Source organism: Panicum hallii, chromosome 4 (assembly GCF_002211085.1).
Source record: "Panicum hallii strain FIL2 chromosome 4, PHallii_v3.1, whole genome shotgun sequence".
Taxonomy (NCBI): Eukaryota; Viridiplantae; Streptophyta; class Magnoliopsida; order Poales; family Poaceae; genus Panicum; species Panicum hallii.
This window is the reverse complement of record NC_038045.1, coordinates 49,407,687-49,475,732: the sequence shown is the minus strand read 5'-3', so window position 1 is coordinate 49,475,732 and position 68,046 is coordinate 49,407,687. Positions and strand designations below refer to the sequence as shown.

The window sequence follows — 68,046 nt, the reverse complement described above, 5'->3', positions numbered from 1 at the left end:
TTCCAGGAATCAGGACGCTTTTTTTTTTACATGGAGATGGTTCTATCAAAGACCTCAGCTGTCACAAAAAGAGGCTGACAATTTGGTTTTTCAATATTGTCTTCATCAGGTATCATGGAGAATTTAAATGTTACTGGTTCTCTTATTTGTATGCAGATCAGGCGTCCGATGGTTTAGGTTTATGATATTGAACAGGTTTGTGGACACATGCTACAAGATGAAAATGCTTCTAATCTATCCTGCCCAACATAAACTGCAATAAAGTCATGGCAATAACTTCGAGCTGTTTCAGTTATGACATAAATGCAACTTTGTGAAGCTGACAAGTTTTTCTTTCAAAGCAAATCCAGCGGGAGAGCACCAAATCACAAGCAGGTAAGTAACTAGATCTACACAATTTTAATCTTTCAACTTAATTCTAGTTGCAATAAACTGCTTTCGGTTGCGTACTTGAGCATGCATATCATTTCCTTTTTTTTAAAAAAAACTTGGTTGTGCCTTAGGTTCCTTCACCTTTGCATGCTGTTGCCAAACATTTGGTGCAAAATGCAATGAAACCACCGATCAGCTTGATAATCTTTGGTTTGATGCAATGAAACCATTTTAGTTGCAACAATATATGTTTGGAGAGCAGCAACTCATGGACGAGTTGTTGACAGAAACGATCTTACAGCTGCAGCTATGCTGAGAAAGTGATTGCGCATGAAGAAATTCATTTAAGGTGGTTTTGTATTGTCAAAATGTCAGAGAAAAGAACCCAAACATCAATTTAGTGGAGCACGGGGTGATGAGAATGGGAGATCTCTTTGGATTAGGCCAAAAAAAAATACAATGCATCTTGGCGCTCATACCTTTACGCTAGATAGTACAAGTTTTCTCAAAAAATTATATGGAAAATGTGTTAGGAAACCAGAATTTATGGTGAAAATGCGAGATAAAGAGAGAGTTGTTTGAACTCATCACCACTTGTGATTGCAAGAACTTAAATACTTGATAGTTGTTATGCATGTTAATGAAGATGAAGCTCGATTCACAGATCCCATTCAAAAAGATATAATTGCTCTCGAGCCAATATTAGCACGACTCATCGTTATTTTATCAATATTACGATAAGAAAACTAGAGAATTCAAGTACAGCCTCCATAGACAGAAAACACAACTACTATAACTCACAAAGTAGACACCCAGTCAACTTAAAATACAAGGCCACCCCGCTAGAACTGGGAGACCACACGCCAGCTGTTGCACACACCACTTTATTCTGCCATGAGGACCTTTGTGTTACCACCATGAACTGCAGCAGCAGATCATTCCTTATCCAGCCGAGAGACCTTCACACAACCTATGGTTGAAACAACAGGCTGCAATCACGTAGTTCTACTTCTGTTACCTCGCGCTTTGGCTTGTCACGAACCCATCCTCGGTGTTCTGACTGCTGCTGCTGTGTAAGCTCCTCATTTTCATCCGGATCATCAATTGCGCACATGATGTAAAGCCCCAATTCTTCTTTGCTTAGCTTCAGATTTAGCTTCCTTTTCAGCTGCACAAGCAATGACGAGAAAGAGGTAATTCCTTCACAGCCAATATTCTTATATAAGATATGGTGTCCAGTTTGTTGTCAAAATCTTAGAAGATGAGGTGTTGTCACAATGGATGTCCACTGAGAAACTATATTCACCTGACAATACCAATCCATCATCTAGCAGTCTGTAAAGCTTATCAGCAAGGACCTTGACTGTCAAGACTTTAGTTGCGCTCCGCGACATCATAAACACTGAGCTCAGCTTGCGCCCTGATCGATCCATGTAGCGACCTCTGTTCATTCCCTGTCCTAAGGTTTCTAGATCAAAATAGCCTTTCACAAACCCCACAGTTTCAAAAGGCTTCGATGATGTCGATAGCGGTGCTGGTGTTAAAATGGGCAGAACAAACTCACCATCCTCTATCCTACGGCGCATGTCATAAAGGCTTTCTTGCTCGATGCACTTGCAAGAAACTTGCTCGCTGCTGTTCATTGTCAGCTTGATGTTGGAGTAGCAATGTGCCTTGGCAAGATGCCGCACATTGATCTCCCACAAGGCAGCATCCCATATCCGACCAGCATAGACACGTGGCTTCGCTGCCTCCTCTTCCACCCTTCTCCTCTCCTCCTCATAAAGTTCAGATATCTTCCTCCTCTCCTCCTGCTTGCGAATCACCTCTTCGTCCAGCAGTCGCCTCTCCCTATCTTCCTCTGTCTCCTGCATCCGCCTCCTCATCTCTTGATCCTCCTGATGACGCATCATATCAAGTTTCCTCACCAGATTCTCCACGGGGATGGCAAAGTCGACGAAGTGGAAACCTTCTCGGACTACAGCCTCTCCTCTTTCCATCCAGAGGGGAGGCGGAACCAGTGCTCGGAGAAGGAGAGGTCCACTGTCGCTGAGGGCCCAGGCAGCATGAAGAGGATGTCATGGAGCCGCACGACGAGGTGCTTGACGTGCGACGTCACGGTGGTCCCGCGACCCCCGGTGTGTTTGCTTTAGTTCAGTTTAAGAAATTGGTCTCTCTGAGCTTAAGAACTGATGCGGAGGGTTGATTCTTGGTCAAACACTGCGTGTCAGGGTTGATCCTGGTGTTACTGAACTTGGTGTGGTCTCTAGGTTGTGCAGGCGTACCCAAGTGTGTTGCTTCAACCTTCAAGAAAATAAATTTGTGGGTTCTTGACTGGAAGTTCAATTCAGTTTTGTCAGCAACTTCTGTTTGCCTGATACTGAAGTAGCTACAAATAAATTAAGACATTCGTTCGGGGATGAGTCTCATGCAGAGTTAGATAATTTGAGATCATGATACATGAAGCTGAATATGTATCTCCTTAAAAAAAAGCTGAATATGTATATCGGAAACTGACTGTTCCAGCATGCCAACATTTGTTACCCTGTGGTGGGGAATCATTGCCGGTGGAGTTCATGGCGCTGCATGTATAAATCCACCGCGATGCAGGTGCAGCAGTTCCATCCAACAAACGTAGGATTCGTGTTTTTCAAATACACCCCTATTTTGAATAGTGATTATTATCGCGATCCAAACTTGGGGTCTTTATGTAAAATAGCAATTCTATATTTATCGAATAAGTCCTCTTCTTCCTCCGTTCACTGGAACAACCCTCTCCGCCATTTGCTTCTGGACGGCCGCCGTCGCGCCACCAAGCTAAGCAAACTCCAACAGCCCCTCTGTGAAGCTCCAGCTCCCTGTTCCCGCCGCGTCCGCCTACCTCTTGACCTTCTTGAAGCTCCGAGCAGGCGGGGCAGCGCCTGGAGCCTCCGACCGCGGCGGTGGCAGGTGCCAAGCTCCCTTCGTCGAGGCTGCCCGTCATCTTGCTCCTCTCGGCAAACGGCTTTGGCTGGCGTGTGCCGTGGTCACTGGTCAGGGTACAGGGTGTGGTCGGTATTCCTTTTCCTGACCAAAAGCGTTCGTCCGGAAATATTCAGACATTCTACACTTCCAAAGTCTGAACTCTGAATTCGGATGTTTTTTTCCCTCTTCTGCGTTAATGGACGAAGGGGACATTGCAGCGTCGATGCTTGTGCACTGTGTCTCGGCGTGCTACTCGTACTCGGAGCGCACGTGGCGGTGTGGATGTTGCTGCACCCGAAGCCAGCTTGAGGTTGAAGATGTGCCAATCTATAATGAACATAAAAATATACTAAATACAAGCTAGCAATAATGTCTATATAAGCATTGTTGATATATTAAACAAACGACACGAGCACTACAATCATAAAACAAATCATAATACACGAAGAGGTACATATAGCGGTACCACATCGATACAAGTCGCCATGGTTATCGCGGTAAAATTAGTATTTACTCCCGGTTATTAGTAGGAGTAATGGTAAACTTTACCCGCAAATATATTATCTTCAACGATCTAGATTGCCACCCATCTTATTTGGATACTAGACCATATCCAACACCAACACCTAGAATATGTCCATATTCATCATTTGGTCGTGAAAGAAATCCCCAAGTTGATCACCGGCGAACCAAGCCGCTCGTGAGCCCCCATCCCCCTCCATCACCGGAGCCGCGGAAGAATTAGTAGCCCCAATCTGCTGGTCACCAGCCCAAGCAGCTGCTTGCGGCTGGTGCTGGTCTGGTTGGCGTGGTAAAGGATGGGTGACTGGATTTGAGTCTGGTTGTTCACTGTGGCGTGCTGGCCACTGGCATCATAGCGGCTTGGGTTGTAGGCTGAATCCTTCCAAGTTGGAAGTATTATTATTTTGAGCCCAAGGCTCGGCATCATAGAGGCCGACATCGTTGATGCTATAACGTTGCCTACGAGTAGAATTCTCCAGCCTTCAAAAGTACTTCTGGGCATGGCTGGAGACTTGCAACGGTGTTCTTGTGGTGGCGAAGTACTTAGAGATGTTCTTCCAGTCGTCACGGCCGTACATTTGCAAACCACGAAGAAATTGCCTGCAGTGACGCAAGGTTTAGGATGAACAGGTCTGCCATAGTTCAAAATAGATAAAAATATCACAACTTGTGTATGTAAGAGGATATAACAATATCGAGAAAATCAATAACCTATGCTCCGCCTTGGTCCAAAACCTGGTGTGTGCCCTCTCCATCCGAGGAGGAGGCTGCCTACGTGGCACCTCCTGTGCCACCCTCATAACCCATATCTCCATTGTTGATAACCAAGCAGCATGCCAATGTTGTCCATAGCGAAATCCTCCAGAGGAATTTCAAAGTTGTTCACAAGATTGCTACTCGTTGTCGCAGAATGGTAGGAGCCATCACCAGTGCCGCTAGGTATCATCTCCACCATAAGATCAACATACAAGTGGATTACTTGATGCTTCTCCTTTATGGGGAACATTGTCTGGATCTCATGTACAATGTTACTGTGCTTCTTGCTCATGTCACCGGACACCGGAGACACTATCGTTGGTATTGAACCTAGCGACGAGTGATTTCACCATGTTGATCTCGGAGGCACTCCACTCTCCATTGGACATGGTGGAATCCATAGGACGAGTGTTGTGTACTACGAAAAAAATGCTACCGGCTAGTATGAACTACAAAGAGGGTTCTTGGGATGCAAAGAATGACAAGCACAAAGGCAGTTATTTATAGATCCGGTGGTGAATCTTTTCATTCTGGTTTCAATTAATTAGAAAACCAACTTTGGTATCAAGTCAAATAGTGATAGTTTTAATAGCAAGGTCAAAGATATCAAGTCATATCTTATAAAAAAACCGGCTACCTCTATTTCTTTTAAAAAAACTAGCAGCTCTGGCCTGCACCTAAGAATGAATTTGTCTATTGACACTAAGGATGTAATGCACGCACATCACAGGTATGATCATTCATTCGAAGGTATAAGTTGGCCCAAGAGACATGTACAAGGGATGCAGATGCATGGCATGGTCACACTGTTGCTAGCAAGCCGGCCGGCATTGTCACTCAAGCACACAGGATAGCATGATACTGGTGCTTGATTTATTCTGATACCATTAGTTGACTTAATCTTCGGAAGTTTCATGAATCCAGTACTTCACTATATGCAACTGTCAATCATATCTCTCTCTCTCGCCCTTCTCTCTAACGTAATTTTGATTGTCTTCGATAGATAGTACTGAAAGGATCGATGGACCAAGAGGGGGGGTGAATTGGGCCTTTTTCAATTTCTAAAGCAAGATAAAACAACCTTAACCTATGCAAAACTAGAAAGGCACCAATTCACCAACCGGATAACTAAACAACCTACACAAGCTAAACAAGATAGAAAGAGATAAAGCCTAGCAGGGTAGAGCTAACTAGTGATCCCTAAATCAAGCACATGAATAAATTGCATGAAAGATAATGCTTGACAAAGTAAAGTGGACAAGGGACAACCGGATTTTTTTTCCGTGGTATCGATGTGTTGGCACACACCCCTAATCCACGTTGTGACACTCACAAAGAGTATTGTCACCTCCCAAGTCACCAAGACGAGGGCGCTCACTAAGAGTCTCCGTTCACCATCCCGGTGTGGTGGAGATCAAGCCACGTACAAGTCTCTTCTCCGGGCTTCCACAATCCTTGGCAAGCTCCGCGAGAATCACCTCGATCACCAAGATCGCCTAGGTGATGCCAATCACCAAGAGTAACAAGCTAAGGCCTTCACTTGAGCAAGAACCAATCACAAAGAATGGATGCACACAAGCTTCTCTCTACCCAAGTCCTTAATCTTGCTTCTTGAATGATTGAATGAACAAGTGTATGAAATGTTGAAGCTCAAGGTGGCTCTTGACTAAAGTATGTGTGTTTGGATGTTGCCTGGTGTCAAGAGTGGTAGAATGACCCATTGGAGGGGTATATATGGGCAGCTCACACGAATAGAGCCGTTGAAGAAAAAGCTGCCAGAAAACTGCGTAGCGCCGGTTAATCCGACGTCCCTCCAATAGCCATCGTCGGTTTAACCGGTGAATGTAAACTGCCACTTCTGAAAACTAGCCGTTACAGCTTGGGCAGATTAACCGTCGTTGCATCGGTTTAACCGGTGAGTGTAATCATCCATTGATCAACAGAAATACCAAGTCACTGGACAACTGCACCGACGTCCAATTTCAAATAGCGTCGGTTTAACCGGTGAGTGTAGTTGTCCACTGATCAACTGAAAACCGAGTCTCTGGACAACTGTACCGACGTCAAAATTCAAATAACGCCGGTTTAACCGGTGTATTGACTTGTCCAGTCCTGCTGACCTCGTTTAACCGACGTATATAAAACTTGACGCGTCGGTTAAACCGGTGAATAGGATTTTTCTGATTTTGCCGTTTCTGACTTGAGTCTTGAATGAAATCCAAATATTCTTGAGATATAAGTTGAGAACCACTTATTTGAGCTTCTAGAAACCTGAGTGACCATTGTGTGCATCCATTTTCAAATGACCATGTCCATGCTCAAGTTACTAAGCCTAAACCCCTCTTAATAGTGCGATCACTACAAAACTATAAAACCTATACTAACCTAAGTGTCCTTCTCAACCTTATGACACTTAGGACTAGAAAGATCCTTAGTCTTGACACATTATAGAGTTGAATGCCGAGATCGCCTTTTTGAATAATGAAAATTAGGGGCCTCTTTTGACATATAACCAAATGAGCAATAATGATCTATAAAGCTGCACAAACTCATTAGTCACAATAATGGTTGTCATTAATTACCGAAACATACCTTAAGGGCCTAGATGCTTACAATCTCCCCCTTTTTGGTGATTGATGACAACACAGACATAAATAACGAGAGAGCGAGAAAGATATGGCAAGAATAAACACAGGCAAACTCGAAAGAAAGGAACCAAAGAGCTCAAAGGCTCAAACGAAATCCATAGATATGTCTCAAAAGCTCAGCATGCTCAAATGACAAATGTACATATCCATGAACTGAAACCAAATATAAGACAATGTATAATACAATAAGAAACAACAAAGTCCTGATCGAGCTCTCTCTAAAGCTACCCTCCCCCTGACTCCCTCTCCCCCTTTGGCATCAAAGCCCAAAAAGGATAGCTACTGATCCGGGTGCCGCGGGACGGCGAGGAAGCGATCCGGGTCATCGTCGTCGTCGTCGTCGTCGGACGGTGGATCCTCAGTGACTGCCGGTAGCTGCTGGTCTGAAGGGCCTGCTGGTGCTGAGCTGACGGGAGGTGTGGCTGTCGTCGAGGCTGTCGTCGAGGCCCTGGTGCTAGCACTGCCTGGGAGAGGGTCCGTGGAAGTAGTAGCCGGCTCAGCAGAAGATGTGTCAACATCTGAAGTAGTGAGTGCTGATGCTGCCGGCTGTGACGACTGCTGAAGTAAGGACACCTCTCCGCCTCCCCCCGAAGGTAATGCCTGTGGTACGACGGGGAGGCCAACGGACTGCACAGCTGAGGGTGACTCCTGGAAGAGCGAGGTCGCAGGCAGAGGAGAGAAAAGAGGACGACTCGCAGACCCAAGAAGTGCTGACAGTGAGAACATGATCTCTGGGGTCGCGGAAGAAGCTGGAGCAGTGGGGGCCGGAGCAGGTGTAACTGCAAGTGGAGGTGCTCCGGCGCCCTGAAGACCTGACTGTGCTGGCTGCTGAGGGGCGAGTCCGGTGTGAGAATATAACTGTGAAATCATCCCGAACATCGCCATCATGCCCTGCTGCATCTGCTGAAACTGAGCGTCCGTCCTCTGAGAGACTCTGTCAATAAGGCCGACGAAACGCTCCTCTGTAGCAGCTCGCTCTCGGGCGGCCTCCCTCTGAATCTGTGCAAGCTGGGCCTCATGGGCTCTCCTGGCCTCCTCCTGTGCCCGGCGGTCCTCCCTCTGCTGAGTGACCAGCTGCTGTAAAAGTGCGGTGAGCTCAGACGGCTGAGACACCTGAGACTCTGAAACTGTAGTAGCAGCAGCTGACACTGGAGCTGGCTCTCCTGAACCTCCTGCCTCGTGATCATGACTAGCTGGAGCAGGTGCAGGAAAGTATTCCTCGTCCTCGAAGGAGTCTGACTCTAGGTCTGACCAATGAATCTCATCATCTCCCCCGGGAAGCTGTGCCTCTGCGGCAAGCAGTGCCTCATCCTCCTGGGCCACTCGGGCCTGTACCTCGGGTGACAGCCGTGCCATGGCAGCGCGATCGGCCTGTCTCCCTCTCCTCCTGTCAGAGGGTGCTGTCGGGCGGTAGACTGGGAACCAGGGAGTCTCGTCCTGTCTGTAGACTGCACTGATGGGTGACTCAGCTGGCACTATCATAGAGCAAATGAAACTAATCCAGTGAGCATAAGGAAACTGACGCACGACCCCCATCCCATCAGTGATGACATCCTCAATCTCTGCCAGAATAAAATCAACAATATCGAACGGCTCGTGAGTGAGGATGTGAAGTAGTAGCAGCTGCTGCAGACCTGTGAACCCCTCTGGGTAGCCACTCCTCGGGAGCAAAGTCCTTCGGAGTGCCATGTGAACAGCGTAAGCCTCTGGGGTCAGCAGGCTAGGAACCCTGGCGTAGGAAGCCGGGAAGGGCTGGCGGAAGCACTGTGAGATCGCCTCGTGAGAAGGTGCAATCCCGCCAATCATGGCCCTGCGAGGTGGATCTGCAGCACCGTAGACCATCTCGTGCAGAGAGACGTCAACAAGATCAACTCCAAGTATCCCTGCGAGTGTCGCTCTGGACAAACCAAACACCTGCCCTCCGAACATGAAGTGAACAGCTCTGCGCTCTGGGGCTATCCAAGCAGTGGCATAGAAAACTCTGACCCAGTCCTCAATGTATCTGTTCCTCTCAATCGAGAGCAACCTGGGCAGACCTCTGAAGTGATCGAAGTGCTCGCGGACATCGGCTCCCCTTGCAGCTGTCCTCAGAGAAACCCAGTCCAGTACTCGGTGAGGGAAAATCCTGTGGCCCCGCCTCTGATAGGTCTCGTAGAAACTGGCCTGAAGGAGCGTCCAGAATCTACGATCGACCCTGCTGTCTCGTGTCACCGGGAACCACTCCTCCTCCTGAACACTCCACCTGAGCCTCTTGACCTTCGCCGCATTGGCCTTGGTCAAGTTCTGGAGCAGCACACCTGGCTCCAGACGCACGACAGTGTCCATGCGGAACACTGCGCGCTCGGCCGCTAGGGCCTCGGCTCGTCGAGCTGCTGCTGCTGCTGCGGTGGACCTGCGAGGCTCCTGTGGCTGGTGGCCTCCTCGCGTCCTAGGTCCGGTGCGACGCTCGGTCACAGGTGAAGTCTCCCCTGCGGGGGACGTCTGCCGGGTGCGGCCAGAACGTCGTAGAGCTGGTGACTGCTGTGTACCCTGCCCCTGAGACTGCTCTGACTGCTCTGACTCTGAAACTGAATCGGACTCTGCCGCTGAAGCTGACTGCTCTGACTCTGCTGCTGCTGCGGCTGTGGCTCTGGTGGCCCTGGCACCTCTGACTCTGCCCATGCCTCTGCCTCTGCCTCTGCCTCTGGCTGGCGGATCTCTGATAGCGAACGGACGAGCACGGCCAGACGCCTGCTCCTCGGCGGCCTTAGCCACCATCTCGGCCCTCTCGGCCTCTCTCGCTGCGCGAGTCCGCTTGCGCGCGGGCTCCTCAACCACGATCTCCTTTCCTTTCCTTTTGTCACGACCCATCTCGACACAGTGAGTAACACGGACGCGACGATGCGGTGGCAAGCGGGCGACGCGGTGATGCGCGGGTGGCACAGTGGTGTGCAGGACGTGCTGGTGACGGCGTGGAGCGGCACTAGCGGTGGAACTTTGGAGCGTGGGCGGCACTGTGGTGGCGACGACGGCGCGGTGGCGCACGGGCGCAAGTGAGGGGCGTGGTGTGCGTGCGCGCGGGCGCAGCTGGGCTGGCGGCGGTGCGTCGGGCGGCGGCGGCGCGAGGGCGGCGGTGTGACGGCGGCGCGAGGGAATGCACGGGCGTGGCGCAACGAGCGGCGGCGAGCGGAGTGGTGGCTGACGGCGGCGGATGGCGGCGTACGGACGGCGAGCGGGCGGCGCAAGGCGGCGGACGGCGGCGGCGGTGACAGGAGCGAGGGCGAAGGCGAGGGGTCGAGCGGGAAACGAAAGCGAGTGAAGGGTCGTGACCGGTCAAGAGAGAAATATGACATGTGGACCCCGCAATTTTTCTTATCGCCGGTTGATCCGACGCTTAGGTTTTGAACACCGGTTGATTGCGTCGGTGTAGTTTACTAGAAGCCCTGCCAAATCTGTATCTGTACGCCGGTTGAACCGATGATCTGAAAAATGAACTCGTCGGTTGAATGATGCAAATAACAGTTGATTTTCAGGTCAAAATTGTGTTCTGTTCATCGGTTGATCCGATGCTGCAAATTTTGTATACGCCGGTTGAACGCCTGAAATGACTGAGCTGTGGCTGACACTTAGTAACGCCGGTTAAACCGATGGGTATAGATCCATTGAACGTCGGTTTAACCGGTGAACCCAAAAACCCTCTCTCAGCTCACTTTTCTATGCTAAGTCCAATGAACTTATAAGATTCAACTAAACTCAAGTTAATGGACTTGCATAGGCGACTTTACCCCTCAAAATAGGATAGCTTAATAACTTAAATAGTTTTTCTTTTCAAAATCAAGGATAAGTCGTAAGAGAGACAAAGCGCCAAATTAAAATGTATGAGCCATGTCATAGGAATATTGAAGGAGGAAAGTTTCAAACTCACAATGACATTGCTCACTAGGCAATAACGCACCTAACACTTTACTCTCTTCACTTCTCATGAATTAAGATCTTGCATGTAAAACAAGTCTCATCTTCATCAAGTGATCTCCTTTGTGACTTTTACGCATGCAATGATAACGCAAATTACAAACACATGCGAAAGAAAGGTAAACATGAGATGCACAACTATATGACAAGAAATGCATAGCGAGATTTTAAGATCTACTTGTCAAGTTTGATCCCACGGAAAGCTTCATCATGATGAGCCTTTCTACAAGCCTAGAGGAAAAACTAGTGGACCACCACCTCTAGCTAAACCCTTGCTCATCACTATCTTTCCATGGTTAGACAAGTGTCCTATATGTATGCATTTTTCTATATGACATGGCAACTTACATGACGTTTGCCGCATCTAATACATTAAGCTCATTTCTTAGCCTAACAAAGGTACTCTCGTCTAAAGGTTTTGTGAAAATATCCGCCAATTGCTCCTCGGATCTCACACCTTGAAGGGAAATGTCCCCCTTGGCTTCGTGATCACGCAAGAAGTGATGGCGAATATCAATGTGCTTTGTGCGAGAGTGTTGAACCGGATTCTTGGCAATTTTTACGGCACTTTCATTGTCACAAAGGAGGGTATTCTTCCTAGTTTCACACCAAAGTCCAAAAGGGTTTGCTTCATATATAGAATTTGGGCACAACATGCACCGGCAGCTATATATTCGCTTCCGCGGTGGACAAAGCCACGGAATTTTGCTTCTTACTCGACCAAGAAACTAGAGAACGCCCAAGCAAGTGACAACCCCCGGAGGTACTCTTGCGATCGACACGGCTCCCGGCAAAATCCGAATCCGAGTATCCCAAGAGATCTAAGCTAGCGCCTTTGGGGTACCACAAGCCTATGCTAGGAGTGTGCTTGAGATACCGAAGGATCCTATTCACAGCAGAAAGATGTGATTCCTTAGGGTTAGCTTGAAAACGAGCACACAAGCACACACTAAACATTATATCGGGCTAGATGCGGTAAGGTAAAGCAAAGACCCTATCATAGAGCGATAGAGGGATTGGTCAACGGTTTACCGTCCACATCCAAGTCGAGATGCCCATTGGTTGCCATGGGTGTCTTGATTGGCTTACATTCATCCATCTTAAACTTCTTCAAGATATCCTTAGTATATTTTTCTTGATAAATGAATGTCCCTTCCTTCATTTGTTTACTTGAAAACCAAGGAAGAAGGTCAATTCGCCAATCATGGACATCTCGAATTCCCTAGACATCATGGTAGCAAACTCATGGCTTAGTAAATCATTAGTTGAGCCAAAGATAATATCGTCAACATAAATTTGACAAATGAAAAGATCCCCGTTGACGTCTTTTGTGAACAATGTGGTGTCCACCCTCCCGATCTTGAAGCCTTGCACGATTAGGAAGTCACGAAGCCTCTCATACCAAGCCCTTGGAGCTTGTTTGAGCCCATAGAGTGCCTTGTGCAACCTATAAACATGATTAGGATTCCTCGGATCTTCAAACCCGGGAGGTTGCTCAACATAAACAAGTTCGTTAATAAAGCCATTTAAGAAAGCACTTTTCACATCCATTTGATATAACTTGATATTATGATGTGAAGAGTAAGCAAGAAGAATGCGGATAGCTTCAAGTCTTGCGACCGGAGCAAAAGTTTCACCAAAATCCAAACCTTCGACTTGAGAAAACCCTTTTGCCACAAGTCTTGCTTTGTTGCGTACCACCATCCCATGTTCATCTTGCTTGTTTCGAAAGACCCACTTTGTGCCGATGATGTTCTTGTCTTTCGGAGGAGCTTCGAGGACCCATACTTCATTGCGGGTGAAATTGTTCAACTCTTCTTGCATGGCCATCACCCAATCCGAGTCCTCAAGTGCTTCCTCTATGCTAGTGGGTTCAATACAAGAAACAAACGAGTGATGTTCGCAAAATGAAGCATACTTAGAGCGAGTTCTTACTCCTTTGGAAGGACTACCAATGATTTGACCAATTGGATGATCCTTGGAGATGCGACCATGCTTCACTAGCGGTATTTGCGTGGATGCTTGTTGGGGTGGATCATGAGTGACTTGTGCTTGTGGTGGAACATTTTGCTCTTCTTGTTCTTGAACTTGGGGTGTTGGCGTTGACACATTTTCTTGGGGTAGTGGATCAACTTTATCTTGATCTTCATTTGCTTGGGGTGCCGCGGAGGTGTTTGGTAAAGATGAGGAAGTTCCTCCCCCTTGATCATTGTCTTCATGCACCTCCTCCGGCTTGATATCCCCAATGGACATTTTCTTTAAGGCTTCTTCAATTTCTTCATCCCCTACATTTTCATAGCCAACAACCTCCTCTTGGGAGCCATTAGATTCATCAAACTCCACATCACATGTTTCTTCAACTAACCCGGAGGTTTGATTGAATACTCTATATGCTTTAGAGTTTGATGCATAACCAAGAAAGAAACCTTCATCACATCTACTTTCAAACTTACCGAGCCTTTTCTTCTTATAAATGAAGCATTTGCAGCCAAAGACTCGAAAGTATGATATATTTGGTTTCCTCCCGGTGATGAGCTCATATGGAGTTTTCTTGAGGAGTCGGTGAGGATACACTCGGTTGGATGCATGACACGCCGTGTTGATTGCTTCCGCCCAAAACTTCTCGGACGTGCCATAATCATCCAACATTGCTCTTGCTAGGGTGATGAGTGTCTTGTTCTTTCTTTCCACCACTCCATTTTGTTGGGGCGTGTAGGTGGCGGAAAACTCATGTTTGACTCCTTCTTCATCGCACCATTCTTCAATCTTCATATTTTTGAACTCGGTGCCGTTGTCACTCCGGATCTTCACGATTGGAGAATTGTATTCCCTTTGAGCTTTTCTTGCAAATGACTTGAAGATTTCCGGAGTTTCACCCTTATCGCCTAGAAACATGACCCAAGTGTAACGTGAAAAATCATCAACGATTACTAGGCAATAGAGGTTACCGCCAATGCTTTTGTATGAAGTTGGACCAAAGAGATCCATGTGTAGTAGCTCAAGCGGCTTGGAGGTAGACAACATCGTCTTGATAGGATGATGAGTTGCAACTTGCTTCCCGGCTTGACATGCTTTGCATAGCTTGTTCTTGTCAAAAGTGACGTCCTTTATGCCGGTGATCATCCCTCTCTTGTGGGCTTTCTTGAGGTTGCTCATGCCAATATGAGCAATTCTTCTATGCCAAAGCCACCCAAGAGATGACTTGGTGAAGAGGCAAGTCATGGTGCTTGTTTGCTTTGAAGAGAAATCCACCAAATAGATATTGCCATGCCTAAACCCCGTGAATACCAATGACTTGTCTTTTTCATGAGTCACTACAACACCATTCTTGTCAAAGGCACACGTTAGTCCAAGATCACACAATTGTGCAATAGAAATGAGGTTAAAACTAAGTGCTTCTACAAACAAAACATTTGAAATGGATAAATCTTTTGAGATTGCAATTCTACCCAAACCTAAGACTTTCCCCTTTGAGTTATCACCATAGGTGACATGTTCATGATCGCCGGGGTCTTCAAGTGAGGTGAACATGCTATCATTGCCGGTCATATGTTGAGAGCAACCGCTATCAAGTACCCAATGTTTTCCACCGGCTTTGTAGTTCACCTACACACATGAGAATTTATTTTTGAGTTTTCGGAACCCAAACAAGCTTTGGGCCTTGCACATGTGTGACAAGAGCTTTTGGGACCCAAAGTTGCTTGGGGAGCTTCTTCTTCGACTCCTTAGCAATTTTGCCAATGAACTTGGCCTTCACCTTACCCTTCACTTTACTCAAGAGAAAATGATTATTTTGAAACATTGATGAGTAATTCTTGGGTAATTTAGGAAGAGGACGTGATGGTAAAGTGCACTCCCTAGTGTGGTGCCCGGTGACTTGGCAATGTTGGCAATATGAACCAACTTCCTTGATGAAGCTTGTCTTGATCTCCGGAGAAGGAGTTGTAGCCATGTTTGGCTCCGGAAATGAACCAAGACCTCTCTTACCATAGTCACGGGCATTGTTAAAGAGAATCTCCTTGTGGATGTATTCTCCCCTTGAGAGTTTCTCCACACTACTCTTGAGGCTTGCCACTTGATCCATCAATTCCTTTTCCCTAGTAGAGGCAAGCTTGGGCACAACATTAGTGGCATATGCATCAATGAGTAGGTCATCACATGAAGTAGAAGCATTGACCTTTTCATGAACAACTTTCTCAAGACTTGGGTCAATTACTTCATAGGCAAATTCAAGTTCTTGATACTTGTGAGCCAACTCCCTATGCTCTTGTTTGAGCTTTTTGTGGCTCTCTTCAACTTGCTTAGCAAGTACAAGTGACTCATTGTGCTTTTTGAGCAAGTCATTGTACTTACTAAGTAAGTCGGAGTGGGCAAGCTCTAACTTGGCATGAGTGCTCTCAAGAACTTTAACTTTGCCCTTTTCCCTCTTGATGACGGATGTATACTCATTGATGAGGTTAGTAAATTCATTAGGATCAAGCTCTTCATCACTATCATCTTCACTATCTACCTCACATACCTTGGTGTTACCTTTCGCCATGAGGCACATAGGAGGCGGAGGTAGAGATGGTTCTTCATTGGTGAGGGCGACGGTGACAATGTCTTCTTCATCACTTGAGTCTTCGCTTGATGAGACATCGGTCACCCATTCTTGTTTCTCCACCAAGAAACTCTTCTTGGTATGCCCTTTCTTCTTCGGGAAGAGCTTGGTCTTCTTGTCATGGGACTTCTTCTTCCCAAATCTCTTGTTTTTGTTCTTCCTCTCCTCTTCTTCATCATCGCTTGAATCATGGCGATGCTTAATCCTGTTGTCCTTGCTTCTTTTGTCCGGCTTGGGGCAATTTGGACGGATGTGTCCTTTTTCGCCACAATTGTAGCAAATCTTGTTCTTGACATCCATTGGCCGGAACATTCCCTTCTTGGAGTCAAAGTTGAAGCCCTTCTTATTGATCTTCTCATTCAAGCATGTGAACTTTCTCATCATGAGAGCAAGCTCTCCATCATCTTCAACATCGGATGAGCTCTCATGATGATCATCTTCTTCATTGCTTGAACTTGAGTCTTGTTTGACCATCTTGAGCTTGCGGGATTTGTTTGTCTTGGTCTTTAGAGCAATTGACTTGCTTGAAGTTGGCTCTTCGGTCATACCAAGAATGCTCATTTCATGAGCGCGAATTTCCCCCACAAGTTCTCCTACTTCCATTGTGGCGAGATCCTCCTTTTGAAGTATAGCATTGATAATGTTATACTTGGGCTTCGGGAGGAGCATGAGGATCTTGCGGTTGATGGATGCACTGTCAATTTTGGATATTTCAAGTGCATTAATGTCCTTGACAATGACATTCAAGCGAGAATACATATCATTGCAATTTTCATGAGCTAGCATTTTGAAGGAATCATACTTAGCTCTAAACAAGTGATATTTTTGTTCACGAACTTTGGTGGAACCTTCATGTATTTCAATGAGCTCCTTCCAAATATCACTTGCTAGGTCCATGCCATTAACTCTAGCAAAGACCTCCTCACTAATAGCTTCGAAAATTGCATTTCTAGCTCTAGCATTCCATTTTAATTGGTCGGGGGTGGGTTCTCCGGTGAATCCGACTTTAGTTGCCAACCATACTTCGGGGGCAATCGCATCAAGGTATGCGGCCATGCGAACTTTCCAATAGGCAAAGTTCTTGCCCTCGAAGTGAGGCGACGAACCACCCATCTTGGCCATAGCTCTAGGCGGTGAAGCCTAATGATCCAAATGAGCAACGAGGCTCTGATACCAATTGAAAGGATCGATGGACCAAGAGGGGGGGTGAATTGGGCCTTTTTCAATTTCTAAAGCAAGATAAAACAAGCTTAACCTATGCAAAACTAGAAAGGCACCAATTCACCAACCGGATAACTAAACAACCTACACAAGCTAAACAAGATAGAAAGAGATAAAGCCTAGCAGGGTAGAGCTAACTAGTGATCCCTAAATCAAGCACATGAATAAATTGCATGAAAGATAATGCTTGACAAAGTAAAGTGGACAAGGGACAACCGGATTTTTTTTCCGTGGTATCGATGTGTTGGCGCACACCCCTAATCCACGTTGTGACACTCACAAAGAGTATTGTCACCTCCCAAGTCACCAAGACGAGGGCGCTCACTAAGAGTCTCCGTTCACCATCCCGGTGTGGTGGAGATCAAGCCACGTACAAGTCTCTTCTCCGGGCTTCCACAATCCTTGGCAAGCTCCGCGAGAATCACCTCGATCACCAAGATCGCCTAGGTGATGCCAATCACCAAGAGTAACAAGCTAAGGCCTTCACTTGAGCAAGAACCAATCACAAAGAATGGATGCACACAAGCTTCTCTCTACCCAAGTCCTTAATCTTGCTTCTTGAATGATTGAATGAACAAGTGTATGAAATGTTGAAGCTCAAGGTGGCTCTTGACTAAAGTATGTGTGTTTGGATGTTGCCTGGTGTCAAGAGTGGTAGAATGACCCATTGGAGGGGTATATATGGGCAGCTCACACGAATAGAGCCGTTGAAGAAAAAGCTGCCAGAAAACTGCGTAGCGCCGGTTAATCCGACGTCCCTCCAATAGCCATCGTCGGTTTAACCGGTGAATGTAAACTGCCACTTCTGAAAACTAGCCGTTACAGCTTGGGCAGATTAACCGTCGTTGCATCGGTTTAACCGGTGAGTGTAATCATCCATTGATCAACAGAAATACCAAGTCACTGGACAACTGCACCGACGTCCAATTTCAAATAGCGTCGGTTTAACCGGTGAGTGTAGTTGTCCACTGATCAACTGAAAACCGAGTCTCTGGACAACTGTACCGACGTCAAAATTCAAATAACGCCGGTTTAACCGGTGTATTGACTTGTCCAGTCCTGCTGACCTCGTTTAACCGACGTATATAAAACTTGACGCGTCGGTTAAACCGGTGAATAGGATTTTTCTGATTTTGCCGTTTCTGACTTGAGTCTTGAATGAAATCCAAATATTCTTGAGATATAAGTTGAGAACCACTTATTTGAGCTTCTAGAAACCTGAGTGACCATTGTGTGCATCCATTTTCAAATGACCATGTCCATGCTCAAGTTACTAAGCCTAAACCCCTCTTAATAGTGCGATCACTACAAAACTATAAAACCTATACTAACCTAAGTGTCCTTCTCAACCTTATGACACTTAGGACTAGAAAGATCCTTAGTCTTGACACATTATAGAGTTGAATGCCGAGATCGCCTTTTTGAATAATGAAAATTAGGGGCCTCTTTTGACATATAACCAAATGAGCAATAATGATCTATAAAGCTGCACAAACTCATTAGTCACAATAATGGTTGTCATTAATCACCGAAACATACCTTAAGGGCCTAGATGCTTACAAGTACTATCTTAAAAATGACCATAAACTGTTTGAATCAAACATGCATATCTTTCTCATGATTTGCATGGCACTAAATATATACAATTTTGTCTGATGTACATATCTATAAGATCTTTTAGGCCATGTTTGGAACTTGGAATTGAATTCCATTCTAATACTTATAATTTAGATATAAATTAATTAAGCTAATATAGTTGTATGTGGAATATATGTACTGCACTTCTGCTATAGGGAAGCGAGTTGAAAAGTGTGCTATAAGCTATACATTAAAAACATAATATGAAGATTTATATAATCAATTTCCTTCTCTCACCCCGTGATCCCACCCCTATGAATTTAAGATAAGCTTTTATATATATATATATATAATATATATATATGCTTTGGAAAGTTGTGGAATATCATATTTCAAGATAAATAGCCTACTCTACAAAGTAGATTTCAATTTCTCAAAATGAAGGGATCCAAATGTAATATTTTAAGATATTCTCGAATCAATATGCATCCACACGCACCATCCATAAGATAGGATTAAAAAAAATAGGACATCTTGCCTCATATGGGGTAATAGGTCATCAAAGCCACTACAAAAATAGATTGTAATGTCTATAATATCGAATGATCAGATAGATATGGGTGCGCCTTCATTTTTTTTAAGGAAGATATAGGTACTCCTCCCACCAGGGACTAGGGAAGTATCCGTGACACAAAGGTTATCTATAGCAGACTGTTTTTTTTAAAGAAAAAGCAAAATGCTTTTGTTTAGTACTTGAGAATCCCGGCCCAGCGCGCGCTTGACTTGTAAGGCCCAACAATAAAGCCAACACGACCTAAATAGCCCGGCCCGCATGAGGAGGCCTTTCCCAGTCGGCCCAACCTACCCAACATCTGGCCCAGGGAACTCTTGTGGCACACATCGACGCGACGCTCCGACACGCCACGACGGCCTCCGAGGGCCGGCAAGAAACTGCTGGCAGCAAGGCGCAGGCGCAACGCAAGCAATGGCGTCGAGCTCGAGCCTGGGTTTGGCGATGACCCCCGGCGTCCTCCTCCACCGCCGCGTGGTCACACACGCCTCCTTCATCCGGGGAAGGGGAAGGAGCGCGAGCGGAAGAAGGAGCAGGAATCTGGCCCTCTCCGCTTCCTCCAACGGTACCTGCCCTCCCTCCTTGGATCCTTTCTCGTATTGCAATAGTTTCGAGATTCTGAATGACCGGTGTGTTTGCTTTAGTTCAGTTCAAGAAATTGGTCTCTCTGAGCTTAAGAACTGATGCGGAGGGTTGAATCTTGGTCAAACACTGTATGTCAGGGTTGATCCAAGTGTTACTGAACTTGTGTAGTCTCTAGGTTGTGCAGGCGTGCCCAAGTGTGTTGTTTTAAGAAATTAAATTTGTGGGATCTTGATTTCGTACTCCACTTACAACTCACTGGAAGTTCAATTTAGTTTTGTCAGCAAGTTCTGTCTGCCTGATACTGGAGTAGCTACAGATAAATTAAGACATTCGTTTGGGGATGAGTCTCATGCAGAGTTAGATAATTTGAGATCATGTTTCATGAAGCTGAATATGTATCTCAGAAAATGACTGTTTCAGCATGCCACCATTTGTTACCCTGTGGTGGGAAATGATTGCCGGTGGAGTTCATGGCGCTGAAATATATAAATCCACCGGGATGCAGGTGCAGCAGTTCCATCCCTGACAAGTGACTCGGATAAGAAGGGCCCTGTGATCATGGAAATTCCACTGGACAAGATCCGAAGGCCACTGATGCGAACACGTGCCAATGATCCAGCCAAGGTGCAAGAGCTCATGGACAGTATTCGTGTCATTGGCCTCCAAGTACCTGTGGGTATTTTCTTTTCCTTTCATATTACTTCATCCAGAAGTACAATTATTGGTTAGTCCTGATCTTGTTAGATAGGATCCTATCAGATTCGAACTCTCTTATTGGGAATTCAGTACATATGAATCAACAGTAACTCAACTCTGTGCTAATGCATATACCTGTTCCATACTTCCACCTTACTGAATTCACTGAATCGCAAAGAAAGCTTTGAACACAAGCAGAGCAGTTTTTCAATTTGCTTAATATTTGGTCAAGTTCTTGTTAATATTTCATATTCCCTCCATGATATAACATTATACCAAAGATGTCGCAGTTCTCTTTAGTATGCGTGGGAGTACCTTTTTTCTTTCCAAAATGTTCCTCTTGTTTTGTTTAGAAATTTACTACTTTAGATAGCATCTGAGAATGGCAGTTTGTTCCTCATGGTCCAGTCAGAGCCATGCCCATTAATTTCTCATCACAGTTATCTGAAAAAAAAAAGGCAGACTTAGTAAAGAATTGCATTATTGATGACGAAAGTATATGCTCTGGTCCACTAAACTTTTGTTAAACTCACAAAGAGCAGAAAAACACCAATTTGATCAGATTGAGCTTTACTAGGATCAGTAAACATCTGTCCTGCAGCTGAGCCACGTAATGGAGCATGCTGCTGTAGTTTCTAGCAGGGGTAAATTAGATATTAGTTTACATATGAGGCTTCTTGAACTAGTATTTATGTTCAGTTGGAGCATGCCTAATCTCAGAGTGAACTTTCACAGCATTAGTATGGATGATTTTATGAGGATTCAGACACGCAAAATCGGCATGTAACAAAATGTTGGGTGTTGTTTACTAAGATGCTGATCACTAAATAGTGAATACATATCAGTATGAATTTCATTTGACTGATTTTGTAGCTTCCCATTCAGTTTCTTTCTTTCTTGATGAGTGTAACTTGCTTAAGGTTAGCTGCATGAATGCTTCTTCAAGCTGATAGCTCAAGCAGAGATATATATCTGCACTGTCTTCCCAGCTTTTTCTTCTGCCAGCTTAAGAGCATATAGTTTAGTCAGAATTTTATTTCACTTATGGGATCATGTTACAGCATTCCGAAGGGCTTGTTGATCTTGCCATAGGACACTTTCTCATGCACTGTGTGTTGGATTTCCGATGCTGTTGGTTTACTTCCCAATGATTCTTACTTGGCTCAATTTCTTGACTACCGCAGATTGATGTGCTAGAGGTTGATGGGGTCTACTATGGTGCGTAATCCAGACTCCAGATCCAATTGATCACTCGCCCTCTCATCACTTCAAGATCCATATATCCATTTCCCTGTACTGAATATGCTCCTGCGTGATCTTCAGGCTTCTCTGGATGCCACCGCTACGAGGCACACCAGCGCCTTGGTCTCCCAACCATCCGCTGCAAAGTCCGTCGAGGGACGAAAGAAACACTTAGGTCAGACCATCCTCTCCAGCTTGGATTATTCATTGCATATTCGAATTACTTGATGCACTGAACTTCAGTCTGCTTTTTCAGGCACCATATGCGATGACTTGGATGTTATTGGTGACTAAATCAGCTAGAGAGTGATCTGTGACCTTCCCTGTTCTTTTTCATCATCTGTAATCATCCATACTTGTAAATGTTACCCAAACAGATTGGTGAATACTAAGTCTGAACTCAGCAGCAAGAGGAAATGTTGACTCATGCCTACACTATTCTTTTTCGAATCGGTGGAACTTCCATTTACATGGGCTGTAGGATGGCTGGATGAGTAATTGAATGCAATGTGATGTTGGATGGATGAAAACCAGCCACGCAGAAGATCATTGTGTTCCAACTGGAGCTTAAATTTTCAATTCCAAGAACGAAAATGGAGGGGTTTTTTTAGAAATACAGTACAGACGCAGAGAACCTCCATTTTTTCAGAAAATGGAGGCAGAGAACCTCCATTTTTTTTTAGAAAATGGAGGTTATTGACCTGAGGAAATGTGTGTTTACTTAATGTCGTCTGCCATGCTAGTATAAATCTAGCATTTCAGCTGAGGAAAAATGAAGAGGTAGCATTTGTCCATGGGTACTTGGCCCGAAAAAGGAAGATATTTTTAGCCCAGTATAGTGGGCCGTAATCGTAATCTCGTTATCTGTTAATCCGGCCCAGTTAGCTAACCATTCTTCTCCTCAAACACACGCGCACTCTCCCCGAGATCACCACCACTCCGCAAAGCGGCTCGCTTTGCTTTGACATGCGCGCACCTGAACGAAATGCGACACGCACCGGAGAAGACGGCGATGGAGTCGCATTCGGCGGCGGCGAAGGAGCGGCGGCGGGAGGAGCGTGATGCGGCTGGGCGCATCCACAAGGTGGAGGTGGAGAAAGAAGCCAGAGATAAGGGGAAAGTCTGGAGAGGAGGCGCTCAAGTAGAGGAGGAGAAGGCGGCGGACGGGGTCAGGTGGGAGGAGGGCGGGGCGATCGGTTGGAAGGGGAGGACGCAGGGGCACCAGAGGCAGCCGGTCGCGGCGGGGCACCGCCCGTTCTGGAGGCCGAGAGGCGGGGGCATGAGCGGGAGGGGAGGGAGAGGAGGGTTTCAGTTTCATCGCCGCCCTTGGTACGCTTGCCGTGTGATTGTCCCCGCCTTCTCTTCGGTTTTTTTGCATCGATCTAACGCGTTCTTGCGCGTGTTTGGTTAGGTTTCTTGGTGATTCGTGTAGCTCAGTAGTTGTGCTTGGTGTACAAATCTTTAGTGATGAAGCATTTCTTGCCAGTTCTTGGTGGGGAAGAGTGGGTGGCATTTCGCCTTGTTTAACTGTTTCTTATTTCATTTCTCGTGGATGCGAATGTTTTGCGGTTTAGCCTTTTAGGATGATCATCACTGTACATTGCGCAGTGGTGGATTGGAATGCATTTTTGGAGATGTTACAAGTTCTGAAAAGATAATCTTGTTTTAGGTGCACGTGTGATTTTGGATAATTAGGTCTTACTTTTGTTTCTTGGTACAATTATGGAAGAGAGAATAACACCTGGATTCATGGCCTTGTGGATTGAATCCTGCTACATAGAATATTTTGCTATTGTTATCTAGAATTCAGAATGCCGGATCTGGATGTTTGGTTCCAGCTGTACTGGAGACACTACATAGCAGATTACCAATTGTTCTCATAGAGTCCTAGTTGCTGTTTAGTCTTCATGATTGCTTTCTTAGAACATTACTAGTTTATGCTTGTTCTGTTAGCTTTGCTGAGATACTTGCATGTGTCTAGCAATAGGAGAAAGTTAACCAATTTTTGGTGCCAGCAACCTTGTGCTTTTCTGTTGTTAGTTCTGTCACTGTTGGGTATAGATCTTGATCGTTGTTAGCCTGATTGAAAATGCTAGACTAAATGTGAGTTCAGTTGCTGCTAAGTCTTCAAAGTTAGCTATAGCGTGTATTCTTTGGATTCATTATCTTTTCTGTCGTTTTAATGGAATCTGCAACACAAAAATTAAATACCTTCGATAAACCTGTATTATACAGCGGCACCATTATTAGCTTGTCGACGTGTTTGCCGAATGTATTACGTCTCTGAATTTTGTGCTTATTATTTCATTTTCAAGGAACCTGCAGCATCACAAATTGGACATCTCTAACAAACCTGAAGTATATGGTGGTGCAATTATCATCTGCAATCACGTGACTAAGCGGCAGTTCTTCGAACAGAAACATTTTGCCCTTCCTGGTTATGCTGCAACTTTTATAAAGAAGATCAGAGCTGGTATGCTTCTCTTTCTGTTTGAGCATGATGAAAGAAAACTCTATGGAGTGTTTGAGGCAACTTCAGATGGAGCATTGAACATTCTTCCAGATTCATGTGCTTCATTGTGCAAGTTTCGACCAGCGCAGGTAAGTATGCTTTTTGCTTTTGGCTTCTTCTCATGGTTTTACCAGTCTACTGGTCCATTTTCTTTGGCAGGCTCAATTATGCATTGCTTCCTATGAATCTTTTCTGTGATTTCGTAATCCTTTTTGTTGCTTTGTTTTGGTTTTATCATGTGTGAACGTGCTGATAAAGGTTCTTCTATTTTCATGCCTGCTCTATGAAATTCAGGTTCTTTTCAGAAGAGTTTGGTTTTGTAAGCCACTATCTGAAGCTGAATTTTCTGATGCCATCAAAGGAAATTGTCTCCACCCTCAAAGGTCTTTCTTTGGTATATCATACCAACAGGTTTGCTGTTTCTAATTTGTGATGTGATTCAGCCATTGTCCTTAATTAGAACCTCCTTGCTAGTTGCTACTGTTTTGAGGATTTTCTCATGCACAGGTTTTGGATCTCGTGGACTTATTTACTTCAAGAATGATCAGGCTTCAGCCCTACCAAAAACCCAAATCAAGAGTTTTACAGGATTACAAAATCTCTCTGGCTCGTACTGGTCGAGAGTTCAGTTTATATACTCATGCCTCCTTTAATCGTTCATCTTCCATGTTCTGCAACAACAGAATCTCTTTACCAAATAGTCCCTTCATGTATGCCAAACACATTGGCAAGCATCCTGCTCATAAACATGAGTCTCCTCTACAGCCTTGGCATAAGCATGCTGTCTTCAAGGCACAAGATATCTTAGAAAAAAGCAAACCAGATGATGCTGATTATATACCACTTGAGCTAGATGGTTGTAACTCTGACAGTGATGCAAATCAGTCAACTTTGATGGGGACCATAAGCTTCCATTCAACCATGGAGAGTAACATCAGCTGTGGAAATCAAGTTTTGATTTCCCAAACCATTTAATGGAAAACACAATGAGGATGATAGGTGTTTTCCACCTGTGCTGAACCAAAGGTTCATTTCTGAAAGTGAAACTGGTCAGGACAGTGTATTTGCGCACATTATGAAAGACAGCAAATCAGAGTCGCAGGCTAAGGGGTGCAAACGAAAGGCAATCGTCCAGCTTGATGAACTCTCAGATGTCTTATCCCCAATGAGAGCTTGCAGTGTGGCAAAAAAGGTATCATTTAGCAGTGGTGGCAATGGAATTTCTGTTAATTCTGATAAAGCATCACACAGGCCTACACTTTCTGAGCTACAAGAGAACAGAGAAGCAGTTCTGAAAGGAAGGAAGGAACAGATTGGTTTTTCGCCCCGAGACATTCAAAGCAAGGAGAGAGATGCTTCAGCAAAGAGGAGTAAGCTGATGGGGCCATCCTTTGTGGAACGACTTAGGAATCAGCATGCCCAGAGCCGTGCAAGAAATAGCAATTTGCAGGTGACTCAACCAGGTATCAAGTTGACATCCACACTTCTCACAGATGACGACTGAGACTGAGGGTAGGAAGGACAGTGATCAGGTAGCGATATAAGGAGCTGATAACAACAGTATGTTGCACAATTTCTGGAGATAACCCTATGAGTAGTATATCTTAGGATCCATGCGCTTTTGCCACGCAATGCTCGAGCTGCTGTAAATAGACCGTATTAGCTATCGCATTGTACCTTGCAGTTGATTGAGTTCAGAACTGAATTCGGTGTTCAGAGCCATAATTCTGTAAGGAGATCTTAATATGCTTCTAACATATGGTTGGCCAAGAGTTTTTGGGCACTCTGCTGATAAGATGCTCTCCTACATGAATTTTACTTGCAGGCTGTTTCCTGGCATGTTCTTTTCAGTGAAATTGATTGTTGCTTTACTCTCATCTGTTCTTGTGATGATGTCCGGACATGGATATGATATAATGATATGATCCATGTTAGGCTTGTTTTTTCTGAAGAAATCATGTTAGGCTTGTGATGCTCAGATATGACTGCTTTGTCATTGACATGTTCATGTACGTCCACTAGTTTTGAGCTTAGAACTTATTGGCGTTGCCCCCATGCAATGCAATATAATCTATTGCAGTCGAGATTAGAACTTGGTCCAAGACAGTTTTGAGCTTTAACACGTACTACTCCATAGTGGAGTTGACGCTATTTTAGATTTCACGTGCACGTGCCAAGGTTATTTCCTTATTCATAAACTCCCTCAACAAATATCCCTCTGTATACTTGCACCCGAGAAATAATGAAAATTAGGGTTTATTCACCAACTACTTTTTTGAGAAAAGTCCTCTGAGTATCACAGACTATACTGAAAAGAAAAAACAAATGTTCAGACATTCTGGCGATGGGCTGGACACCGGCAGAGAGAGAGAAAAAAAATGCATGCCCAGCCCAGCACGAGACCTCGAGACACTCGCCCACGCCCAACGGCCACGCCACCGTCCTCTTGTTCTTCTGCCCCAGTTGCCACTTCCGCCGCCGGCGAACTCGGGCGACGTAGTTTTCGTCGTCAGCCTCCTCCCGCGCCCATTACTATACTAGGTTGGCGCGGGAACGGAGGACCCATCCGGACACGGCATTGATCGATTCCTTCCGTTGGTACTCGGTGGTAAGGAACCCTAACTTGCGCGGATGAGTTTTCCGGGAAGTTCCTTTTTCTGCGGGCTGTTTTCGGTGCCCCGAGAAGCCAAACCCGAAGCTTTCTTCAACCCATCAGTTAGTAGCGGATTCTTTTGCTGCGTGGTAGAGTGGCTAGTCTGATCATCCATCCATCCGTGGTTCTGGTCTGGTTCGATAATCAATAGGCTCTTCTCCTTCATCGGCCGTGCAGGATCGATCGGTTACGATTCCAGTCAGAGGACTGAGAAACCTTGGTGCGGGTAAAGTTATTTTTGCGAAAATGTTGGGGATTCAACTAAACCCCCGGGCACCACGGCAAAAACCCGCCCCAGTTAATCGCAGTTCAATTTCGAGTGCTGCGAGTTTTCTAGGGATTGCGATTCCTTGGAATGTAGGTTGAGTTGCTCATCTTGTGTAAGATCATGGACCCCAAACAGCAAAGGGAAGGCCAATTGTGTGCATTTTTATGGTTTTTTAAAGATTTATCATGCAGTTTTTCTGTTTTCAATTCTAAGTAAAAATGGAAACCAGATCTATGCTGTTGTCAATCGTGTGTGTTCCTTTGTCATATTTGAGCTTGATAGTCCTTGATATACAAATCTTCATTCAATACACAACAACTCACAGCTGCTGTTAACCTGAGATTGTCTTCTCTTCAACTGGAGTGATATGCTGCTGTTTTATGTATTGGTTGCAATTCTTTCCATGCAATACCTGCAGCAGCCAAGGAAGCATTTGGTCTATTTTCAGCTTCTTTTTTGGTAGTAAATGTTGATTTGCTTACCCTTTTCATTGTCAATTTACATGTTACCAAGGAATTCAGTGAGTTTTGGAATGGTGAAGGCACAGAGTAAGGAGTATTCAGCCTTTGGTGGTGCAGTTTTTCTGTGCAGCCATTTGACCAGGAAGGAGAGCTTTAACAAGAAAATCTTTGGCCTCTCTCCTCGCTGTGCTGATTTCGTAGAGAAAGTTAAAGCTGGCACAACTTTATTCTTATATGATGTTGAGCAGTGTAAGCTTCATGGGGTTTTTGAAGCAACTTCAAATGGAGCTGTGAACATTATTCCTGATGCATATGTCTCATCAGGAAGGCGGTATCCTTCTCAGGCATGAATACTTTTGAGACTTGCTAATTATTGTCTTTTAGGTCATCTAATCCGTGCTTTCATGTAATTTTTCAATGGAGTTGTGATAGCCCACATGGAACACATGTTTCCCTCTATTTTATGTTTTCAAACTAATTTCATAGCTATCTCATTGTACAATATTTCAAGTAAATCTCATACTGCTCTTCCTGAGATATTATGAATCGTAATAATTTCTGTTCATGTTGCGTTTCTCTGAATCCAGATACGTTTCAAGAGGATTTGGTTTTGCAAGCCTTTGATGGAAGGTGAATTTCGAGATGCTGTCCAGAACTATTCCATAAAAAACAAGTTTAGCTATGGTTTGTCACATCAACAGGTCTGCTCCACAGTCTTCTCGTGTTCTGTCAATATGCTTAGCTATTGACCTCACGTGCTACTGTTATACAGGTTGCAAAGCTTCTTCACTTGTTTTCTTCACGGAACAGGTTGCAACTTTGTCAGAATCCAAGATTAAAAGATGACCTCCCAAGGGAGCTTGAAACTTCTCTGGTTAAAGTAACTGATGTGCAGTCCAGTCCAACCAGCAGTTCATGTGGTTCATTCAGAAGCCCCTGTCAAACATGTTCCTCGTCCACTCTGGGTGACAAATTAACTGATTCTGCGTCACTAGTTCACAGAGGACTGCAATCGGACATCTCTGATGTGGCTAAGTCCAAGTGCTCACAACCTCCCCTGCACACTGGAGCAGATACAGCAATGGTCACCATACCTAGCAACCAAGAAGCAATGCATGAAAAATCTACTGATGACTTTATACCACTTCCGCAGGAGGAAGATACTTTAGAAGGTGTTGATGATCTGTTTGGGTTGCTAAAAGATGAGAGCCCCTCTTCTGAATCTAAAGGTAGCAGTGACTCTGAAGACCATACTACTTTCCACCATGTTTGTGTTAGGAAGGAGAAGGAAGATGGATGCTACCCTCCCATGTTAAATTCAAAGCTCCGCTCTGACAGTGAAGGGCGAACAAGTGTGTTTTCTCGGTTAGTGAAAACACATAAAACTTATATCCAAGGAAAAAGGTCCAAGACCGAAGCATCTCCACCAAGAGGTGCTCAGTCTTTCAATTCCCTTTCTCAGAGGAAAAAAAAGCAGAAGGCACAGCATAGCAAGCCATTTCCATGTCATAATGATAGAATGCTGTTTATGCCTTCAAGTGATAGGCTGAACAGACTTCCAGCATCTAACCATTCATTTGTCTGGAGAAGATCCACCAAGTATTCTGGGGGGAAGCAGAATGAAATTCAGACGTTCCTAGAGCCATTGCTTTGTGAGGATGGAAATAAATGGGATGTATCTGGCAAACAACCTGTCAGATACAACAGTTGCAAAAATTCATTTGTTCCTAAAGGTTGCTCAAAGTTGATGGACTCATGTGACAATGAACTAAATATGCCCGCAGTGTTTCCTGGAGAACATGACAGCAGTGAGGTTAATGTTAAAGAAGAAATGAGAACCTCTTCCATGAATGTTAAGCAGCGTGCTAATGAATCACGTGTTGAAGGAGGGGATCAGGATTTTTACAGTGAGGATGTTGAGGGAACAGGAAGGAAGAAGAGGCAAGCAACAGCATCCTTCCCTCAAGAATGTCCAAGTGACATTGCATTGGTTCCTAAAGGCACCAAGACTTCGGATATGCTTGGAATATCTGATGAAAATCTTAAAGAGAAGGGCATCATTTTATCGTGTAAGGATGCACATACTCAGTTAGCTAGACCATATTTTGAAACCAACGTGCTCCTGCAAGATGAACAACAACAAAGCTTTCAAGGCTCCTTTGAATATGATGAAGAAATCACAAGTGATTCATCATTGATTCTTGAAAGTTCTACAATCATGGACACCCTGGGCAAGCATGGTTTTGGAGATAAGAAGACTTCGTTGAAAGATGAAATGCAGAGCCATGTGGCTGATGGTCATTTGGGAACTGAAATATCCCTCCAACAGAACGAAACCCAAAGCATTAGGAGCTGCCACAGAGTGGTTAATGGTGATAAAATATTGCTCATGGGAAAATTTGAAACCATGGATATCTTGCCCAAGCATGGTGAAGATTGTGAAAACAAGAAGAGTTTGCCTTCTGATGGAAGTGGTAGGCTTGTTACCTCTTGTAACCTTGAAACCGAAATGCCCCTGCTGCAGAAACAAACTGCAAATATTCAGAGCTGTTCTGAAGTAGTTCATGATTATGAAGTGTTGGTTCCAGAAATCTCTAAAGTGATGTTTCCCAAGTTCGATGCAGACTCTGGAAACAAGGGTACAAGTATGGGTTCTGGTTATCCAGAAGAGGTATGCCATCTTGTTAAAAGCTATCAAGAAACTGTGCCTAGTGATGCTGCACCAGTTCTTGAAGGCTGTGGGCCTCTTATTAACTCCCCAGCGTTCCATGGAGACAGTGCAGAAAAGATTATCTTATTGGATGAAACTTCAGAGCATCTGTCTACTGATCATCAAGGTACTGTTATGCTTTCTCAGGTCGAACATTACCGCAGCTGCTGTGGTGATACTTCATCTGTTCTGGAATATTCCACAGTGGGCACAAGTGCTGAGGATGGAGATAGTGAACACAAGAACTCATTTGATCAGAAAGATGATGAAAGTCTGTATTTGGTGACTGATTCAAAAGATTATAGAAACACTGCCAACACTTCCTCATCTGACGGAAGTCGCAGTTGCGCACCTACTGATGATCAGGAGTGCAGCAAACCAATGCTGCTTAAAGAGGAGCCATACCAAAATTTCCAAGGCAACTCTAATTCTCTGGACTCCTTTGCAGTCTTATCTGAAGGCTGTGGAAGCAAGAGTGGGATATCAGTCGATAGAACATCTGGCCATCTGGTTGCTGATCTTCTGGGAACGAGCTCGGAGTCCAGAACAAGTTTCGTCAATGACTCTTCAAATGGACCTGCCGGGACTTTCAGTACCTCTGCTTTCGCTGTTGAAAATGCAGACCACACCACCAACGGATCGGAAGCCTACGCAGAGCCGCCCATACTTCAGCATGATCCTGGGGAAGCGATGGAACAGCTGTGATCCTCGCTCAGCATGCACAACCTGTGGGCTGTGGCACAGCTTGAGAGGAGTTTTATCTACCAGAGCATCAGCATTACACAGTGAACTGCCCTCTGTTGTTAGAATGTTACTAGAACCGTTGTCTGTTGTTAAGTGTGTTATCATCCCTAGCAGAGCGTAAATTTGAACTACGGGAAGTTGTAAGAAGTATCGTGAACCTGGCGTTGTGTTGTAGCTGTTGTTTACTATTCCAACCTATGTTTGTACTGCAAACGGTCAAGACCGAGTTATCTCGAAAATCGTAATTTCCAGATGTGTATGTGTTGTGTACGGAAAATGGGGAAACGACTCTGCTACTGCCTGGTCGCCCATATTGTTATGTTTGGAACATACCATGTTGACCCCTGATGGGGAAGATGGCGGTGCCATCCGTGATCGCCTTGTCTGGGTCCTGTTGTCGATTGGCAGCCCGCACCACCGCCTGATCGCCCAATCTGGTGTCATCGGCGGTGCCGTGTTGCCATTCGCACCCCTGCTGGGTTGCCGTTGCCGGTCGACGTGCGCGCACGGCGCGTCGTCGACTCGTCGTACGTACCCGCCGCCTGCGTTGCTGGGCACGCCAGTTCGTTCGTCCCTGTCTGCGCGGGTTCGTTCGTCCCTGGCACGCACCCGGCACCCAGCACGGGCGACGCCTTGGCTGCCTAGCACGAGAAGGCGCGCGCGGGGTGGTGGATGGACGCCATGGCCTAGGTCGGCAGGCGGCGGGACGGGCGCGCACCGTGCTCTCGTGAGCCCGCGGGTAGGGTAGGGTGGTGGTACACAGCCACAGAGCGCCGACCTCCCGCGCGGCAGCCCGAGGCGAGTTTGGCTGGGGGCTCATGGCGGTCGTGCCACGGCATGTGCGCCGCGCCGCGGCAACGTGGGGTGGCCGGGTGGGCGGTCTGGACTCAGGAGTTGCGACCCGGGCACGCTGGCCGCAGGGGGCTGGAGGGTGTGGGCTGGAAGTCTGGAAAGGCACGGGCTGACGAGCGGCGAGCAGCCAGGCTGCGCGGGGGAAGAGCTCGCGCCGGCTGCCCAAGCAAATGATGGTTGGCGCAGAGCCGTGAGCGCGCCGCGGTGGTGGTTCAAGGCGGCACCAGTCGGCTGCCTCTGCTTCGCTGGGCCCTCGCGACCTGTTGACCAAAGGTTTGGACAGCTACGTACAACTGTACAAGTGCCACGCGTGCGGCGCATCAGAATCAGATAATAGATTCGCTAGATTGAAGCGGACGCTTCTTGTCAGCATGAAGCGAGAACCTTCGTATCATGCAACGTTACCAGTGATCAAAGGTGGCTCAGTTCCATTCGCCCACTGCTCTAGTCTACGTGTCAGGTTAAATTAAATCATTCTACAACATGGCAGATTCATTTCCTTAGAAGAACAAGCTGGCACTATCTCCATGTGTATGTCAATTGTTGCACACACTGATCGGTGCGGCTGGGACTTCAAAAAAAGAAGAAGAAAAGAATCATGACAGGCCCATGTTTATGTCAATTGTCATCGTCCAACTCAAGCATATTACATTAGATAGCATAGCCATAATATAGTCGTAACTGAATTCATGTACAGACACAAGAATAGCCCCAAGCGCAAATAAAACACGACCCAGGCGCACAGGAACTACGCCATAACAAAAACCCCGCGAGACGCAGTCTCATGCGAAGTTTGCATCTTTAATTGAGTTTTTCACAATCGACCCCATCACTATTACACCACAAACTGTAGCTTTCCTCTACACCAAAACCAATTGCAACAGTGCCGCGATAGCAGCTCCCCAGGAATAGGGGACATAATCACACAAACAGGCACACCATACCCTACCGTATACAAGTTGGTAAGGTGAAACCATGGCACACAAAGACAAGCACGACGTATATGATTACCAGAAGGAGAAGTATCAACGCAGCCCTGCGGGAACAGAGATAGAACACGTTTATTGCAGGCAAAAAGGCTCAAATAGCAGTCAAGGAAACATCATAGCATCAATGCATCATACTAAGAGTCTAGGACCTCCACATATAATCATTGTTCAAAAGTAGAAGGTTATGCATAATGTTGCTTGCCGCAACAAAAAAGGAGTGAATGTCATGAAGTACCTGGCTAGATGCATCCCAAACTAAAAGTTAAGGATTGATTAGAGCATACAACCAACAGCAGGCTCCAAAGTGCATATCAATTTTTTGTGCAACTAGTGTATGTACTTTCTTTATCATGTGGCATCTTATTAATTGAGAGAAAAAAACAACTTTCTCTCATTCCACCTTTTATAAACACCATTGGCGTAATTTCTTCTGTTGCTTTAGCCAGAAGATAATCTTATGTGTCAATCTCTGTTACTCCTACTACTAACGACAGATCTATGCAATCTTTTGAAAACAAATGTAAACACTGAGTAATGTCATACAAATGGTCACTATTTGTGGCACACAACACGACATTTCATGAGGCAAAAAGTAAAGGAAAAAATCAATATGCAAGATTATGATAACATGGTATTTTTAATTAGTCAGAATATCACATACGTGAGTTTGACGTTTCTCCACCAAACAGTGTTCCTGAAGCGCCGAGCTTGTCTTTTGAATCGAACTGTATTTCCTTGCATATTTGCAGTCTTGTCAACGAGCAGCTCCAAACGATCACCTCTTTCTAGGACCTTGTCAATGTTATCAATCATAACACTACGAACCTGCAAGAAAATAATAAGCAGTAAATATCCATTTTGAACTGTTAGAACCTTATTTGGCAACATGCTCGATCAACAGGATTTTTTTATGGCTTGATTTAAAACAAGTATCTGGAAATAACAAGCAGTTCCACAAAGGAGGCAGTTCAATCACTTTATGCATCAGCATTTCCACTTCTAGTTTATAATATCAGGATCACAGCATAGATTCAAACTTAGTTTTCAGAATATGCTTTCTTCAATACATGACAGTCTTCATAGACAAAACAACTGAAAAGAGGGTGCATTACCTGATTGATTTCACCTCTCATGCGGTTTATTCTATCTGCGTTAGGGTCATTTGAATAGTAGTCCATTTGTTGGCTAAGGACCCTTGAGAATTCATCATTCATTGCATATGCAAGAGCTGTCAGCGCAGCACGGCCATATGTCTTGACAAATCTTCCATGAATGTCTTCCAGAAATGCAAAGGGTATCCGTCCTGTGGCAAAACGCGAGAAAAAACACTAATAAGCTACTCCCTCTGTTTTTATTTACATGTCGTATTAGGTTTGTCCTAAATCAAACTTGACAAACTTTGACCAAACTTATAGCCGGCCACGACAATACCAAACTTCAGGCACAAAATTCTAGTAGATTTATTTCAAAAAAAAAATCTAGTAGATACTTAGTGCCAAGATGCGGCTCGTACAGTAGTAGAAATCAGACATTGTTGAACGTCATATTGCAAGGCGTACAGTAAACTGGTTTTCTGTACAGATCAAAATTCTAGCAGCCAACAGAGAACAACAGTTTAGTTTGAAAATGTATTCGGTACAGTGAGAATTACTAGTATACTAACTAGCACTTCCTGCAACAACGAATGAGTCTGATCCCAAAAGTCAACAGCCGCAAAGCAAAACTGGAGCAAGCAACCCAGAAGAACTCCCAGAAACAGCTGAAGCTATGACCCAGCCCATCCATTCTCAGACGCCATTTAGCTCGCTATAGCTGAACCCAATCGCGACTCCTCAGTGGCTCAGTTTGTCCCGATCTACCACCAATCCCCTGAGGTCACCCTGCTAGTGAACAGACCAGATGGACGCGTGACGACAAAACCCCCAAATTACTCCCCCCTTCCCGGATCTCCGCTACCCCTCCCGCCTATGGCGCCCGCCCACGTCAACCACAGAGCCACCCCGCCGGCGGATCCCAGTCGAGTTCGAAACAGCCTCGCGCGCGATTCGATGCCGAGGAGGAAACAGGACGGGGTGGTGGGGAGGCGCTTACTCCCGGCAGCGTCGTCGGCCATGCAGAGCGCGGTGATGCCGTCGGTGCGCTTGGCGTGGAAGACGTAGCGGTCCTGCGTGTAGGAGACGTGGCTGTCGGCGCCGCCGTCGGGGAGGCGCTCGAGGACCTGGCGCGCGACGGCGCCGGCGTTGGTGGCCGCGGCGCTGTGCTCCGCCAGCACCACCGTGCCGCGCGCCACCAGCGCGTACAGGATCGCCATCCCCGCGCCCGCCGCCACTCCCCCGGGGTGGCTGGCCTGGCCTCCTCTGCCGTGTGGACTCGGGGTAAAGGAGGGGGAGGGGGAGGGGGAGGAAGAAAAGGGGAGGACAGGTTGGGCTCGGCTGGGCCGAGATGGAGACGGAGGACACGCCGAGCTGGCTGGCTGCCTGCCTATTGGGTGGGGTCGGGACGCGGGATCCCCTTATTTAATTGGCGGTGGGGCCAGGCCGGCGCGTGCGTGTTTGGGTGCGGCGCGGCGAGCTGGTGGGTTGGTTGGTTGGCCGGTTGGGCTGGCTCGGTGATGATGGGAGCGGCCGTTGCTTCCAGAACGGAGCAGAACGGAGGGTCCGGCTCGGGCTCGTCTCGTTCAACGGTCGGGGTTTGGTTCGGGCCTCTGGACCGGCCGCAGCCACGCTTCCGAGCTCGAGCTTTAGTTAGCCATGTTCATTTGCACATGCGCTGGTAACCTCGCATGAATTTTATATTTTTCACACCTCCTATAGATAGGCACGATGGCCGCATGGTGAGGCGGCGGCAAGCTCGGCGGATGCTGGAGTTGCAGGTTAAGGATCTGTTCGAAGGATTTATTTCGACTTCAGCTTTACGTATTTTGCGCAAATTGAAATGATGCAGTGTGGAGCTATTTTGTAAGTAGAGACTAAAATAGACTAGATATTAGATAAAACTATTTTTTTAGTTTATCAACTTTAACTTAACTAACTTAACTAGTAAAGCTGTTTTAGAATAAACTCTCCTGAACGACCCTTAACAGGAACAAAAGTGATGGATCCAATGGAGATGTCACCAAGAAGCGAGAGTATGTGTATAAGAGAGGCGCCTCTTTTGCGAATAACGGGTCTGCTTGGTTGGCTATCAAAATATGAGCATGCTAAAATATAAGTATACGTATCTTTTTTACCAAAATCTTAACAAATTTAGAAGGTGGGTTACTCTTTAGATTTTAGTAAAATAGATATCAGAATTTATAAACTTGCCCACATTCTGGTATAGCAAATTTTAGTAAGCAACAAAGGAGACCCAACGAACCAAAGGAGAAGGTGCGGGTGTGGGAGCACCTGTCTTTGATCCAACGGTGGGCATCCGTCGATAAATTCCTGAAACCAAAATATATGGTCCGATCTCTGATGCCATTTTTTTTTTGCCTAGAATGCATGGTCCATCTAATCTAACCAATCGCGCATGATCGCGGATTAGCGACCTGCACGACAAAAGAAAAAAAAAAAACACTTCCGGCAATAGCCATGTTGACACAGCACCCACACAAAAGAACATCGTTTCCCGCCGGCGGCTCGGTCCGACGTCACGGCGCTACTACGGCCCGCCGCCGTCCGGCGGCACGACGAGCTGCTCCGGGTCGAGGTGCGGGTACCGGCGCAGCGCGGCGCGCTTCATGTGCTCCATGCCGCGCTCGTACCCGGTCAGCGCGTGATTCGCCAGCCGGAGCTCGTGCTCCGTGGACCCCAGGTACTCCTCCAGCGCCGCCGCCCTGGCGCTCCTCGCCTCCCCCGCGCTCGCCTTCCTGGCCCCGGCGAGCTCGGCCTTCGCCTTCGTCAGCTCCCGCCGCAGCGCGTCCGCCTCGCGCTCCCGCGCTGCCAGCTTCTCCTCCAGCTCCAGCGCGTAGCCCAGCGAGAACGACACGCAGTTCGCGGCCTGCATCCATCGCCATGATCCCAATGCGAGCAAAAAAGGAACTTAGAACAAGACACGATTTGCGTAAACGAGTAGCGACGCGTCGGTCTCGTACGAACCTCCAGCATTGTGACGAAGCTCGATTCGATGACGTCGGAGGGCTTCGCCGCCGAGAACGCCCGCTCCCGCGACGGCGCGACGATGCTCTGCAGCATCCGCCGCGCGGCCTCCCAGCCGGCGGTGTCGCCCCCGTCAGGTAAGTCAGGCGTGTGCCGCGGCTTTGGAACCGGATCGTGGTCACGGACACTACTCTTTGATGCCCTCTGGGTGGAGAAGCCCGGCGGCGCCGCGCCGGACGACGAGCCGTGGGCATGATCGAGCGGCGTGCTCGGCTCATGGCGAGGCAGACCCTGCTTCGTGGCGTCATCCGCGAGCTTCCTCTTCGTCCCGGACAACGGCGTGTCGCTGCCGGGCTCGCTCTTCGCGGTCACCTTCTCCCCCAAAGCCTGCGCGGCCTTCGCCGCTCGCAGACTCTTCATCATGTCGTAGACGGATGGATCCATCCCTGTCATGTATCGAGAGCACTAAGCCCTTTGCTTGTTACAGAACACACGTCATGGGAGGGAAGGAGTCATGGAAGGCTCGAGTTTTACCTTTGGCGTTACTTGCAGTACGAGGAGAAGGCGGCGGCGGCGGCGGTCTCGGTGAGCCAGTGGCCATGGCGGCCGCGAGGTTGCTCTCGGAAAGACACGTCTTGAGATCGACCGCGGCGCCATGAACACGGAGCAGTTTAGTAGCCCTGCTCTGCTCCTCTCTGGTGAGCACCGGCTCAGCGGTGGAGACCTTTGACGGCTCGCCCCACTTCACGGGGCACGGCCACGGCGTCGGCGACCTGAGGAAGAAGAACCCCTCCTTCCACCCCTTGAGAGACAGTGGCAGTCCCTTGATGAGCGCGCCGGCGGAGTCCTTGCCCCGGAACCAGTACCACCCCTTGAGCTTGTGTGCGCACAGCGAGAAGAAATGCCGGAACACGGCGAGCGACGGGGGCACGCCGGCGAAGTGGCAGAGGACGAGGAAGCCCGCCATGACGCGCCACCCGTTGGGCGCGATCTGGCTCGGCGCGACGCCGAAGTGGGCGAGCACCTCGCAGAAGAAGCCGTGCAGCGGGACGCGCATCCCGGCCTCCAGCGCCTGCGCGTACACGCAGACGGTCCCCGGGGGCGGCGGCGAGCACGCGCGATGGTGGCCGGCGGGGAGGATCGCCTTGAACTGATCCGGGACGCCGTACTTCCTGCACAGGGCGTCGAGGGACTCCTGGGTAAGGAAGGAGGACGCGAAGCGTTCGGCCACGGGCCTCGAGAGCGCGCCGCCGCCGCTGGCGTCATCGTCGGTATCGCCGCCGTCGAGGGCGGCGTCCGGTGCGCGCGCGCCGATGATGTAGAGGGAGGAGGACGACGACGACGAAGCAGAGGAAGGCATCTCGCGGCTGTACTGCGGGTTGCCTGGGTCTTTGGCGTGGGTGCAGAACAGCAGCAAGAGTGAGCTCTGTCTTGGTCAGTAGAGAAATGGGAGGAGGAGGCAGCCGGTAGAGGAGAAGACGGGTAGTCGTCTAGAGTCTTGACGACCATGCTTCTTGGGATTCTCACGACGCGTGCTCTGCAAGCCCCCGAGAATTTCCACCAATTTCTTAGACTTTTCAACTTAAAAAATTTATTAAAAAAATTTACAAAATGGATCTAGTACAAGTGAACAATGAAGGCGGGAGTGATGTGATTTGTCACTGAAAAGCCTATATAGCTAGAGCTGCTCGATAAGGCTAGCCGCGAAGCATTAATAAATATTGCATAAGGCCCTGTTTAGTTCAAGACGCGTAAAGGCAAAAAAAAAAATAAAAGAATCTTATCAATTTGAAATACTAAATAAATTTCATTTACAAAACTTTTTGCAGGATGGGCTGTAAATCGCGAGACGAATCTAATGATGCTAATTAATTCATAATTAAGCAATAATTAGCGGATTGTTACTGTAGCATCACTGTTTCAAATCGTGGATTAAGTAGGCTCATTGGATTCGTCTCGCGATTTACAGCCCATCCATATAAAAAGTTTTGTAAATAGACTTCATTTAGTACTTCAAATTAGCAAGATTCTTTTGAAAATTTTGTGTTTACGGTTTTTTTACGTTTACGGGGTGGGAACTAAATAGGGCCTAAAATATGAATGCAAAATTGGTTTTATACTAGCTTATCAACTCATGCTGTGCGCTATAATTAGAATTAATATAAAAATAAAATTTATAGCTAATAATTATAATTATCTATCTTACGTCCTCTTTCATCTATTAGATATTCTAACACATACTCTAAAATACATATTTATTATTATCTAATGGCAATAGATTTCATTTTGCATCACACCTCAATGTATGTTTGATATATATTTAATTAAACTATTTGTTTGTGAATTGGTATTTTTATCTCTTCCATCATATATGAATACATGGTGACACATATCGTGGATAGTATTTTTATATAAATAATATATTAATAATAATAGAAATAGTAATTTAGAATTTTATATTCGTGCACTCTAATATCTTGTTATAATTATATAATTTAGATTCCGATTTAGGGATCACTTTAACTTTTAATGATGATATAATTGGATAATTTATAAGCAAATTTATGGGGTTATTTGTATTATTTTTATAATAATATAGGTGGGTAATTTACAAGAAGATTAGGAGTTGCTTTAGATTCTTTTTATAACGACAGAGGTGGCTAATTTAGATACATGTTTAGAGGTTAGTTTAGGGATTGTTTGGATCCTAAGGGCTAAAGTTTACCCGTGTCATATTGGATATTTTGGATATTTGGATGCAATTAAGGAGACTTAAATATGAGATAACTATAAAACTAATTGCGTAAGTCAGGGCTAATTCACGAGACGAATCTATTAAGCCTAATTAAACTATCATTAGCACATATTTACTATAGCAGCATATTATCAAATAATGAACTAATCAGGCTTCATTGATTCGTCTCGCGAATTAGTTCGGGATTATGCAACTGGTATTCTTATTAGTCTACATTTAATACTTCTAATTAGTATCTAAATATCCGATTGGATAGAGTTAAAAGTTTAGCCCCGCTAAACCAAACACTTTCGTAGTCTATTTTTATAATGGCAGAGGTGGATAATTTATTAGGAAATATAACAGATTCAATGACGAGTTGTCGGATTGATGGCCGGATGTTTCTAATTTTTAAAAAATTTACAATGGATATTTTTTAAGTGTCCATCTACGATTCTAGATGGCTTTATCTGGAAGCTTAAAAGACCTTCGTAATAGTAAGATTTAACATTTTCCCTCACATATTCGACACGTGTAAAATGTAACTTAGGCACCGTTACTGTTCATTCGTTATTTGGGCTGCTTGGATGCCCAACCACATCCTGCCACGCCGCAAAAAATCCGACGCCTAAGTTGTAGTGAGAAAATCAACGTGAAAATATGTGGCGGTCTAAAGCTAATAGCCAACCTAAGCTAGGCCCCGTCTAGATTCCTTCTAACTTCCAACTTTTTACACTCTCTCCATCATATCAATTTTGGGACACATGCATGGAGCAGTAAATGTATGTAAAAAAAATAACTAATTGCACAATTTAATTGTACATCACGAGACGAATCTTTTAAGACTAGTTAGACCATGATTAGATAAAATTTGTCAAATACAAACGAAAATGCTACAGTAGCAAAAAGTTCCAAATGTTATAAAAAGTTGCGATCTAAACGGTCGCTAATAGCTTTCGCAGGTGTGGCCGCCGAACTCGTAGCGTGGCGACTTAGGGTGTGTTCGTTTCCTGGGGTCTATAGTTTAGAGGGGTCACATCAAAAACAAACTTATCATTTATAAGTATTAAATAAAGTCTAATTATAAAACTAATTGCAGAACTCCAGTGCTAATTCGCGAGACGAATCTAATGAGGTATATTAGTCTATGATTAGCGGATGATTACTGTAGCATCACTGTTGCAAATTATGGATTAATTAGGCTCATTAAATTTGTCTCGCGAATTAGCACCCAGCTGTGCAAAAAGTTTTATAAACAGATTTTATTTAATATTTTTAAATAGCAAGATTCTCTTTGATGTGATGGGTCTAAAATTTAGAGGGCTGGAAACGAACATACCCTTATGGCTGGAATCCAAACACACTCTTCATCTTATCTTGTCACCGTATAATCTGCACGCTTCAATCTCTATGGTTTAACAAAAATTTGGAAACTGTTCTTAAGAATTCTCATATAAGCTCTAGCACGTCTTCTGAGATTTTCTACTCCAAATTCTACACCCTAGTGGAAATCTGCGCTCCCACATCCGAATTTTGTACACGCTTGAGAAAAAAAATCAAGTATTTTAGAGGAGTTCCACGCCCATATTATAAGTATTATTAAAATCAATTATTTTGAGGAGTTTGGCACATGAATTTTTAGCTACTTCTATTCGATATCAGAAATTACAAAGAAAAAAAATACTATAACTCTAGTACAAGTCAATTGAGAGCTTGTTTGTGAGAACTTGTAGTGTATTCGTCTCACCTGTTTTGCGCAGACTTAGTCAATATAGTGTGAAGCCATTCGTAAGGCGAGGCGAAAAAGACTAAAAATAAGGTAAAGACAAGACAATTCTTTTGATTTCCTCGACATTGGCTTCACCAGTGAAATCAATGAAACCTTTCCAAACGATCCGTGAAAATTCACAATAAAATGATTGTAACTAGAATTCCGGATCTAGGCTATAGGAAGAGGTTTTCCCCCGAATTTAAGTCTTCCCCTTACCTTGTATGCACGATATTCAGGAAGATGATAAGTTGAGAAGGGGAAATATAAACTTCAGGTGTGGAGTTTTTTTTTCTTTCATTCAGGCATGCAATAGCTTTCCTACGTTGGTTTAACTTTGACCGGCAATATAAATGTATTGTTTAGTACGGAGTACAATAAAGGTGCAAGCTAACTTTGACCAAGCAGGAGAGATGAGAAAATGACCACAGTAAATTGGTTTGATCAACCGCTCATTTTGAATTATTTTTGAAATAACATGTTCAAAAATCTATTCCATGTTCAATCGATCATGTTGCATTATTTTTCAACCGATCGTATTCAAAATCTATCCATGTACGGATTCAGTCGCGCCTCGAAGATACTGGAAAAGAAATCACAATCGGAAAAGCAAGTAGTGCAAGGGAAGTCCGGTGGCCCATTGCATTGGGACTAGGCGTAGGCTCGCGCAGTCGCGTGGCGCCTAGAGAACCGGGTCACTGCCTCCCTCTGCTCTTCCTTCCTGCAGCTACTTGATCGCCATTCGCCAATCTGCTCGGTGCCTTCCTCCGAGAACGCGAAGCGCCCCGACGCCCGCCGCCCCACCACGCACACAAGGGCGCTAGGCGCTATGCCTTCCTCCTCCTCGTCCTCCGTCCAAATCCTTGACCCCATCCCGGCGCGCGCCTCGGCCACCACCCCCGTCGACACCAGCGACAGCGACGATGACGGCAGCTGCTTCGGCGGCGGGGCCGGAACCGCGCCCCCGTGGCCCGCGGCCGGGCGCATCGCCTCGTCCTTCCGGAGCCAGAAGGCGCTCGACGCCCTCTGCAAGAAGCACGGCGTCGACACGAGGGAGTTCGCCCCGTTCCCCGCCGGCGGCCGGCGCGCGTGCTCGCCCCCGCCCGCGGGCGCCGTCTGCGTGTACGCGGACGCGCTGGAGGCCGGGATGCGCGTCCCGCTGCACCCCTTCTTCGGCGAGGTGCTCTCACACTTCGGCCTCGCGCCGAGCCAGCTCGCGCCCAACTGCTGGCGCGTCATGGCGGCCTTCGTCGCGCTCTCCCGCGCAGCCGGCGCGCGCCCGCCGTCGGTCGCCGTGTTCCGGCACTTCTTCGCGCTGCGCGCGCTGAAGCTTAAGGGCCTGTACTGTTTCTCGTCCAAGGAGACCGCCGGCGGTGTGTTCTTCACGGGGTTGCCGGATTCCATCAAGGGGTGGAAGGAGGGGTTTTTCTTCCTCAAGTCGGCGGCGCCGTGGCCGTGCCCCGTGCTCTGGGGCGAGCCGACCAAGAAATCCACTGCCGATCCGATGCTCACCAGCGAGGAGAAGGACATGGTGGAAAAACTGCTGCGCGTGCGCGGCGCCGCCGCGATCGATATCCGGACTTACATCAGCGATGATGGCAATGTCGCCGCGGCAACGACGACCCCTTGCGCACCGAAACCGCCACCACCATCGCCTCCCACTACACGCCATACTAGTGGTGCCAAAGGTAAAATGGCGAACACGATGCTTGATTCCCGGCGGGTTCACGAAGCAGATGACTTACTGCTGCGTCACTGTGTGTGTGCTAGGGATGGATCCATCCATCTATGACATGATGCAGAACATGCGGGCAGAGAAGGCGGCCGCGGAGGCTGCGGCGGCGCCGAAGGTGGCCGTGAAGAGCGAGCCCGGCGGCAGCGGCACGCCGTCGACCTGGAAGAAGAGGAAGATGCCGGAGGAGGACAACGCCAAGGAGGGCTTCTTCGCGCGCCAGGACCGCAAGCCACAGCACGCGCCGGACAGACACGACGGCGACACGGTCGACTGGGAGGCGGCGCGGCAGCTTCTTCAGAGCATCGTCACGCCGGCGCGGGAGCGCGCGTTCCTGGTGGCGAACCCCTTCAACGTCATCGCGTCGAGCTACGTGGCGACGCTCCAGGTCTGATCCTCAACGCCGCGCCGGCGCCACGGCACGTGCACGACGTACGTTACTCATGTCGTGTGGGCGCGAGATGCAGGCGGCGAACTACGCGACGGCCTCGTTCGGGCACGCGCTGAAGCTCCAGGAGGAGCTGGAGAAGGCGAAGGCGGAGCTCGCCGAGGCGAAGAAGGCGACGGCGGCGGAGGTGGAGAGCGCCAGGGCGGCGGCGGTGCAGGAGTTCCTGGGCTCCAAGGAGCACGAGCGCCGGCTGGTGGAGGAGGCGCTCAAGGGGTACGAGCGTGGCATGGAGGACATGAAGCGCGTCGCGCTCGGCCTCCGCCCTGACATCGACCCGGCTCGGTTGTTCGTGCCACCTGGTGGCTTCCGGTAGGCGGCGATGGGGATGGTCGCCGGCTCGACGGCAGGAACAGCTCGTCTTTTGGATCCGCTCTTGACATGGTGATCTGCTTTTGGAACCAAATCGTCCGTTCGGGAGCAGTTGAATTTTGCACGCTGTTACTGCTCTGGACTAGATGAGAGTTTGTTGGTGAACTTGTGCTGCATCTCTTATTCAGGGTACAAAAAATCTTTCGCTTTTTCGAGTGTGATCTCTCTTATGTTCATGATCAGCAAATGGAGCTACCTAAAGTGAGCTACTTGCCCCCTACTTAGCGTTCTCTGCACTGAAGAATTATTTGAAACAAACCACAGCTCCAACCAGGGTTCAACATTTACCAAACTTTCAAAAATTTCAGTGTTTTAGTTGATAAAGGGAAAAAACAAAACAAAATTTCATTGTGAGCGTGTCCTTGTATTTTGTTGCAATCATGCTACTGGCTCACAGTTTCTTTCGTTCATTATACCTTATAGGCATGATCGTGTTAAATACTTGACAATACATAATTTTGTGTTTTCACCCAACAACGGTTAAAATAAAACAATCAGAAACCTCCAACCCTGGTTCCCAAGCAAATCCTGTGGGCGCGTTTGGGAGCGCTCCGGCTCCGGCTGCGCGCGCCGCTCCGGCACCGGAGAAGCCGGAGCCGCACCAAACGGCCACGGCGTCGGCATTGGAGCGGCTTCTGAGCATAAGCCGGAGCCATTTTTGGGCTGTACGGCGGAGCCACGAAAACTAGCTCCAGCTCCGGCTCCGCACGCGGAGCGCTCCCAAACGCACCCTGCGTGTGCAACATATTTTCGCAGATAGGAGGTCAATATCACATCCCCATTTGAAAACTAACTGATTCCAGAAAGATTGAGATTCATCACAATTTTCTCAGGCTACAAGCTTACAGCATGCGAGCTGAGAGGATGCATTCAAAATACAAAGGGAGAGATATGCACACACTTATGATATATTGGTAAACATCCTTTCCCACGATCACTGACACCACCTGAACGTCATAACATTTACAGACCAGGCGGAGTGTAGGATGACAAGGAAGAAAACAGGACGAACAACCCCGAGATCACAATGATCTCCACTACTAACTGTCAAGTATATCAAACTCCGAATCCTCGATGACGTCCCATGATTCCTTCTTGGACAGCGATGCAGGTGGAGTTGGCTGTGGAGGCCGGTGGCTGTAGTCAGTGGATGAAGCAGGTTTTCGTCTGACTGAATCCCGGCGGACCGAGGAGCTAGCGTATGGTAGGTTCCTCCGGTCTGACAGGAGCGAGTCCATGTATTTGTCCATGACGACAACGTTGGCACTATCAACGTCACTCAGCTCCTCGCTGCTAAGGTATCTTTTACCTTCTCTGAAAGATTCCACATCCGAAGGTATTTCGGACCACTGATCCATGCTTTCCTCGGATTTTGACTTTGCGAATACCCATTGGTCAATGCTTCGCTCGGATCTTGTCTTTCGAAAAGCTTGGCCATCTGAAGATTGATAGCCTTCTTGGTTGCTTTTAACACTTTCTATCTCACACACATGAGGCGGAGAATCTGACTCTATCTCATTGATGTGATGTATAGAGTTTGGCACACTCCGGTTGTCTTCCTGCATGTAGAATTAGCAAGATGAATAAGCAATATTCATATATTAACTCATAACTCAGTTAATTAATAGGGTTTCATCAGATATTTTTTTTAAAGAAGCTTAAAAGATGCTTTCGGACCAAAATTCATAGTACTATCCATAGCGCTTCAGTCTGAGCTTAGGCAAAAGTGGGAAGAATGCCTCCAGGAGATAGTACATTTTTTTGAATAAGATAAAACAATAGATCCACTAACACAAGCACACCTATAAATATCATGTGTGCTGGCTAAAAAGAATTCATTCAAATGAACATTGTGATGCCTGCAATCAGCAATACCAGTAAAAGGTCTGGTTACTGTTGGTGAAATATGTGTTATGCAACATGCCAGATCACCAAACCCAACGACAGTAATAGCCTCTTGCAAAAAACCACTTTGCTAGTCTAACAAAATGCAAGATGCAACGCATGGTCATCAAGGTACTAAAAACTATCATATCCAGATTTAAATCTGGCATGCATGGAAAATTCAGATATGGGTTCACAGTACCACCAGGTAACTACATCAATACAGGAAATTTATGTGCAGTTCCATTGCAATTCTATTGAGTTCTGAGTACCAATTGAATATGTGAGATCTTTAACTTCATGCTAAAAAGACAATGTGAGGAACCATACTGTCAAAAAATATGAATTATAAAATTTGATCCACTTTCGTCTTGCAATAAGACATTTTGTATCTGAATATAACCAAGGGCAAAGTTTACATGCGAGTGACCACTATGTGACCCACACTTCCTATCTGTATTTCAGTACACATTATCCATGTCTGAACCCTCCAGCCTGCTACTGCCCAATATATACATATAATCTATGGACTAGTTGTTATTGTCTACTATTTTAATTTGCTTATCAGGGTGAACCCTAGTATTTATTTGCTGATCTAAGCTGACAAAAGATCATATTGAATGTCAATTAGATATGACTGACATTATTTTAGTCCCAGAACACATCAAAAAAGAAGGCTAGCGCAAAATACATCACACCAATACTTAATATAAACTCAGGTCAGCTCTCAGCAATGCTCCTATATGAAAATATGCTTAAACATCTGCAGCCAAATTAAAAGCTCAACTATATAGTCAACCAACACGCTCAAAAGATGTGCAAAATTTTAGCTGCTTCCTTTGTATGCTTAACATATTACAAAGATCTGCTACATATGATGATTTGTGAGTAGTGAAGGTAGGAATACGGTTGCAAATAAATAGAATTAGGTGATAATATATCTAGTTCAAACAGAAAAATGATGAGGCTTCTGTGAAATAATATATCTAGTAATTTTAGCTTCCTTAATAGGAGCCTTCTGTGAAATTTTTTAAAGGGGAAGCATAGCATTTTTAACTTATGTGGGAGTATAGCTTTCCATAATAATGGTAGAAGCATGTGTCTAGTATTGGATCAACTAAAGAGGGAAACACAAACTAATCTAAACATGCCTACAGCTTCATTTGCTGGCCATGCTGCAATTTGATCTCAGTTCAAAACCAGAAATTGATATAACTAAAATTAGCATAGAAATGTGCAATAAAATCGAAAGTATGCTAGTAGAGAACAATATATGAACCTGTACCAACTTACCTCCGAACTATGCTCATTTATGTTCGACTCAAGCAGCCTAAAGTATATCTTCCAGAATACATCTTCATCCATGTAAGAAGGACTGAGCCTAGTCCTAAGAGATGCTAAATCTGGAACAAGTTTTTCAATGGATTCCAAATGATCTCTTTGAATATCAGAGATTATAGAATCTGCAAACAGCAAACAAACACATGGTTATTGCACTGATAAAAGACTAATTAAAATTCATAGCACAGAAAAACAACAGTCACAAATGATTCTCCCAAAAGGGAGCTGTGTAAAACAACCTCACAGCACTAAGCCTGCATTCTTAAGAAATCAAAACTTACAGTACGATCATGCCAAACTTAATTCTGCAAAAAGACTACAACTTAACCAGTAAAAGCACAGACAAAAAAGATATTTTTACCATTTATAGCTAAACATAAAACAATTTACTAAATATAGTTGCTACAGCTGTAAAACAGTAAACCAATCTTCAAATTCATGATAATGTATTCAATTAATACTAAGTCTTGTATTTAATAATAAGAAGTCAATCTATATTCAATTAATCATTAATACCACATGGAACAAAAGTACAAAGTATAATAATGACCTCATGCCACCTTTTGGAGGCCTGTACTCAACAGCATAGAAGACGAATTCCCAACACCCAAACATAGTACACATCATAAGACTTTATTCATTTGGTTCCAGCTTATCCAAGCAACTTAACTGTCAATCTAAGTCTAATGAGCAAAACAAGAACAATTATTTCACTCTGCAGCTGTAAAACCCGAATCTGGAGCCAGAAAAGCATCGGAGAACACATAGATTGATCTATTCTCTATGATCATCCCATCCACCAATACTCACATCAAACAACTCAAAGGTCACCAACTTGTTACACTCACGCACCACAATCCCATGGCGCATACTGACACAACAGCAACCTTGGACCTCCACAGCTCTAGTTGAACCCCTAAGCTAGTTCCCTCGCCTCTCACTTCCGCTAAAATCTAGTAACAGCTATTAATCCAGCAACCTTTAAACCTACCTCAGGTAACCACCCCCAAGTTACCGCATCACAGGTGCAATCTGCGTAAGCAGATGGCGATATTTGTGGAGCTAGTAAAAGCATCTCCAGCAGATTACTCATTTCTCTCCCTAATACATAAAACTCTGTTCTTTTGGTAATGTACGGTGCTCCAGCAGATTACCAGTTCCATCGCTAATACCAAAAAAATTTTTGTGGTCGTCAAAACACACCTCCCTCTTGCTCAAATGTAGGGGGATTCCTCCCTGCACCCTATCCATTGAGTAATGTGCTATTCCATTGAGTAATCTGCTATGGCACTCAGTACCAAAAATAAAAGTGCTATTGGCAATGGAAACAGAAAATATATAGGATATGGGAGATGAGTAATCTGCTGGAGATGCTAGCACCGTATCATAATAGGGGAGAGATCAATTACTTTCGTCGAGGGCGAGCACGGGGAAGTCGATCCACGCCTCGGGGCGCGCGGCGAGGGCGCGCGCTGCTCCCACCACATCATCGGGGACCTGCGCGGCGGCGGCAGCGACAGGTGGAGGTGGGGAGGCCGGCGGGGACGCGGCGGCCTGCAGGGACTCGGCGGCTGGGTGGTCGTGCTGGGTCGCGGCGCGGGAGAAGCCGCCGCGGAGGGAGCCGCCGATCTCGGCGAGGTCGGAGAGTATGCCCGCGAGGAGCGACGGGGACGGCGGGTGCGGCGACGGGGAGCGGCGCGCGGCGCGCGGGGGTGCCCGGCGTCCGCCGCCGCCGCCGGCGGCCGTGGGCGTGGCCGGCGGGGAGTCGGTGTGGGCCGGGTTGAGGAGCGGGTGCAGGAAGCAGGCGATGTCGAGCAGGTGGCGCCCCAGCTCCGAGAGGTCGTCGCGGACGCCGCGCAGCCCGCGCGCCATCCCGCCGGCCGCTCCCTCGGTTGCTTTTGCGGGGCTCCTATGCTAAGCTTTTTTTCGCTTGGCTTTGGCTTGGGGTGCGGGGGTGGTGGGGTGGGGTGAGGTGGGCTGGTGGGGGAGGCAATGATTGGGACCTGCGGCCGGCGAGGAGGTGGAGGAGGTGGAGAGGCTTCCGGTTCCGGGCCTCGCGTGTTGGGTCGCGGCACGCCCGGCGCTCGGCGGCGTGCGGCGCACGGGTTCGATCGAGTTGGGGTCGCGCCCGCCCGCTTGGTGCGGGGGACGGGGCGTGGGTTTGTTGGGCGATTGCGCGCGGGGAGCACGGGTTCGTTCCGGTCTCCGGAGGGGATCGCGCGCGTGCGGGGGCGGGCGCGCCGGGTGCCGCGGCGCCGGCGTGCCCGGGCGGCGGCCGCTCTTGCCGCTTGGCGGCTGGTAGGGTGCCGCGAGCAGCGGAGGAGAGGCGGGGCTAGGCGCCCAAGTGGCGTCGGCTCGGGTGATGTGACGAGAGTAACTGATGTGATCGATCTCCCACCGGCGCGCTGCTGCGCGCACGAACGTTTGCGAGCGTCGCCCGGATGCTGCCGCCGCCGGTGGTTGCGCGATGAGGACGTACTCCGATGGGATCGATCTCGGGGCTTCCCCTTCCTACGTGGCCATCCCGTTGCGTCAAGGCTGCGCGAAGCGTCGGCGGCGAGCAGACTCGAGAAGCGCACGCCACCGCCGGGGAAGAGAGCGCCACGCACTAGCTCGCACCAACTAAAAGCACGTTCCATCAGGTCAGGAAAAAAAAAGAACAGCAGCAAAAAGGGCACGAGGCAAGTTTCCACTTTCCAGCACGATCGGACAGCGCGGATTCACCTTGTCGGAAAACCATCTACTACTACTAGATTGCACAAAGTCAACTGCTAGAGAAAGAATGTGGCGTTATTCAACCGTGTCCAGCAAGAATAATCCAATACGTGTTCCTGTGTCTCCTGGCAACAAGAAATCGACTCCCTCTCCCTCTCTCGACTGCACATGAAGGAACGATCAAACCCTATACAAATCACCACCTACTTGACTCTATACACCCACAGCCTTCGACGCTATACGACCGACTCTACCTGTGCCCTGCCTCTGTCCGTGTGCTGCTACAAATCTCCTCCTCACAATGGCAACAAGAAAACCTGGACAAAAAGAATGGTGTAGTGTAGTGGTGCTAAACCAACCGCGCCGGACCAAGCTGATGGCTAGATGAGCCCCGTGTAGACGTTGCCGGGCCCGGCATGGAGCGGCATGCCGGCGGCGCCGTAGGGGTGCGCGCCGGCGGGCGCGAAGGGGTTGCCGAACGGGTTCGCGGGGTTCTGCTGCATCTGCATCTGCATCTGCATCGGGTGGTGGACGGCGGCCGCCGGCGGCGCCATCATCTGCTGCTGCAGCATGAAGGCCTGCTGCTGCTGCGCCATGGCGGCCATCTGCACCGCGTGGGGCGCCGCGTACCCGCCCGACGCGTAGAACGGGTCCTGCGTCGCCGGCGCCATCGTCTGAAGCATCGGGGCGGGGGCCGCCTCCCAGGGGTTGTAGCTCACCGGCTGGCTCGCTCTCCGGTTCGCGTCGTCGTACAGGCTGTCGAGGGTCAGCAAATCCAGACCACCAGCCTGCGCAAAGATTTCAAATTTTCGTGAGAACATTCAGCAAAGAATGATCAGCAGCCTGTAGTGCAGTAGTGGTGCTGCATTGCTGTCTGGACTCTGAAAAATGTTCAATTTGAGAGACAAGTGGTTCAGGAACCTACCAATTTTTTGGTTGAGGTAACGGCGGTTTCATTCGAACTTGGTGCCGTGACAAGGGCCAGTTCCCAGCCTGTGACTCCATTTTCAAAGGCAGGAGCAGCTTTCGGAACATCGTCTGCCACAATAAACCAGAGTCAACGGCATGCCTCTCAGTTAACCAACATCAAGTGGTGTGCTCAATCACTCGAAATTTACCTATAGGAACGATTGCTAACGCCAAAGCATTCTGCTCCTCTATCGCGGTTGCAGCAGGGCTAGGTTCATTCAGACCCTACCGAGCAAAAGAAGTGTTAGCGGGAACCAAAAAAAAAAAACATGTGACCAATGACTGATTGCTATAGCAAAGAATGTTACCAGCAAATCTGGTTCAGCTACTGGTGGTTCCTCTATGACAGGTTCAGGTTCCGGCTCGGGTTCTTGTTGTGCTTGTTCTGGCTCTGGAGCTGGAGGAGGTGAAGCTGGTTTTTCTTCCTCCTCTGGCTCTTTTTTGTATTCTATCGCCAGCACAGCCTGGAAACAAACAAAATATGCTCAGGGACAGTTTAATGAGGAACATGTTAGCTAAATAAACAGGATGCTGAATGGCCTTCTGAATAACTCCAATTTCAGTAGCTGGTAGTATATAGTATACATGATAAGTGTGAAGTTCCATATCCATCTAACATTTCAAACTGAGCATGCTAAATCTGACATTTCCATAGACAGTACATAGATTCACTTCCAATATATAATCACAAGAATTTCCCAAACAATCCTATATAAGTTTCTAAGATATGCATACTCTACATAAGTTAATGGCAGAATGCATAATGGACTAAGAATCCCCAATCACAGCATTACGTGAACAAATAGTTGATGTTGCTAGAATTGCTTCTGAACTAGATGTTGCTAGAATTGCTTCTGAACTAGATCCATAATCTTTGTGATTGTGAGCATTCTGTTGTTTAAAGAAGATAAAGAACTGAACCTAGCTCGGTTGGTGAGAGGTGCCGGTGTACACCCCGAACACCTACGTTCTGAGTTGGTTGGTAAAAAAAGGTTAATACATAAAAGATATCTTATTTCAGTTCAAGTTACCCTATCCATAAGTGAGTTCAGTGAGTTCAGGTCTCAGTAGTTTTCAAACCTTTTCCTTTGCCATCGTGGGAGCATCTCTTACATACTCCTCCATAGTCTGTAAGAATGATGCTGGAGGCTGCAGGAAATTAACAGCAGATGTTATCAGTAATTTGCAAACTTGGAGACAATAGGAGAAGACTTGCAAAGAACTCATGGAGCATTTACCATACCTGTTCAATTTTTAAGAATTTCTCACCGCGCCCAATGTGTATAGTTTTACACACTTCATAGAATTCTGAGAGTCTTTCAGCCTGTGCAATTCAAAAGTAAAAAAAAAAAACAATATCGGTCAGCCTATGTATCAACAAAAATCCAAGGATTGAATCAGTGATTCAACCTTTTAGTTTGGCAACAGATCAGTGCCAGCAGAGCTAATGATGCTGAAAACTAAAAATCCTTTGATGCTAACTAAAAATCCTTTGATGCTTCAAGACTAAGTTTATCAATGCTCCATAAATCAATCTGAAAATTTTGATTGAAGAAAGGATGATGATACTCAATAGTGACATTTTTAACAGTGTTTGTTTCATGTGCTAATAGTCCTCTTCATGAGACTATTCTTTGAGCCGCTAAAAGCGAAGAACAATTGTCCCCTTCATTAAACTCGATTATTTAATTAATGGATCAGCAAGAGTCAAGGGACAGAAATGTACCTGGTTAGTTGCTCTTTTGTATATATCAAGTGCCCTAACCGCATCGTTTCTTGGCATCTCAAAGAACTGTGATAAGGAATAAGTTTCATGAGAAAATAAAGAACCGTAGCAATCATTTAGCAGAATTTACAAATTTATCCAAGGTGGTAGGCGCAAGATAGTCACCTTGTCAACCAGATTGATTGTTCCGTCGCTAATGGCCGTGTAAATCTTAACACTCTCTAAAGCAACCTACCAGTAATGCACAAAACAAAGTCAACAAACACCAAGACCCCAAAACCACTAGTACATTGCTTAGAAGGAAACGAACATACAATCTTAACATGAGAAAGAAAGGAATTCGGCGTTTATACTTACCATAGAAAGTGCATGCTGGATTATTATATTGTAAGATGATGCTCCTTGTGGCTAAAATATTCAGAAATTAGCCAACAGAGTTGAACAAGTAGATGACATCACATGAAGGCAGGAACTGGTGAAATCGTACACACAGTACTAGTAAAAAGAGTTTACCTGGCAAGCAAGAAGCCGAAAAAGGAGCTGCTGTAGTGGTGGCAGATGATCAAGCAAGGCAGCAGTTTCAAGATCCCGACTTCTCTGCAGAGATCACAATTGTCCATATAGTTAGAATATTGTTGGCAGTTGCTGTCTCATGACAAAAGCTTCAATCACATACAAAGGACAAAAACTAGGAAACTATTAATCAGGCGGATGTATGACATGTTACAGAAGAAACAAGACAGAATCACAAAATTCTTGAGTTTTCTGAAGATATATTACAGAAGTACAAACCACATGATTCCTTGGTTAAACAAGCATCAGTTGCATGCACCATTTCTCACACCAAGAATAGAAATTGAATTGCTGTGTGGTAGCACAAAGTCCACGTGGTATGAACAAAGGAGGTTGACTTTTGGGCATATGCAATTAATATGCCTCATACCCCTACAATGAAATGAGACCAGACAGTACTGGGCATTCTCTTCTCTCCAATTACAAGCATATATGGTGCCACTCAACAGTACAATATGCAGTGACATTTTACATGAACACATAGTTATATGGATTAAAACAGAATGTAAAGATGTGAACTGAGATTTTAAAAGGTCTTGCAAGTGCAGGAAACAAGAGTAATGCAGCAATAGCATAAGATTACATACCGGTGGATCTGTTTCTACATCATACTTCAGCACTCGGAAACATTCGAGCCTCTCCTCTAGATATAAAGCATAAATGCGCACCCATGCAGAATAATCCCAAGCTGAATGAAAAAATAGAAGGAAAACAAGGATAAGTTTTAAATCCTAATTTGTAATACAAGGGACAGTACCAGAATACTACTAATAACTCGTACCTTCTGCACTGGAGTCATCCTTAAAGTAGGCCATGTTGAGCATATGGGACCTAGATCTGCCATAATTGATAAGCTCTTCACGAAAAGTGGGATCAACTTCTCGAAGAGCACGGTGTATGACAATCAATGTCTTCAGTGCAACCTGGTGGGAAAATAGTCAAGGAAAATGTTCATGAGTATTTTATAAATTCCTTTGTTACATAACAGCCATAAAGACACAGTTGATTTAGAGAAAGGATATCATTTGTAACATTACTACTATGAAAAATGAAAATGTATAGTAGCCATACCGCCCAGTTGCGAGTCTTCGAAAGGCGTCTGGCAAGGGCATGAATGCAGTAAGCAACATCTGCCCGTGGCCTTGCAGCAGAAATGGAAAGAAAAATTTCTGCAAACAAATAAAGATGTGATTTGTGACTTGTGGCATCCCAAATATGATGGCACAACTACTGACAAATTGAAATTAAAGTGCTTCACAATCAAAGTGAATTTCGAGCATGAGAGCTCATAGTGTTAAAAAATTCAAACACTCAAATATAGTTAGTTTCCATTAATGCTGAATTTTTTTTTAAAAAAATGGAGACTGAGTCATAGGATGTAGTTTGGAGTTTGAACTAGTGTTTCAACCAAGAGAAGGGATTACCTCTTATGTACTTCTCCTTTGATGGACGCTCAACATGGTTCGTGGCCTTAACGATTGCAATGTCCAAATCCTGTTGTAGAGAAGAGAATGATAAGTCCGCAGCAAGTGCACTGAAGGTCTGTTAGAACTTGAAACCTTCCGAAAATTATTCAGATGGTTCATGAAAAAGGTTTTCACCTTATAATCACTATTCACTTTTGCCAAGCTCACAGTTGTTGTGTCCTTGAGGGCACCAAGGTACTTCCTGAGGGTCGGCTGAGTTCCGCCAACTGCCATTCTCCTCAACTCCTAGCTGTTATCCTAGTTGGCCTGAATAAGGAGCACAGAACCAAACGTAGTACACATGAGACGTCTGTTTGACTCAAACTGAAAATACTGTTTGATACGGACAAATATAGGCAAACATCTCCTGAATCTTAATCTGTTTAATTACATCTACAGTTGAGACCTACAGTACAAGAAATAACTGCCTGCACCATAGTGGTTGGGTGATGAATGCATGGAGGCCGGAAATGTTCCACTTTGTTTCAGCAAACTAAACAGAAGGACAAAAGTACTATAATTATGCATCACCAAGTACCACAACAATCAACCGGAACACTGAATCAGAACATGAGGGAAACTGTTTCACGCATTACACATGAAACCACAGCAACTGAATAATACAAGAGGAGGAGGTCAAAGATCTGTATCACAATGTATCAAGATGAGGTTCATCTAAATCGTATGGATCCAAATGAGCTACAAACAGGTGCCGAGGAAACAGACGAACAAACAACACGAAAATCCCAGGACTCGACGAAACAAACAAGGCGAGAGTCTCTGCACGCACTCAACTGACACAGGGCAGCGAAAGAAACCGGAACAGGAATCGCGGGATAGCACAGCGAGCTTCCGGAATATGCCGAGCGTCTGAACAGATCAAACTGAGCGAAATTGCCCATCACACCAAGATTCAGAAAGAGACAGCTTACAGGCAGAGCAAAATCACAAAAAGCGTCGGTAGAACCGAGTAGAACAGTTGCGATTGCGAGAGGCTGCTCTGCTCAGACTGAAGTCTGAGAAGCTCCAGCCTTCACAAGCAGCTTCAATTCTGGCCGAACCAGCCATAGCAGAGGGAAAAAATGGATCGATAAAGGCGCGAACAGATTCCATATACCAAGCAGACAGAGCAAGGCAAGAATCTCGGCCGGGTTCTCCGACAGAGCGCCGCCGACATCTCAGAACTTCCCCGAAAAAGGACAAAAACAATTCAAATTTCGCATCCAAGCAACGGATCACGCAACGAGCTATCGCCAAGCATCCGGCTCCCGCACACGATCCGACCCACACCGAGCACGGCACACACCCACCGAATCCACGAGATGTCGGCAGGCCGGATCCAATTGCGCCGCCACGAATCAAGCAAGGAACAACGGGCGAGGCCAGCACAGCGGCAATCCTACGAAGGAGAAGCACAGGTCCACCGAGAACCGATTTCGAATTGAGCCCGGGGCGAGCTGGGAGCAATAGATAGCCGTTTCACCGTCGCGAGCCCCCAGAAAAAGAAAGCTTTTTACCGCCGCCAGGCCCAGAATCTCCAAAAGCAACGCGACATGCCCGGAATGAAATTTTACTCCATTTATAGAAGCGTAGACCTGCTCTTGCCCCCAGACGGAACCAAGCAGCGACCAGAGCGGAACAGACGAGCTCGGATTGAGCCGAGGCCGGGGCGGGAACCAGTAAACCGGAGCGAACGAGCACTCACCTCCGCAGAGGAGCGAGCGGATAATCCTCAGGAGCCTCCCGGGAGGAGAGGGCGGGGAGCCTTCCCTTTGCGGAGGCGATAGGAGGAGTGGGTTCGTTCTTGGCAGGAGAGGGGAGGGAGGGAGGAGGTGGAGAAGAGGAAGGGGGGAGGGGCGGTCGCTTTCGCGGCTCGGCCAACCCGGAGGCGAACCACCACCCGGTGGCCGGACAGGGACGCGGCAGCCGATTAAACAATGCGGCACGGACAGCTTAGCAAGCACATCAAGCTAAGCTTTTGCTTCAGCTCGTTACTGCTAATACCCATCATCAGTGGCGTCCAGGTTAATCACTGGCGGTGCATTAATCGTTTTGATTAATCCGCGGTGCTCCTCCGTCCCTCTTCGCACCGTCCTGCGAATTTTATTCTAATTCCATTCCGTCTGTCGTCCTGCGCTCGTCGGTGGATTGTTCCTTGTTCGGTTGTTCCTCTGCAATATTTGAATATATTTTCTCCAAACTTGTTTAAACAGGAATTATACTTTTTCCACTAATCAAGAGCATAACCATAATAACTTGTGCATATGTTTAGAACCGAAAGAATTTGCGAGAAAATAAAAACATTTTTTATGAAAATTCTATGAAACTCCCTTATTCAGAAAGACTACCCTGTTAGGTGTACTCTGTAAACATGTTTATCACTGACAAATTAGCAGTAATCACAGGTGCTTTATCCGTACACACGTATGCGACCCATAAAAAATCACGGGGAATAATTTAGCCGCATGATTAGAGGAGGAAGAAGAACCCGGTGCGTCACGAGGACAACGAAGATGGGAGTGGCAGACGCGCGCAGACGGGGATTAGCATTAGCATTAGCAGCAGCCAGGTACGTGATCGCATACTTTATTGGCAGACCACCGTAGCCGTCAGTTGGGCGATTAGTAGTGGTATAATAATTGGGGCACAAACAACTTGTGGTTGCATGCTGAGTAGGACTAACTTGTCCAGACTTTCCCTTTTCTCCACCGGTGGATCTGCCTTTTCTTTTCTTCTTCCCCCCTTCTTTTGCGCTCCACGTTCCGGCGTTCCGGTGAACGCAAGGCAAGTGTGCGTGATCTTTCACCTCAAGAAAAAAAGAGGAAATTTTTGCGTGGTCTCACACCGTTCTTGACCACGCTGCAAGTTGGTCCTTGGTGTTTTTTTTTTGATGAATGGTCCTTGGTGTTGTTACTACATGTAGTTGTGCATCCTAGCACCCCTGCCAGCAGCTTCTGCATGAGTGGATTAACGTAGGAGTACGGTGTTCATGAGGAGGGAGATTCATTTCCAATTTATGAGGAATTTTCAGAGCTTGTGGATGGGCCCACATGCCGGCCTTTTGTTTTCTTTTCTTTTCTTACCAGTGGAAGCATAGCATCAAGTTTGTATGTTCAAGAAGCATTTAGCATAATTGCTCAAGACTTTTACCTTGGATGGGAAGCAAGGAATTCGGGGAGCTTTCTTTCTTTCTTTCTTTCTTACACTCCACCACCACAACAAACCATGCTTTGAGCTCCATGGGTCAACCATGGTGGCATTCCTCTCCATCTCGTCAAGAAACACGCACGTCAATAAATAAGCTCCGGTCCATTCTAACAAAGTTCCCATCAACACGAGTTCAGGTTACACTGTCTTTTTACGCCTTGTATGATCTTCCTGTTCCTGTGTTTCGGTTTCGCCCAACCATGGCAGGGTCTAGAACGAGAAACAGGCATCTCTACCTAACCCCAGCCGCCTATGATTTGCATGTGGGTTGGCAAGATGATTAGCCTAGCTGAGCTAAAAAACAAATCAAACGAGAGGTGGTTACCATAGCATACGGCAAGAGGCTCGTAACATGGCCTACATGGATTTTGAAAGGTTTGTTGAGTAGAATGTGGAGGAGGAGGAGGAAGCAGCTGCGGAGGACCGACCGGACGGAAAGAGAAAGGGGATGGGGGCCGGGGGGCACAAAAGTCAGCAACGGGCAAGGCATCTACCACTGGCCCCCTCCCTGGCCTACTAGCTAGATCGGCAGCATCCGGCGTCGGCCAGGGCAGGCGGCGCCGACATTCCCTGATGGGCTTGTCTCTCCTGCTGCCTCCACCGTGTCCAGTGTCTTCGCTTCACAATGATCTGGGGCTCTGGGCTTCTTGCAGCTCTGAGGCTGTGACACTGAGAAAAAGAAAAGTGATCCCTGCTCTCTTGTCATGTGTTGTCTCCATGTCGAAGGATGGGCAGTTGGCCATGGCCACGGATCGTCGCTCGGTCGTCTGTGGAAATGTCACTGTGCTGGTCACTGCAGGCGACAGTGACTCTTCGTGAATTTGTTCGGGAAAAAAAAAACTCTTCATGAAAATTCACGGTTCCTGGAGGAGTGGAGAGCTTGGAGAGATCTGACCGGCCGCCGGGTAAAACGCTGAAAGCCTGAAAGAAAGGTCTCTGGCTGGTCGGGTCGTTCTGCAGTTGCAGCCAAATATTTGCAGGACGGATTTGTAGAACGGCGAGGAGGGTTACTGTGTGCGGGCGTGCGGCTGCCATTCACCCATTCCATCTCCCTGATGTGGTCGCCGGATGAATTCCCGTCAAAGCAGTGCGCCGGGGACGAGATGAGTCTACGGGCTATTGATTGGTTGTTCCATTCCATGTCACTGTGGGCTTATCGTATGACCCGTCCACATCATCCAGCTTAGCTGTAGCCTAGCTCTGACGATCTAGAAGACGACCCTGATGACGACCGGGTTGGAAGCCTGAATCGTCCTGGGTTCTCGAAGATCGAAGGCCGTGTGTTTTGACGCCACTGAACGATGGATTCTTCTCCCTCCTTTGGTGCTCTGCCTCCTGCTTCGATCGGCGCAGCTCTGCGTCAGCTGATTTAAGCAGATTTAGATAATCATCGAAACATTTAACTAATGGAAGAAATGAACATCGGCTGTAGTTCTCGTCGAAAAGTTCAAAGGAATGCTCCGGTTTGACTTTTGATTGAATCCTTTCTGACCTAGGCTTGGATTGGCCTTCGTCTCCATCTCCGGCGAGGTGAGCTCTCCTCAGGCTGTGTTTTGACGCGACACACACCCAAAACCAGGCCCAGGCAAGTTCAACTGGGCCGATCAACGGCGGCAAGTCTTCTTCTTTTGGACGCGTCAAAAACTTCGAAGCACAAGGGATTTTCGGAGGCCCACGTGCTAGCTTCCGCTGGGGCCTCCAGTGCGCTGCGGCCCTGCGGGTGCGGGGGTGGAGAGGGGCAGTACAACAGTCAACAGACTCGAAGTTTAGTACCACATCGCCTAACTAGCAGCACCCAGACCAGCTTATATACGCGCACCTCCAACGCCGTTCTGTCTTTTCGGAGACATCCGATAAAATTGGAACGATACAGAGAAGATTAGCATGGCCCCTGCGCAAGGATGACACGCACAAATCGAGAAATGGTCCAAATTTTTTTGAGATTTTGCGCGGTGGTCCCTGGCGGCCACTTTTTCGCTCGCAGATATGCCCCTGGGGATTACTTTGGGGCCCCTGATATTTCCCGCGATTTCACGCGCCGGTCCCTGGCGAACTGGCGATGAGTCTTTATCTCGCGGATATGCCCCTGGAGATTACTTTCGAGCACGTGATGTTTCTGGTCTTTTGCACCAAGGTCCATTCTGCCGAGCATGCAGCCGGTCAGTACAATATTGCAAACGGATCCTTCCTATTACCTTTTTCTTGCAAAAAAAGCATCATATCATCGAAGTACAATCGCGAGCTGTCCTTGTATCTTTCTTTGCCATCATTTTTGCTTACAGAGAAGACCACGTCGACCCTGAACTTGAACAGTCATAATTCGCATAAAGTTTGATCATCGTGAAGCCTATTTTTTTTTACTCCGAAAGCTTTTGTATTGCCATGCTCGAGCCATCTAGCTTTTTTTTTTTAAAAAAGTCACTGAACAGTAACATTTAAATTTCATTTACGTTGATTTTACCCAGTTTCCCCTCGAGCATTTGCGAACCGGTACGTGCTCAACAGTGAACAACCATCAGCATAATTTCTCGTGAGGAACACTAAAAAACGAAAAGCCCAGCCACGGATATTCTTCATGTTGAACAACAATATCACCGGCAATTTATTGGAGATCATCCACGATCTGGCTCTATACCATCACCATCACTGACAAAGTGACCAATGCTGGAGCGTGACGTCAGCCCCCCTAATACTAACAGATCCCACGAAACGTGCCTTATTTCGCGCGACGCGGTTCAGTGAATCTAGACACGGCGAGCTCTGAGCTGAGCTGTGGCGTGCTAATCCTCCGCGGCGCGCACTAACCACCCTGCATTTCGGTTCACCCCGGGAGTTAAAAGCGCGAGCTGTCACGGATACCCGGGCCCGCATGTCGGCCTCCGTAATCCTCTGTTATAGTACGTGCACAGTACACGTCACCGTCACGCGGCCACGCCCACCAAACAACTCCCGCTCCCCACTCCCCCTTCCTCGCCAATGGCCGCCGCCGCCGCCGCCCGCCTCTTCCTCCTCCAGTCCACTCCGTCCCCGAACGCTAGCAACTCCGCCTCGGCCGGATCCCAGGCCCTCCGCGCCCCCTCCCCCCGCCTCACGCTCTCCCGCCGCATGGTGGGGGGCCCGCCGGCGGCGATCGCGGGCGCCTCCGGCGGCTCCGAGCGGGACCTAAGCGCCTCGGCGTTATCCATGGAGGCCCAGGAGTCCGTCGCCGCCTCGGATTCGGGTGCGTTTCTGGGGGGCCCGGGATTGGGCATGGGCTGGCCGTTTTGGTGGGAAATGGGGGATTTGTGGGCGATGAGCTGATATGGTGTTCTGTGCTGGCGGTGTAGGTTTGGAGGCGAAGGAGCCGAGCGTGGCGACGATCCTGACGAGTTTCGAGAACTCGTTTGACATGTACGGGGCGCTCAGCACGCCTCTGTATCAAACGGCCACCTTTAAGCAGGTAATCTGGAATTTGGAATTACATGGCAACAATGGGGAACAAAAGCACCAATGTTTTGTCAAATACAATTCGATTGCTTTTGGGAAGTACATTGTTTGTTTTGTCCTACTTCTGATTGATTCTCGTAGTATGTGTTGATAGCCGGTAGCAATTGTAATCGTGAGAGATTTTAGGATTTTAGTTTGGAATTTTATTGGATGGAACATGAAACGAATGTTCAAGTAAAATTGGGAGTAACAAGCTGGGTGCAATATGCTTGAAAATTTTCATTTTTAAGACATAAACTCTGTTGTCTTAGTAGATGGTTAATGATTTGAGCATAGCCATTTCTGCGTACCAAATGTTACACATGGAGTATCATGTCATTCAAAATTGTAGTGCACTTGACAATCGATTAAGGTTTAGCTACCTGTAATATTTAAATGAAGATATTATTTTCTTAAAACAGAAATCATATGTTGATGGGCTTGAATGCCATTAGGTATAATTTGGCAAAATTTGCATGTTTTACTGTGTTTCTATATGGATGCGACTATATGGACTCTTCACTCTTCATCGATATCTATTATGCTGGTATTTTAGTGCGTAGTTAGTGATCTTGGCCAACTGTGTGGCAGTATTTTTTGTCCAGTTTGAAGAATTAATATACAGTATACACCGTACAGACTTTAGAAGTTAGGATGGTTAATGATTTGCACTTTTGTTTGTTTAGGCCCTGGTTTACTATTGTGGCTAACTGTTAAAAGTTATTTTCCAGCCTTCAGCAACAGATTATGGAACCTATGATTATACTAGAAGTGGTAACCCTACTCGTGATGTTCTCCAGAGGTTAGTGCAAATGCTTTGTGTAAAGTAATGAATTATTTAGTGGTACTGGTACTGATGAAATTTAATCACATTTTCAGCCTCATGGCTAAGCTTGAGAAGGCAGATCAAGCATTCTGCTTCACCAGTGGAATGGCAGCACTAGCTGCAGTAACACACCTCATTCAGTCTGGTAAGCACTCAGCATATTCTTTTGTGCATCCCATTTCTCATGCATGACACTGTGTCCTGTATGTATAAAAAAAATTAATAGGTAAACCTTTCAGGACAAGAAATTGTTGCTGGAGAGGACATATATGGCGGATCTGATCGTCTGCTCTCTCAAGTTGTGCCAAGACATGGAATAGTAGTGAAGTTAGTGTGATATTCAGTATCTGTATGATGAAGACTTCTTCGTCCTTTTGCTGCTGACTTACATCTGATGTATATATATTCTTTCTTTACAGACGAGTGGACACAACCAATATTAGTGATGTAGCCTCTGCAATTGGTCCCTTGACTAAACTAGTTTGGCTTGAAAGTCCCACCAATCCTCGTCAACAGATTACTGACATAAAGGTAAGTCTCTTGATCTATGGATGCATTCATATATTAGAATGCATAAGACTTTGATTTGTCTAGAAGTTTACTCTTTAGAATAAACTGTTATTCCATCCACTATTTTGCTTGCTTGACAGAAAATCTCGGAAATAGCTCATTCACGTGGTGCTCTTGTTTTGGTAGACAACAGCATCATGTCTCCAGTGCTCTCCCGCCCTATAGAACTTGGAGCAGGTATGGAATAATAATGTTTACTTAACTAGTAATCACAGTATTCTTTGTCATTTAATCTCAACAGTTCACTGCTGTCTATTGTCCAATCTGTAGATATTGTGATGCACTCAGCTACCAAATTTATAGCTGGACATAGTGATCTTATGGCTGGAATTCTTGCAGTAAAGGGTGAAAGGTGTGTTCTCTGTTCCTCCCTTGCTGTCCAGTAAAAATAACTTCAATGTTTATCTAAAATGTTACTGTGTCCTTGTAAACTCTAGTCCTGACCACCTTTTTTTTTCTTTGGAATGGGCTCTTATCTTACCTAAACCAGTTGAGATACAGCGTTAGTATTTGCAAAAGATAATTCTGTCCCTATTTATTTTGAAGAGACATATCTTTTTAATTTAACGCAGCTACAAGCGCTCTTTGAATTTCATAAAAAGTTTCTCATCAATTGGGATGGTTTTGATTTGCTGGCATAATACTTCTTTTGATTGCTGACAGCTTGGCTAAAGAGATAGCATTTCTGCAAAATGCTGAAGGATCTGGTTTGGCACCTTTTGACTGCTGGCTTTGCTTGAGGGGAATCAAAACCATGGCTTTGCGGGTGGAGAAACAGCAGGTGAAACTTTTCTGTAACTCGTATGCTGTCACATAAATGTTGATCTGTTGTTGGCATTGATTCGATCCATTTCATCCTCTCGAGTTCTGTCGTCACTTCTTTTCCTAATGTGGCTAATGACTACTTTGTCATTGTTAGGCTAATGCCCAGAAGATTGCTGAATTCCTAGCATCTCACCCGAGGGTCAAGCAAGTGAACTATGCCGGGCTTCCTGACCATCCTGGGCGGTCTTTACACTATTCTCAGGTACTTCTTATTTCTAATGCTGCCTCGACTGCCCTGAATCGTTGCGCTTATTGCATTCCCCTCTTGCTCATATCAGGCGAAGGGAGCGGGCTCTGTTCTCAGCTTCCTCACCGGCTCATTGGCACTCTCGAAGCACGTAGTCGAGACCACCAAGTACTTCAACGTGACAGTAAGCTTCGGTGAGTATCCAGACGAGCTCGATCCTTTCAACGATGCTTACTTTTACCACCTGCCGGCTAAAACTCTTGGCTGACCGCGTGTTCACCGCCTTGTTGTTCCCCCAAATGCAGGGAGCGTGAAGTCGCTCATCAGCCTGCCTTGCTTCATGTCGCACGCGGCCATCCCGGCCGCCGTCCGCGAGCAGCGCGGCCTGACGGACGACCTCGTCCGGATATCGGTGGGCATCGAGGATGTCGACGACCTCATCGCCGACCTCGACCGCGCGCTCAGGACCGGCCCGGCGTAGGAGGCTGCAGTGCCCCGCTGCTTCCTGAATCCTGTGCGGCGGTTTACAGAAATCATAGTAGTAGAATCAGTAAGTGTGGTATGTCTTGGCAATTCATTGGTGCACTGCTTGAGGAATAATAATAATGGAATCGTTTGTTGAGAGCAATTGGTGTTTGGTCGGGAAATAATCTAGGCCGGTGTATGGTGTATGAGGTTAGTGCAAAGAAAGATATAAGTGAAAAAGATCTGCAGCTTCCAAATCAACTATCCAAATTAAATTACAAGATCTTCAAAATAAAACTGCACTTCGTTACTTTTGAATAAGTTTTTTAAAAACAACTTTTGAGATATAACAATTTCATTTGGCAATAAAATTATTCCCCTTCAAAAAAGTTCCACCTTAAAAATTATTTAAATACAGTCAGTTGAGATCTTATTTTGAAGATTTTGTCATAAGAAACTTAATGGTACAATCTGAATTCGATTTGAACATCTTATTTGAAAATTACAAATTTATAAATCATTTTCAAATCTTTCTTCCGTTTGTTTTCTTCCCAGGAGGTACGCGCGTGGACACGCGCGCTACCTGTAATAGCGCGTGGATCGATCCACAATATTTTTTCAATCACGCACGCTACACTGTAAGGTCAGTCTTAGTGGTAGTGTTATGAAAGTTTTATGGGCATTAAGTAGTGTTACGAGAGTTTTATGGGCATTAAATACATGATACATTAGCAGTTTTGGTGACATAGTAGATAATTAAAGAGCAGGCAGGGTCCGTTTCATCGCCAAGACACGGTGCTGGTCACCAACACCGACGACCATGGAATACAAAACCGCTCGATAATCGCGATTATCGGTGAAATTTATCGTTACCGATGCTAGCTGAAAACGTAAACCGACTGGAATTTCGCTGGATTTCAATGGAAAATTCAAATATTTAAAAAAATTCATAAAAAGTAGAGAACTTATTTTTATAAAAAATTAGACCTTCTCTTGGTTCCAGAATGTTGTCACATGTTGAAAGCAACAATTGTTTGCTTAGGAAAAAATATTTTTATCTAACTGCCCGTTACCATCCACTAACCCGTGTGATTAAGGCCGATTTTCGTGCGATTAAGGCCGATAATCAATATATATGCGGCGATTATCGATGATGCTGCAGCAGGGAGCGAGGGAGCTGATCGTGGCGTCGATAATCGAAGAGACCGAAGAATGATTAAATTGATATGCCGAATGCATGATTAAATTGATATGCCGAATGCCTTCATGTATGGACTATATGCTTGCTAGTTTGTACGTGACTTATATAGACTATTGTCGGTACATACAGACAGGGGTACCTCCTGCTAGGGTGTCCAGGCCCTTGGCGTCTCACAATCCGTAATCTCCCCCTCGCCTTCTGGGGGACGTGGCATACGGCCCGGGCCTAATAGCTGGGACCGTGGTCTCCGGACCCTCCCCGTGCTATTCCAGGACCGGGGTCTTCACGTCCCTAGGAAGGCTGGAGAGCTCTCGGGGAACCCCCGCGGACCCGGTCTCCCCAGGGAGGTCCGGGGCCGCCACGTGTGATGACCGGTCCATCACAGGCTAGCCCGCTCCGACCGGCCTCGGGGGCCCGGACCCCCCTCCCCCGGGAAGGGGTCCGGTGCCGCCACGTGCCGTCCTGCAAAGGGAGCGGAGCTGGCCCTGCCGCGTGCCTGCGGCTAGAGGCCCTTCGCGGGTCTCCAGCCCACCTACCAGCGTTTAATGCGGTAGCTGGGCCGGACGCGCCCAAGTCAAAAAGAGCGGCCTGCCACTGACACACAGGGCAGGTAGGCTGACACCACGGTAAGCCCGCCTGTTTCCAAGGCGGCGCGTCGTATCACCGTGCACAGTGCGCGGACTGTGTACAGTCCCGTCATGGCGCTGCGTGCGTGATGATGGCCTGTAATAGGCGAGCTAAGGCGTGCGCTGCAACAGTACGCACGCAACGGGTCAGCGCTGTTTCACCGCCTGACAGGAGGTTACGTCCCAACAGTGACAGCACGGCTTCGCTGTTGGGCAACACTGACACCGGTCACTGTGCTTGCAAGGCTGCACACGACCGTATCCAGGTTGTGGATACGCACATTATCTTCCCAACCGTGAAGGCTACAACAGGGGGCTAGAGATGGAGATCTCCATATCACATAGAGCAGGCTCCTGTTGGCCGGGTCCACCTGTCGGGGCTCCGCACAGTGTAAGCACCTCACTTGAACTATAAAAGAGAGAGTGCACTCGTTAGAAGACAAGGATCAACGGACACATCCCACGGCCGCATACACAAGCACAAGTCCAAGCTAAGTTCCATTCAGGGCTTACACAGTCAATACAACACCAAAGTGGACGTAGGGTATTACGCTCCGGCGGCCCGAACCACTCTAAATCTTTGAGTCCTTCCTGCGTTCATCTGTCCACCGATCGAGTGTTAGTTGTAAACCTTGTATGTTCACAAGTTTTTAGATTCTATTAGGTTCCTTAGTGGTTAAGGAAAGTAGAGGATCTTTATCCTTCTAGGTATTTAGGAGTAGGGGTTCAAATTGGTTTTGGCCTGCTGTTTACAACTAGCAAGCTGTCCTCTAGCTGTAAAACAGCACTGTAGCAGGGCGGTTACTGTAGCAACCGCCTTAGAGGGTCCTATAAAAGGACATGTACCCCTCCAATGTAAAGTGAGCTCAGTTTTCCTAACTCCTACTTTAGAGAGCTCCTCATTTGCTGCCTGAATTTCCAACACTTGGTATCAAGAGCCACATTGGGCTGATCCATGGCTGCTGCATCAGCTCCAGGAAGGCAACAGCGTGCTGGGCGAACGCCGTCTCCACGGCGTGATCGAAGGGTATCGCTGTCTCCACCAGCACGTCGTCATCGAGGCCGCACCATGGGTGGCCGCGAGGTGATTCTGGAGAGGGTTGTGGAAAGAACAGCAGCAGCAGTGGTCTACCCCATGTTGACCCGGACCAATTACACGGAGTGGTCCTTGGTGATGAAGGTTAACCTGCAGGCAGCGGGGCTATGGGAGATCATCGAGATCGGTGAGGGGGAATACCGGGATGATCGGGCTGCTTTAGCGGCATTGCTTCGAGCGGTGCCGCAAGGACATGCACACCAGGCTGGCAACTAAAGAAACAGCCAAGGAGGCATGGAAGGCGATTAGGGAAGTGCGTGTTGGTGTTGAGCGGGTAAAGGAGGCTAATGCGGAGCAGCTGAGGAGGGAGTTCAGTAATCTCCGTTTCAAGCCCGGGGAGAGTGTTGAGGAGTTCTCACTCAGGCTCAACACGTTAGCACACCAGCTGCGATCTCTAGGTGATATGGTGACAGAGAAGGAAGTTGTGAAGCGGCTGTTGCATTCGGTGCCGGAGAGCTTGGAGCAGGTGGCGATCTCTATCGAGACGTTACTTGATCTGAGTAAGATCTCCATTGAAGAAGCCACTGGTCGACTACGTGCTGTGGAGCAAAGGAAGAAGCCGGCGCCGGTGAGAGATGATGCCGGCCGCCTCCTCCTCACGGAGGAAGAGTGGCGGGTGCGTCTAAATAACCAAGAAGCGCGTGGTAGCTCCAGCAGTGGTGGGCGTGGTGGCAGCAGCAGAGGAAGAGGTCGCGGGGAGGTCGAGGCCGAGGCGACAGCCACGCAAGGTCGCACAAGGGGAAGGGCGAACCTAGCAACAAGTTCGGTCCAAAACCAGACGACGTTTGCAACCGCTGTGGCAAGAAAGGGCACTGGGCGAGGGAGTGCCATAGAAGGGAGAAAGAGAAGGAAGCGGCGGCAGCGGCGAATCTTGTCCAG

The 68,046-nt window shown here is 46.8% G+C and overlaps 8 protein-coding genes, 1 non-coding gene and 1 pseudogene across 9 annotated transcripts; 6 read left to right on the top strand and 4 right to left on the bottom strand.

Annotated features, from left to right (window-relative positions):
• Positions 1–19,521: 19,521 nt before the first annotated feature.
• Positions 19,522–22,156, top strand: LOC112890891 (sulfiredoxin, chloroplastic/mitochondrial-like). The gene is made up of 5 exons (XM_025957763.1): positions 19,522–19,748; positions 20,274–20,440; positions 21,649–21,682; positions 21,788–21,881; positions 21,963–22,156. The coding sequence occupies exons 1-5, from the start codon at positions 19,598–19,600 to the stop codon at positions 21,976–21,978; spliced, it is 462 nt and encodes a 153-aa protein (XP_025813548.1). The 5' UTR covers positions 19,522–19,597; the 3' UTR covers positions 21,979–22,156.
• Positions 22,157–22,718: 562 nt separating this feature from the next.
• Positions 22,719–25,977, top strand: LOC112890614 (annotated as a pseudogene).
• A 1,664-nt stretch (positions 25,978–27,641) lies between these two features.
• Positions 27,642–31,302, top strand: LOC112890613. The gene is made up of 3 exons (XM_025957475.1): positions 27,642–27,944; positions 28,188–28,301; positions 28,373–31,302. The coding sequence occupies exons 1-3, from the start codon at positions 27,642–27,644 to the stop codon at positions 31,013–31,015; spliced, it is 3,060 nt and encodes a 1,019-aa protein (XP_025813260.1). The 3' UTR covers positions 31,016–31,302.
• A 1,216-nt stretch (positions 31,303–32,518) lies between these two features.
• On the bottom strand, positions 32,519–35,297 carry LOC112890935 (vesicle-associated membrane protein 711-like). Its single transcript, XM_025957820.1, has 4 exons — positions 34,987–35,297; positions 34,008–34,198; positions 33,557–33,720; positions 32,519–32,942 (listed from the first exon to the last, which is right to left on the bottom strand). Exons 1-4 carry the CDS (start codon positions 35,204–35,206, stop codon positions 32,852–32,854), a joined length of 666 nt encoding a protein of 221 aa, XP_025813605.1. The 5' UTR covers positions 35,207–35,297; the 3' UTR covers positions 32,519–32,851.
• A 1,240-nt stretch (positions 35,298–36,537) lies between these two features.
• Positions 36,538–38,334, bottom strand: LOC112890612. The gene is made up of 3 exons (XM_025957474.1): positions 37,509–38,334; positions 36,975–37,420; positions 36,538–36,876 (listed from the first exon to the last, which is right to left on the bottom strand). The coding sequence occupies exons 1-3, from the start codon at positions 38,332–38,334 to the stop codon at positions 36,538–36,540; spliced, it is 1,611 nt and encodes a 536-aa protein (XP_025813259.1).
• A 3,971-nt stretch (positions 38,335–42,305) lies between these two features.
• LOC112890611 lies at positions 42,306–44,063 on the top strand. Its single transcript, XM_025957473.1, has 3 exons — positions 42,306–43,164; positions 43,247–43,596; positions 43,676–44,063. Exons 1-3 carry the CDS (start codon positions 42,306–42,308, stop codon positions 43,967–43,969), a joined length of 1,503 nt encoding a protein of 500 aa, XP_025813258.1. The 3' UTR covers positions 43,970–44,063.
• A 759-nt stretch (positions 44,064–44,822) lies between these two features.
• LOC112890934 lies at positions 44,823–49,435 on the bottom strand. The gene is made up of 3 exons (XM_025957819.1): positions 48,660–49,435; positions 47,203–47,372; positions 44,823–45,584 (listed from the first exon to the last, which is right to left on the bottom strand). The coding sequence occupies exons 1-3, from the start codon at positions 49,120–49,122 to the stop codon at positions 45,066–45,068; spliced, it is 1,152 nt and encodes a 383-aa protein (XP_025813604.1). The 5' UTR covers positions 49,123–49,435; the 3' UTR covers positions 44,823–45,065.
• A 584-nt stretch (positions 49,436–50,019) lies between these two features.
• LOC112890932 (putative clathrin assembly protein At5g35200) lies at positions 50,020–56,577 on the bottom strand. The gene is made up of 16 exons (XM_025957816.1): positions 56,405–56,577; positions 54,835–54,966; positions 54,658–54,727; positions 54,305–54,402; positions 54,015–54,156; positions 53,821–53,921; positions 53,174–53,257; positions 53,018–53,068; positions 52,826–52,891; positions 52,661–52,726; positions 52,178–52,258; positions 52,015–52,083; positions 51,243–51,398; positions 51,084–51,159; positions 50,891–51,003; positions 50,020–50,753 (listed from the first exon to the last, which is right to left on the bottom strand). Exons 2-16 carry the CDS (start codon positions 54,931–54,933, stop codon positions 50,346–50,348), a joined length of 1,680 nt encoding a protein of 559 aa, XP_025813601.1. The 5' UTR covers positions 54,934–54,966; positions 56,405–56,577; the 3' UTR covers positions 50,020–50,345.
• Positions 56,578–59,740: 3,163 nt separating this feature from the next.
• On the top strand, positions 59,741–59,843 carry LOC112891268. Its single transcript, XR_003228490.1, has one exon. It is a non-coding gene; the product is annotated as a U6 spliceosomal RNA (small nuclear RNA).
• Positions 59,844–60,816: 973 nt separating this feature from the next.
• LOC112890933 (cystathionine beta-lyase, chloroplastic) lies at positions 60,817–64,450 on the top strand. The gene is made up of 12 exons (XM_025957817.1): positions 60,817–61,126; positions 61,233–61,345; positions 62,103–62,173; positions 62,251–62,342; positions 62,437–62,524; positions 62,617–62,728; positions 62,848–62,944; positions 63,038–63,119; positions 63,431–63,548; positions 63,687–63,794; positions 63,871–63,973; positions 64,085–64,450. Exons 1-12 carry the CDS (start codon positions 60,883–60,885, stop codon positions 64,258–64,260), a joined length of 1,404 nt encoding a protein of 467 aa, XP_025813602.1. The 5' UTR covers positions 60,817–60,882; the 3' UTR covers positions 64,261–64,450.
• The last annotated feature ends 3,596 nt before the right edge of the window (positions 64,451–68,046 follow it).

Excerpts from the sequence above, each read along its gene's own strand:
- LOC112890935 (XM_025957820.1), bottom strand. The coding sequence starts at position 35,206 with ATGGCGATCCTGTACGCGCTGGTGGCGCGCGGCACGGTGGTGCTGGCG. Across the intron at positions 34,199-34,986 it reads GGCCGACGACGCTGCCGGGA|GACGGATACCCTTTGCATTT; the intron begins GTAAGCGCCTCC and ends GTTTTGCCACAG. Across the intron at positions 32,943-33,556 it reads TGGAGAAACGTCAAACTCAC|GGCTGCGTTGATACTTCTCC; the intron begins GTATGTGATATT and ends CTGTTCCCGCAG.
- LOC112890932 (XM_025957816.1), bottom strand. The coding sequence starts at position 54,933 with ATGGCAGTTGGCGGAACTCAGCCGACCCTCAGGAAGTACCTTGGTGCC. Across the intron at positions 54,403-54,657 it reads AAAGGAGAAGTACATAAGAG|AAATTTTTCTTTCCATTTCT; the intron begins GTAATCCCTTCT and ends ATTTGTTTGCAG. Across the intron at positions 53,258-53,820 it reads ATGTAGAAACAGATCCACCG|AGAAGTCGGGATCTTGAAAC; the intron begins GTATGTAATCTT and ends TGATCTCTGCAG.
- LOC112890613 (XM_025957475.1), top strand. The coding sequence starts at position 27,642 with ATGTTACCAAGGAATTCAGTGAGTTTTGGAATGGTGAAGGCACAGAGT. Across the intron at positions 27,945-28,187 it reads GAAGGCGGTATCCTTCTCAG|ATACGTTTCAAGAGGATTTG; the intron begins GCATGAATACTT and ends CTCTGAATCCAG. Across the intron at positions 28,302-28,372 it reads ATGGTTTGTCACATCAACAG|GTTGCAAAGCTTCTTCACTT; the intron begins GTCTGCTCCACA and ends ACTGTTATACAG.
- LOC112890891 (XM_025957763.1), top strand. The coding sequence starts at position 19,598 with ATGGCGTCGAGCTCGAGCCTGGGTTTGGCGATGACCCCCGGCGTCCTC. Across the intron at positions 19,749-20,273 it reads CCTCTCCGCTTCCTCCAACG|GTGCAGCAGTTCCATCCCTG; the intron begins GTACCTGCCCTC and ends ACCGGGATGCAG. Across the intron at positions 20,441-21,648 it reads TCATTGGCCTCCAAGTACCT|ATTGATGTGCTAGAGGTTGA; the intron begins GTGGGTATTTTC and ends TGACTACCGCAG.
- LOC112890934 (XM_025957819.1), bottom strand. The coding sequence starts at position 49,122 with ATGGCGCGCGGGCTGCGCGGCGTCCGCGACGACCTCTCGGAGCTGGGG. Across the intron at positions 47,373-48,659 it reads CGTGCTCGCCCTCGACGAAA|ATTCTATAATCTCTGATATT; the intron begins GTAATTGATCTC and ends TGCTGTTTGCAG. Across the intron at positions 45,585-47,202 it reads TAAATGAGCATAGTTCGGAG|GAAGACAACCGGAGTGTGCC; the intron begins GTAAGTTGGTAC and ends TTCTACATGCAG.
- LOC112890933 (XM_025957817.1), top strand. The coding sequence starts at position 60,883 with ATGGCCGCCGCCGCCGCCGCCCGCCTCTTCCTCCTCCAGTCCACTCCG. Across the intron at positions 62,945-63,037 it reads CCCTATAGAACTTGGAGCAG|ATATTGTGATGCACTCAGCT; the intron begins GTATGGAATAAT and ends TCCAATCTGTAG. Across the intron at positions 63,549-63,686 it reads TGCGGGTGGAGAAACAGCAG|GCTAATGCCCAGAAGATTGC; the intron begins GTGAAACTTTTC and ends TGTCATTGTTAG.
- LOC112890611 (XM_025957473.1), top strand. The coding sequence starts at position 42,306 with ATGCCTTCCTCCTCCTCGTCCTCCGTCCAAATCCTTGACCCCATCCCG. Across the intron at positions 43,165-43,246 it reads CCATACTAGTGGTGCCAAAG|GGATGGATCCATCCATCTAT; the intron begins GTAAAATGGCGA and ends TGTGTGTGCTAG. Across the intron at positions 43,597-43,675 it reads GCTACGTGGCGACGCTCCAG|GCGGCGAACTACGCGACGGC; the intron begins GTCTGATCCTCA and ends CGCGAGATGCAG.
- LOC112890612 (XM_025957474.1), bottom strand. The coding sequence starts at position 38,334 with ATGCCTTCCTCTGCTTCGTCGTCGTCGTCCTCCTCCCTCTACATCATC. Across the intron at positions 37,421-37,508 it reads TACTGCAAGTAACGCCAAAG|GGATGGATCCATCCGTCTAC; the intron begins GTAAAACTCGAG and ends GATACATGACAG. Across the intron at positions 36,877-36,974 it reads GCTTCGTCACAATGCTGGAG|GCCGCGAACTGCGTGTCGTT; the intron begins GTTCGTACGAGA and ends CGATGGATGCAG.